Genomic DNA, 65,566 nt, shown 5'->3' on the forward strand with positions numbered 1-65,566 from the left:
CTCGAAAACACATCAAAAACGGTAGACTCGCCCTCTACACGCCGACCGTCGAAATAGCGTGAACGGTAAAATGCTAACCATGTCTAGTCTGGTGTAGACCAACGTTCAACACGATTGTATAAAATGTATGCTTGTGCAAGTATCGTATTTTTCGGAGTATAGTGCGCACCTTTGTATAACGCGCACCCCCAATCTTCATTGAGGGTGCGAACTTCAATCTTCATTGAAGTACATGCATTTCGTATTCGGAGCATAGTGCGCACCTGCGATTTAGCCTTAGGGCCTAGAATAGCACGTCTAAAGTGCGCACTATACTCCGAAAAATACGGTACCCGGCCCGGGCCGCGGCAGTTGTAGCGAGTCCTTGGATATCACCATGACTACGGGTACAATCATGATTGTACAAAAAAATAATAATAATAAGGCACAGTCCCCACTTCCGCTGCATAGCTAGCTTGCTGAGCATCCCATTGCTTTGTAAGTTGCTAATCCCTTCCCACTTTGTGTACATGCTCTTCATTTTCTTTTTTCTCTTCTTCCGTGGTTGGTCTCACCCTCTCCTCTTGTAGTCTTGACATGCCACGAGCTAGGTGCAGAAATAAATAAATAAATAAATAAAAAATAATTATATTAACCCTTTGCGTGCTGAGTACGAGTTAAAGGGGAAGTATACCCTAAAATCAAATTTTCACCAGTTGTAGTCTTCGGGGTGCTGAGTCGAATGGTCTTGGTCCGAGGAAGCTGCGACGCTCCCTTCCTACTTGAATCCCAATCGAACTCGCGCACTTCCACCGAAACTGGGTGACTGCGCCCTACTAGATGGGGATTTGTATGCAAAATGTCACTAAAAGCGCCATTTCGTTCTTATAAAAGCACGGATGACCGCGATTGGCCCATATGTTGTAGTCTTTTGGACGCTGAGTCGACTGGTTTTGGTCCGAAAAGGCTGCGATGCAGCTTTCCTCCTTTATTCCCAATCGAACATGGTTGAAGAAGCGGTCACGTGGTCCTGGTTGCCCAAATCACCTGGTCACCGCGCCAGCAGGCGACAACTTTCACACCAAGGTTCAACTCGAGTGACAGGACTGCACCCAAAAAAGGTCAAACAGGCTAGTAAGTTGTACCCTGCAGGCACGGTGACCAGGTGACTGGTGTACGCAGGAGCACGTGACCGCTTGTTCAACCATGTTCGATTGGGAATAAAGGAGGAACGCTGCATCGCAGCCATTTCGGACCAAAACCAGTCGACTCAGCGTCCAAAAGACTACAACATATGGGCCAATCGCGGTCATCCGTGCTTTTATAAGAACGAAATGGCGCTTTTAGTGACATTTTGCATACAAATCCCCATCTAGTAGGGCGCAGTCACCCAGTTTCGGTGGAAGTGCGCGAGTTCGATTGGGATTCAAGTAGGAAGGGAGCGTCTCAGCTTCCTCGGACCAAGACCATTCGACTCAGCACCCCGAAGACTACAACTGGTGAAAATTTGATTTTAGGGTATACTTCCCCTTTAAGGTGGCTCACACCCTCTGCGCGCGCATCGTTTGAAAAGTGTAGATTTTCAGTAAATATTTCGGTAGCGATGATTTTTGTGCGATCAATCGTTGTAGGAAACGTCTTCTCGCTTTTCTGCAATTCTGGCGACCTAGAACCTGCTGCTAGTGTCCCTCTTCACTCGTTCTTTCTATGAAAGGGGAAGGCAGCACTCGCAGAAGATTTTCCAAGAATGCAATGTCGACTGGTGCTCGTACTATAAGAAGGGAGAAATCAAAGTCCGCTCTTGAATCACGCCTGAGTCTTTGAAAATTATTTCAGAATACGCTTGTGTAGATTTCCTGCCAGTGCCACTGACATTTCGCGACCTTCAAATATAACTTGCTCGATCATCTCCCGCACTGACTGGTAAATTCGTCGGGTAGCTGTGGATGGATCGATTCAGGGAGGTCGAAGGTAAATACATCGAAGCACTTCAAACACGTTTCAAGACGCACTTCAAATTTTGTAATTGTGTCTTGAAAATTGTTTACAACAATTCGTACTTCAATACGCTGTTGAATTGTATCCTCTGCTTGGGAGTCTCGACTGTTTTATTGCTGCATGGCTTTCCTCAACACCGTTCACTGTACATGTATCGCGGAACGCAGACTGGATGGCATTGGAGGTGAATTTGATAATTTGTGACTGTGTCATCAACCAAGTCACGGAGGACATCAAATATCAACAGGGACGTTCCGAAAATCACAAACACTGCGAAATAGGTATGAAATGGTCTTACACACTGGTGGGTATTCCACATTCATTGTGTCATATCTTTAGACTGTTCGAAAGTTTGCCGTGCCGTGCAACTTTCACAGACTAATCCGATAATTGGCATGTGGCCCTATCGGCACACACTCATGCGTATGCCGCTGAGTCTATCTATATGTGCACGCACATGTGTGTATACTTACACAATTTTATTACGTATGCAAAATTAGGCAATCTACATGTACATATGTGTGTGCACTCACTCCTATGACATAGAACGACAGTGCAGGCTATGTAGAGTCGCACGAATGTGTGTTACCCGGGTGAGTATGCATGCGCACTCGCGCGGGCGTTTTGTGTGCGCGCCTGGCATGGCATAACGCCGTTCAATATGACTAGTGTTGAACCGTGGTAATTTGCCCCACCCCTTCTTTTTTCTATTGGCGTTGGATATGCAACTAATGACATAAACTCGGTTGTTGAAAACGAGTGCCATGCACCACAATGGATTGACAATAATATAATACAAGTAGCGCTGTAAAAGCGCTGGTAATACTCATGTTGCAGCCATGGCAGTTGTGATAAGTTTTCCAAGTCAAGCCTGCTGCAGAAATTATTGCACTCTGACCAGCTGGAGTGGCCCAGGACTGCAGGTTGTGGAGAACAGGAGTGATGCTTGTATATACGCTTGTACATGTATTTACATGATGGACTTCGAAGTAACGTTAGGTGTATTACTTGTGTGTTCTTCTGCCTGTGCACGTGTACATGTGCTGGTCAGTGTGGAACCGCCATCCATATCAGATCATACAGCTCAGCTGCTATCAGTCTCAACAGCTTATATCTGGCAAATAGGGTTTTAGTGACTCAATTTTGCTTACTGTGTTCAACAGAGTGGCATTGCACACAGCTACTTTATGTAATAGAAGCATCTTGGAAATTTTATATTTTGGTAGTTAGCTTCAGTAGAAACTTCTCCAGTGTGGCTCTTAGCTTCATTACCATGGAGACTAAGCATTCAAGTAATGCACGAAGAACAGTGGCTAGATGCGAAGTGAAAAGCCATTGGACCGTACCCAATGGAATACGCATTTAGTATAGCAGTATTGCTTGCTATGTTGGCAGCAAACACTGTATAATAATAATTGCATTACCAGTAGAAAGTGCCCAATGTGCATTGCTTCAGCACTGTGTTTTGGACAAAACAGTCAAAAAATTCCACATCAGTATTGGCTTCATGTTGGAGAAAGTTGTGAAAAACACTAGAGCATACATGTACACTCAATACACATGCTCAGCTACATGTATGGCATTTAGTATGTGGGCGACTTCAAAGTTCTATTTTGGTAGTTAGCTTCGGTAGAAACTGTCTAAACTTGATCCAAAGCTCTACTACTATGTTCTGAAGATGTTGCAATCAAGTAATGTAAGACACGTATCTGCCGCATTGGAGCTAGTTGTGAAAACCTTTAGACCATACACTCAATGCACGTGCTCAGCTATTGCATTTAGTATGTGGGCGACTTCAAAGTTTTATTTTGGTAGTTAGCTTCGGTGGAAACTGCTAAAACTTGATCCAAAGCTCTACTACTATGTTCGGAAGATGTTGCAATCAATTATTGCAAGATACGTATCTGTCATACGGTGGAGTCAGGGGTTCTAAGGCGTTGGACAATGTCCCAGTGCAATGTGCTGATTCTTGAAAATATGGCATCACTTGACACTTCAAAGTTTTATTTCAAAAGTTACCTTCGGTAGAACCTGCTCAAACTTGCTACACAGTACCATTATTAGGTTATGATAGCATAACCATCGAATACAGGGCAAGTCCAGTGTCAAATACTTGTGGGCGGGGCTAATGTGTGGGACGTGTGCGCTGAAATGGGATGATTCCGAAAAGAGAAAAAGGTCACCTTCTTGCAGAATTCTACCCACTTCTAAAGCTTATGCTGGTATTTAGCAAGTATACTACTGACCTGATGTTGGACATCAAGAAAAATGGGGTAACTACGAGTGCTACGGCCAAAAAAGTGGTTTTCCGGTGTTTTTTGGCCTAAATTGGCAATTGTGAGTATGCTATGTTTGGCCCCTCCCCCGAGTGAAACCGGCCGGTAGAACTTGATAAAATTTTGTCTCCGTACACTAGATATCCTACGGAACAAAGTACAATCGTTTGTAGCCACGTTTCAAACAAAAAAAATTTGGACCCGAGGGGTAGGCCTATAGGAGCCACCCTAACTCGCACTTTATGCATGACCTGATCCACTACGTACGAGTTAACTCGCAAAAAATTCGCGCGCTGTATCGCAGTGCATAGACCAGTGTAAAAACTTTCGTAACTTCGTCAAACATAAACGCATCGCGACAATCAATACACCGTTGGAAAGATCTTCACCTCATCTTTCCGGGGGTATAAAGTTCTTCGCGATAGGATAAGAATTCATTGAGCGGCGACAAGATGAACACGGAAATCATGGCCCAGAGTGAACGCGCGCTGTATCGCAGTGCATAGACCAGTGTACAAACTTTCGTAACTTCGTCAAACATAAACACATCGCGAAAATCAATACACCGTTGGAAAGATCTTCACCTCATCTTTCCGGGAGTATAAAGTTCTTCGCGATAGGATAACAATTCATTGTGCGGCGACAAGATGAACACGGAAATCACGGCCCAGAGTGAACGCGCGCTGTATCGCAGTACATAGACCAGTGTACAAACTTTCGTAACTTCGTCAAACATAAACGCATCGCGACAATCAATACACCGTTGGAAAGACCTTCACCTCATATTTCCGGGGGTATAAATTTCTTCGCGATAGGATAAGAATTCATTGAGCGGCGACAAGATGAACACGGAAATCACGGCCCAGAGTGAACGCGATTTTTTTGTTCATAACTTCTTTTTGTTGCAGAGCGTGCCAGGGGATTTCCCTTTTGGCACGGCGCATGCGTGATGGACATCAAATGAAGCGCTTGGATCTGAGCTTTGCAGCGCAGTTTGAATTGTGAAAATCTGTTGAATTTGGGCAAGAAGCCGAACAAGAATGTGAAATTGAGTTGTTGTGCCGTTCCGAGGCACGGTGGAGTAATTCGGAGAGGACCTGGATGTGGCCCTGATGTGTCTATGGAGCTGAGAGCTGCCAGGATGGATTCGCTTGGTCCTGATCTTTCCAACGAGCCCAGGACGATGAAAATCCATCAAGGTTGAGTAAAATCAGAATAAATTTCGTTCGGAGCTGTGAGTGCATACTCCACCAACGGCCAAGAGAGTCAGTGCGCTGGACGGCCAGTGGATTGGAGAAAAGGGGCTCAGCATGCAAAGGGTTAATCACACGGCGAGGAGACGATAATTTGATAACCGCAATCAATAAAACTAGCTGAACCGACATTTGTGTACTTTATTCATGCAATGTAAAAACGGTGGAGACGATGTGCAATTATATTAATAATAATATTATAGATCTACACTCCTGGCCCGAGAAATATTTCGACATCATGAGTATACCGGTACTAGTGAGGTTGGACTTCTCTGGCCAGAATTATTATTGTAGATCCACATACATGTCTTGTATGCGGATCTACTGACAGCAGGAACGAGCATGTCAAGAAAGAGTGGAGATGAACCAGATCGACCACAATTTCGTAGAGATTCTTGGTTAGTAGATCTACAGACACGGACACTACTAGCAAGACAAGTGATATTATGCCCTTTTACAGTACACGATCTACAACAACACGTGAATGGCGGAGCATTGCTACTTTTACAACAGATCTTATTTAAAAAAACATGGACCTGGCATTGGCACGCGGGGACGGGGGGGGGGGGGGGGGGGGGATCCAGGCTATTTCCACTCACAGATCAGGATTAGTGTTCGAACAGTAGTGGGCTTACATTGTAGATTCGACATCAGGGTCAGTTTAGGCCATTATCACACAGCACCTCCTAAGTATCCACACGGAGCAACTGCCACGGTCCGACGTCACTTTTAATGACATAACATACCAATGATGCTCTAAGCTCTCATGGCATCACTAACGTTACCATGCAACTCGGTGAATTCCAAAATAACAATGATGATGGCATCATCATAAGAAGGATGCCACTATCATAAGAATGATGTGACATCATCATAAGCATGATCTCATCATCATAAGCAACACAAACGATAACATGCATAATGGGACCTCTTCACATCGGCTATGTGCGACCAGCGCAGCCAGAGATCCAAAAAAGACAACAACAAAAAAGAAAAGAAAAACAACAAAAAACAGGCAAGGCCATACATGTACAGTCATGGGCATGCTATAATGGCGGAAAGGCAACATGCCCAGCTACACAAGCAGAAGGGGAGACACAGCACGATACTGCAAGCGATGCACCAGCACCGTCAGATGCAAGTAGCGGCGGGTGGGTACGCTCATGCACACGGCAAGAGAGACCACCTACGGACAAGGGCAGTCGCCGCCGGCGGGAGATACAGATTCTGTTCAGACCAGCAAAACTTCACGTGGATAACCCTTTACTAGAGGAAAAAAACCTCGTCTACGGATAATATAAAGCAAGCTCTAAGGAGAAAATGAAGGCACTAACGTAGTATTGTGATAATCAGAATAAAGGAGCAGATACAACATTCTCTAGTAAAAGCCGGGAGGCACCCAGCAAATAATTCCGTGCTAAAGAGAAGGAAAAAGGAATTCATTGGCAGTTTTCACCAACCCTGTATCTTACATTCAGTGAGGGGCAGCGCTAGTAGCGACCGTTGCCAAGCTTGTCTTCGGCGGTGTTGTGCTTAGCTTGGCCGAGAAGGACGGGCCGGAGGTGCGGCTGGGCGGTTTTGCCTGCAGAACACAGCGTGGGAATGAAAATGGAAGATACAGATTTATACAGTTAAACTGTGTTTGCCGGACCCTGTACCAAGCGGAATACTGTTTTGATCGAACACAGCTTCATGCACCGAGGTGCTGTGGATCGAACTTGCAACCCAGGATCAAGCGGAATCCTGTCATATCAGGAGAGTTTCCGTTGTGCTAAGGGCATCCCGTTAGGGCAGGTTTTACTATAAACGTTTGTGCTTCAGCCATCACATCCCTTCAGTATACAGAAGGACTGGAACAGTAGCAGAATATGATTATTATTGGTCTTCTTTAGAATAATGTATGACGCTATGAAAATCATTAACCGTGTCATCTTGTCCACACACGCACGCACACACGCATGCACGCGCGCGCACACACACACACACACAAGCCCCCCCCCCCCCCCCCCCCCCACACACACACCACACACAAGCTGACAAACTGACCTTGGTACTGGCCGCGACGGCGGAGCAGGTCTCGGTGGTTCGTCCGCAGCCGCAGGCGGTGGCCCAGATCCGGACGGACGTTTCGGAGGCGCTCTTTGAACAGCGGGACCGGGACCTCCTCGTGTTGGCCGGGATGGTGGCCCATCACTGCAGGCGTACACAGATAACAAAAAAACGTCAGAGCAAATAAACCATCGCCCATGATCAGCCATGATATTTTAGATGGGTCATTGCATGTGCTCCAAGACCTAATAGGCGGATGAATCCCCGTCAGGTGTCTGAATTGCACGGAAAGCCCACTCTCTCTCTCTCTCCTCTCTCTCTCTCTCTCTCTCTCTCTCTCTCTCTCTCTCTCTCTCTCTCTCTCTCTCTCTCTCTCTCTTCTCTCTCTCTCTCTCTCTTCCTCCCTCCCTCCCTCCCTCCCTCCCTCCCTCCCTCCCTCCCTCCCTCTCTCTCTCTCTCTCTCTCTCTCTCTCTCTCTCTCTCTCTCTCTCTCTCTCTCTCTCTCTCTCTCTCTCTCTCTCTCTCTCTCTCTTTCGTCTCAAAAGCATTGGTTGGGAAATAAAGGAACCAGTGGAGAAGCAACTAAGGTTGCCCGGCATCAACACTCTTCGTATCACAACCTCGGCCCCAAATACGGAATGTGTGAGTAATGCATGCGAGTACACTGGGATCAGCAACGCACTGTCCAGCACCCCACACGACCATGCCCAGATAGCTGGGTGTAAGGTGATGGAGGTACAAACTAACAGTTACATCATTGCACGATGACCTTATGGCAGTCAATTAGCCACAGCACAAACAGTTAGAGAAGTACATACAATACTCGTGTCAACAGTCTTATCAGGAAATTAGAGACCACATGCCTCGTACTGCTCTTTTTGCTCCGAAACTCAGAGTTTCAGACAGAAAAGAGCAGTACGAGGCATATGGCCTCTAATTTCCTAATACTTAGAATTTCTCCGTGAAGTTCAAATTTGATATTGCAACAGTCTTATCATACCTAAACTATCACTAGCAGGCCTGGCCACTGACTCCACTTGAATACTGTTCTCTACCGGCGGTGGTACCGGTGTGCTCACAGTCTTGGTGTTGATGTCATTGATAATGTCCAGTGCTTCCCGACTGGCGTGGTACATTCTCAACATCTCCTCACGCCGCTGTGCCTCGGCCTGGCTCTCCTCCATCAGATCACCAGACTGCACGGGCAGACATCGGCGAGTGAGTGAGTAAGTGAGTGAGAGAGAGAGAGAGAGAGAGAGAGAGAGAGAGAGAGAGAGAGAGAGAGAGAGCAGACAGACAGACGGACAGACAGACAGACAAACAGACAGGGGCAGAAAGACGGATAGACACACAGGGAGAGATTTTGAAAAAAAGATGCATTGGCCATCCAGTAATTGCACACACAACATACACAAACAGACACAGATACAAATGCATGCATTACAAGCACTATGGTAAGCGCTTAGAAGAGCACCGACTGTGTCCCTATGGAAACCATCAGATATCACTGTAGAGATAGACGCTAGATCACAGGCAGTGGCCAACAACCACATCAACTTTTTTTTCTTTTTTTACTAGAGCCGCGTAAACCCGTCATGTGTGAGCCATGAATAAGGGGAGTGGTGGCGTGGTCTGGCTCCTGTACTCCTACCTCTCCATGCAGCGAGCTCTACGAGGAGTGAAGGAGATATCGTCAGGCAAGGCAAAGGTCACTCTGACATTCCGGAAACAAGCACCACTAATCAGAAAATCTGGTTTGTTTATAAAAATAAATAAAAAGGACCAGGGAACTATACGTTACGCTATAATGTCCACTAACACCATCAGCTACTAAACAATCGGCTCATGTGATAACATTGCACGACACTGACCGACGGTGGTGTTAGTGGACATTATAGCGTAACTTGTACATGTAGTTCCTTTGCCCCTTTTATTTTTTATAAATTAATCCTTGGCTCTCCATCCGAGTCCATTCCTGTAGTGGTTTGCCTTGCCTTTAGATGAAGGTCCCCAATGAAGATTCTGTGGCAACCATCATGACTTGTTTGCATGCATGACAGCTCATGGTATGAATTAGTGCTGAGTCGGGTAGCATTTTCTTCGGGTATCGGGTTCGGATAATTTTCCACGGGTAGCACGGGTACCCTGTCGGGTAATGTTTTCATGGTAACACCACAATGCACCCCTTCCCTTACACACTGGGTAGACATGCGGAGTATTACATCAATCTGTACACGTGCACTGTACATGATGTTATCTGCGACTTCGGGTTTTCGGGTACTATTCTCTACCCGTCTACCCGAGGTCCTCACGGGTAGCACGGGTACCCGACTACCCGTGCACACCACTAGTATGAATGCAAGCCATGTCCTACTGGATCATTATACGGGTGGGTAGTATAAACCCAAGAGATTGGGCTGCAGGTGAAGTACATTGTACATGTGAAGTACATTGTACATGTGAAGTACATTGTACATGTGTAGACAGATCTCCAGGGCACAGTCTCTTACCTGGCCAACTGCATACAGATTGGGCAGGATCTCCGTGGCGATGAAGTCTTTCAACTGCAACACAAGTGCAGGCATATACATACACACACATACATACACGCACATATGAACACACACACACACATACGCACGCACGCACACACTCACACACACACACACACACACACACACACACACACACACACACACATATACACGAGAACGTGTGAACGTTTCGATACGCATAGATGTGCAGATGTGCTGGAGCGAGCAAGCGCGTATGAATGCCGGGCTTGATTCTTACAGCCTCAGACAGGGTTGCACGTTGCACAGGCAGACAGACCGGCCACGCAACAGGAAGTGCACGCATGTAAGTATTAACAACAATACAGTGCATTTCTCTATGTCAACACGCACGCACGCATGCCTGCGCGCACACACACACACACACACACACTCACACCCAGAAATACATACGCACACGTGGGAGCACACTCCAACACCATACATGACAAGCAAACGCATCAATACATCTCCAGCTAGGTACCTTGTACACGAGCAGGAACATGATAGACTTGGGCACTTGATCCTTGATACTCTTGGAAACGATGCCGATGTAGGAGTCCACCAGGTTACGGATGGTCTCCACCTGTCTCTCCATCATCGGGTCCATAGCACCCAGCTCACTAGACATAGCACCCTGTGGAAGCAGTACACAGGGTACAAAGCCTCTTATAATTATGGGCAAAATATTATTTGCAAACAATCACACGACAAATGGATGACTGGGAACAGTAGATGAGCCAAAATGCATAGAAACAGGACCGGCGGTGGAAGTAGTTTTGATTGGTCCGGACATACCCTAGCCTTTCATACAGTTTGTGTATGATATAGAGGGTATACACATGACTTTCATACAGTTTGTGTATGATATGGAGGGTAGTCACATGACTTTCATACAGTTTGTATATGATATGGAGGGTACACACATGACTTTCATACAGTTTGTGTATGATATGGAGGGTATACACATGACTTTCATACAGTTTGTGTACGATATGTAGGGTAGACACATGACTTTCATACAGTTTGTGTATGATATGGAGGGTATACAAATGACTTTCATACAGTTTGTGTATGATATGGAGGGTATACACATGACTTTCATACAGTTTGTGTATGATATGGAGGGTAGACACATGACCTCCTCAGCAGTAAACACACGTTGGTGGCCAAAATATTGTTGGTCCGGCAATGGCTTGACGAACCGGACCGGTTCTGCCGGGCCTTAGAAATCAATTCCAGCTAATCGACGTGTATGTTCACACAAATGCTTCCTCCATGCAAGATGAAGACCAGTTCACTTTCAACACCACTGCCCCCCCCCCCCCAACAAAAAAAAACAAAAAACAAAATTGAGAGGTCAGAAGCCAGTGTGGACCCAGTACACAGCAAGGCGCCTTCAATACTACCGGCAGTCAACATCCTCACTTCCTCACCTCATCCTCTATTTCTCCTCTATCTGGGTAGACACCAGCACGGAGAAATGCCGCCTTCCAACTCTCAATGTCGTCTTCAGTCTCACAGGACAGATCTAGCTGCTTGTAATCCTTGAACAAATTCCTGCGTATAGTAACACACACACACACACACACACACACACACACACACACACACACACATGTGCACAGACAGACAGACAGACAGACACACACACACACACACACACACAGATATTACTGCAAGACCTGGAATGCTGACTAATGATTCTGTCCCGCTCTCAGACCGCCATCAGCACAAGGAGCAGCCAAAGAGTTTCCTGGTAATGCTCGCTCACCATCATTTCTTATGCACCCAAGCTACTCTCAGCCCGAGGAATAGCTTCAAGATTTGCTAATCATCCGATCCCTAAAGTATGTCCGAACTCACTTTGCGCTCGGGTTGAAGAGAGCATAGCAGTGCTTCTTGCCAAGGCTCATGAAACCTGTTTCCACTTCCTTCAGTTTCAGGTTTTCCAAGCGCAGCAAATACTTCTGATCCTCTTCCTGTAGAACGGGCAGGGTGACATCAAGGACAGGACAGAGCGGGGGGGGGGGGGGGGGGGAGAGAGAGAGAGAGAGAGAGAGAGAGAGAGAGAGAGAGAGAGAGAGAGAGAGAGAGAGAGAGAGAGAGAGAGACAGTGAGAGAGAGTGAGTGCTGCATCACAGCTGTTACGCGCACGTTACTGTTAAGCTACGGCCTGTCAGCACAATGTGCGCGCGCAATTCATGTATAAAATAAGCGTCTCCTTCTACCAAGGTCGAATCCAACAACACCGAATCCATTTTACATCCACTTCAAGGGCCGAGTGCTGCTGCTTACTTTCTTGGCTCAGTCCGGGTAAATCAATCTGAGGATCCCTCACGGTCTTGCACCATGGCCTATGCCTGGTATCCAAGTGCATACCTTTTTCGCTCCACATATTCTGGCCTCGGCCTTTGCTTCTGGACTTCTCTTGAAATCCGGTTGACATCTGGCTGCACGCAATTACCCTTCCATCGGCGTACTATTACCGGTATGCGTGGGGTGAGCAACACTCTCTGGGTTGGATTTCACCTAGGCTAGCCTAGCACAGCTCTACATTGCTGATCATATGCACACACATGTACAGTGCTGGCCAGTGAAATCCAACCTCATGAAATCAAGTAGCGCCGTGTTCGACTGCACAGACCAGTGTATGTGTAGTGCTAGGGCTGCGTAGCGCCTGCTTCTGTTTTATTCATGAGTTGTTGGATTTCACTGGCCAGCACTGTAAATACTGTGCTGGCCAGTGAAATCCAACTCCATGAATAAAGTAGCGCCGTGTTTGACTGCACAGACCAGTATGTGTAGCGCTAGGGTTGCGTAGCGCCCGGCAACGCTATTTTATTCATGAGGTTGGATTTCTCTAGCCAGCACTGCACATGCTGCACACTAGCAAGTCACATGTTCAGTGGCAGACTAACCTTCTCATCGCGGAACCATGCCAGAGTGTCAGCTGTGGAGCGGAACAGAATAGCACGGAGCAGAAGAAAACAAAAAGGAGCAATGTATGTCAGACAGACATCCCTGTGGCTACTTCAAAGTAGTTACATGTTTTGTTCTTGTACACAGGATGACACTGTCGCTGCGTTACTGTTGTCTGCGGAGTGCCCATTGGCGTGAAACTTGGAGTTACAGCAAATAACTTGTTCCATCTTGTCTAGCATGTATTTTTGATCATGACCACCCTGAATGAGTCACATGATACGATATCACACAATGACATCACATCAGGGAGTCCAACAGCATGATCACATTTCAAGATGACATCATCACAGCAGGCATTCCACCAAGTTGGTCACATGACACGGCAACAGCAGGTCAAACACACGTTTGACCTATACATCACACACAGTCTTACCGGTGAGAACGAACCAGTACTCCTTGGAGCCGCCTTTCAGCACACCAACGCTGGTAGTGGTCATCCAGCCTTTGCGAATCGTCTACACACGCACGAACGCACACACATGGAGGTTCAAGAAATAGACATGAGCAAATCGGTGCACTCTGTCCCAGGAATACCGCATTTCCCCGATCTTCAGGTCTGAGCCATATCGTTTCAATATAATCACGTAAGTATGTTGTCACACTCGATTGTAACTCGCATCGCCTTCTTTGCCCGCGACGTTTATCAAAAAAAGGTGCGACTTATATTCGGGGAAATACGGTTCAAGGGTGTACCCAGGAATACCGCATTTCCCCGATCTTCAGGTCTGAGCCATATCGTTTCAATATAATCACGTAAGTATGTTGTCACACTCGATTGTAACTCGCATCGCCTTCTTTGCCCGCGACGTTTATCAAAAAAAAGGTGCGACTTATATTCGGGGAAATACGGTTCAAGGGTGTACCACAGTCACAGACCCATACAAACTCACAGTCACAGACCCATACAAATTCACATGGATAGAAAATACACACCAGTCATTCAACTCTGTGTCCACGGCAGAAACAACGGGCACATTGCCTGCACATGATGAGATCAGGTCCATGCACTTGATATGATACGGAGGAATCTGAGATCTCAGTTTTGGGACACAGGCTGAGCACGAATACAGCTCCAGTTTGAGTTAGCGAGTGAGAGAGTTAGCGGGAGAGTGAGCGGGCGAGTGAGCGAGCGAGTGAGTGAGTGATTGAGTAAGTTTGCAAAGGAACAAGTGATTGAACAATAGAACGAGTGAGTGAGCAGGCCACATTGAGTAGTGTGTGTGGTGAGTAGTACTGGAGAGTTACATACCTGATTGCCCATGCTGGCGCTGCTACCCTTCTTGTCCTTCTTGCTACCTGACTGTGCACTGCAATACACACGTGCACACACACGCACATACACATACATACATACACGTACACACGCACACACACGCACGTACACGGCATGAAATACATGTCTGAACAAACGAATGAATCGGCAGCATGGTGTAGAGATTGCAGGGACGGGTCCAGGATCTGGTCCAGGATCTGGTCCAGGAGTACCCCCCCCCCCCCCCTTATGACCCATGCCCCAATCGGCTAAAAAAGATGATTTGTATAATGGAGTGGGGCTCACCTATCCGGGAACTCTGTGACCGGACACTGTCCGCAACGTGGAATTTCCTACAACTCACACCACACTGACTGCATTCAAGAAAACACTTTCACGCCAACCAAAATCATTTGAGACCGCTTTTCGTTGAACATCTATTTTGCTGTCATCATGGAGAGGCGTCAGAAAGGTTGCCCGGTACATTGGAGTGCCGACTACAGGAGCATTACTGAACATACAAATACGCTTGGCTTCACTTACTTGGCAAAGCCGATGAAATCCGGGTGGTTGGTGTTCATGTACGAGAGCTCCAGGTGTATGCACAATGTGATCTACACCATACACAATACACAGTACAGAGAGAATGCATGGCCAGAAGTACAATCAAGTTAGCTGGAGGAAGGGACTTTCTCTGATGGAGAAAGGGATTTCCCCCTATGCACTGGGACAGGGGTAGGGGCGGGATGAAACACGGACTGTCGGTGCGAGGTGCACGTACTTGATGATTTTTCAAAAGTTAGAAAATGCACATACAGAGAACATGTGGGCGGTTAGATATGCTACATGGAAGCAGTGTCAAGCCCACGCCTAGGCAGTTTGGAGAACATGCTGCCCAGCTAACACCTACAGTAAATCCTGTAACTAAAGACTACCGTGACTAGCGACCATCCTGCTACTGGAGACCACTTCACCCGGCACGGACGGTCTCACATTCATACATATGGTTGTGTGCGGTGCAAACCTCTAACTAAGGACCACCTGCCACTAAAGACCGCTTTCTCTGGCCCCAAGGGGTGGTCGTTAGTTACCGGTTTTACCGTACAGTGAAACCAGTATGGTACTGATGAGAGCCCTACGTGGTGCGCAGAATATCAACCTTCAGATGCACGTGACCTTTCAATACAGATCTGAATGCATTGAAAAAAAGCCATCGTTTGATTCTTGGCCTGGCGACTAGCATTGCAATACCCCCTGGCAAGTCAAGATCCATACACAGTGTGCTCTGTTCAAGGCATTCTTACATGATCCTTGGCCTTGACCTCACACTCGCGCACGTAGTGGTGGCAGATCCTCTCCACTTCGTCGCGCAATCTCGGGTAGCGTTGCAGCTACGAGCAAAGAAAGGCAGAGAATCCATTCAGGGCACTGGAAAACACAGGTGCTCATTTCAGGTCACTCCTGTTCATTCAGAGATGGCGTTAAAAGTGATGGTATTGGTTAGAGAGGGTAGGAAGGAGTACGAGAGAACATTAATTTTCAACAGTACAGCTATCATTATCAAGTCATCATTGTCTCTTGGTTCAAGGGCCGTCTGGTTGCTATGGATTTTACCAGCAAACAACACCAGCCAGCTCTGTCCCAGTATGAAATTACCCTGCCCATAGTGCCCTTGGACTTTGGGTGAAGAGGAAGTTCTCTTACCTTCTCTCCGATCTTCTTGATGACCTGGAATAGCTCGGTTGTGACCATGTCCACACACTTGAGCGAGGGCTCTTTCAGCTTGTCAATCTGCTTCTTACAGATCACCTCAAATGCCATGTCCGGCGTGAAGATACCAACACTGAAGAAGAGTACATGATGACAGAAGCAGCAACGGCAACGAACATTAGCAAGGACAGCAGCAGCATCAGCAGCACCACCACCACCACTACCACCACCACTAACAGCAACAGCAGCGGCAGCAGTAGCAGGAGCAGCAGAAGTATCAGCACCACCACCACCACTACCACCACTAACAGCAACAGCAGCGGCAGCAGTAGCAGGAGCAGCAGAAGTATCAGCACAACCACCGCCACCTCCCCAGCACCACACCCACATTGCAAGCAACCGGTGCCATCAAAAAGGAAGTCGTAAGTCCACAACTGGTCACACCCACAACTCAACACTCAGAGATCAGAAGAAGAGGAAATGAGCTGCCACACAGTACCAAACGTGTTGCCAGTGATCACACACCTGCCCACTAATGCCCTTGTATATCTTTGCTCAATGAAATACATTGTAAAATCAGTAAAAAAAAAACAATATGATTCGAAGCTGGGAAAGAGCACAGCTCACACTTACCGCACACCATGCAAGTTCTTGATTGCAAAACCAATCTCGCGTCTCAGCTCCCGCTCATCGAACTCCATCTGCACAATAACAAGCAAGAGCAATTTCGAAAGTTGAGAGAATGCCAATCCCATACGGGATGGTGAGTAGAATGCAGTCATGAAACAGGCTTAGCCATCATGGAAACACAGTCATAATCTCCGGATCAGTACATATTTTTCCTCCAGTTGCCATCAAAGGACAGCCAGTACATCTGTGTTAAGAATGACTATAATGAGAGACCACTGGTCCTTAGTCACTGCATCATGAAAAGCGTTCTGGGCATCTCACACAAAACCAAGTGCAGCATAACACACACGTATACACACAAGTACACATGTGTCATACACACCTTGACTAGCTCGTAGGGAAAGCGCTCGTGGAAGATCTTGTTGATCTTGGCGCCACCAGACAGCTCACTGGTATCCACCAAGTCACCACTACCCTCAATGGACTTCTCAAAATCCAATGAGAATGTCTGAAGGAACCTGCAGAAATAGAGAATCAATATACACAACACAACATCAGATTTTATTACACCAAGTTTTTCACAGGATGTTGGGGAGATAGAGAGATAGAGTGAAAATGTGTTTGCGAGAAAGAAAGAAAAGAGATAGAGAGAAATGTGTATGTGACAAAGAAGGAGAGAATAGAGCTACAGAAGAGTAGAAGACTATGGAAAGAAAGTACCTGTTTACCCTACCCGTCACATGTACAGTCATGTACTTACGTGAGCATAGCTTTTGTCTTCAGGTTTGGATCGTCGGCGTTGAACTTCTTGAACTCTTGTACGTCCTTCTCCAACGTGCCAAGCTGGTTCATGAGACGCTGACGCAGGGCTGGCAGCGTGTCGCGGATGTGATTCGTCAATTGCTGCGCAGACCAAGACACACACACACACACCAGTGCAAAGAACAGAGTCAATGAATGATCAGCTGTATGCTCGTATGTGTTCACATGTAGATCCTGAAACTCCATTCCTATCATATTGCTACACCAAACAATAATAAGAGGATGGAAAAAGTGCATTTTTTAATATAGATGTACTTTTCATCCTATCATTGTTTGAACGAGCTCTGCCTCTCGGTATTGAGCACTCTCTTGGACAGCCTGGAACCTCTCTTGGACAGCCTGGAACCTCTCTTGGACAGCCTGGAACCTCTCTTGGACAGCCTGGAACCTCTCTTGGACAGCCTGGAACCTCTCTTGGACAACCTGGAACCTCTCTTGGACAACCTGGAACCTCTCTTGGACAGCCTGGAACCTCTCTGTTTTAATACTGCTAAATCACTCAACCGCCACTATTTTAGGGTGCATTTCACAATAGGTAACTAGACCCTACGTGTGGTTGTGTACTTGTACGGACGATAGCGCACATCAAACAGAACACACACAACCATAAACGTGCGGCACACAATAGGAATGGACACTACATGCCCAAAAGGAACTAACTTGCAACTGCCAAAGCCAGACCCGGCTTAAGGATTTACACGCAGGACTCACACCAATCACCACGCCCCCCCCCCCCCCCCCCCCCACACACACACAATAATATTCACTAGTACGTTTCGCCATTCTGGTCATTTTGACAGCAGTTCTGCCGCCTTCTAGGGTTAATGTGATCGATTGGATAGCATAAGTACTGCTACTGCTACTGCCTGCTGGTCTTACCTGATTGAGAGCCTTCTGTAGGTATGGTGTCCCCAGCTTCTCGGCCAGATGCCTGTCAATACCCGTCAACACCATCAGCAAGCAAACGTCCAAATACAGAGAAAAAAATGTTAGAAATACCGGGGACTACCCAGTCGCTACAACAACCACAGACTGGTGGACTGGACATTATGTTCAAAGGCTTAAACCCACTACATCTCATGTACCATCCATAAAATACGCATTCAGACACCCAGACTAGCACTATAATTATGATACTCGAAAAACCTAAGCTGCTTCATACATGCACATTCACAACCAATATCCCCTCCTCCCCGCTCCAACCACACATCCACGCCAGGATACGTCACCAGGCCATGGGCATTGCCCCTCTATTTACAGACCGAGCTTATTGGCTGCAACCGAAGGCACACCAGCACGTACCGGTATGACGGATGGCTCAGGAAGAACTTTCTCTCGGCTGCCAGAGCGGCCTTGATGTCTTTGCGACCTTCAATGTCTTTCTGTGAACGATTTACAACACCGATGTAGCCTGCATATGTACACACACGCATGCACGCAAACACACGCGCGCATACGCACACACACACACACACACGACATGTACAATCAGCACACACACACGACATGTACAATCAGCACACACACACGACATGTACAATCAGCACACACACAAAGCATGCAAAATTGTAATGTACATCTTCCAACACGCTGCCAGATGCATTAACCCTTTGCATGCTGGGCCCCTTTCTCCAATCTACTGGCTTTCCAGCGCACAGCTCCGAACGAAATATATTTTCATTTCACTCCACCTTGATGGATTTTCATCATCCTGGGCTCGTTGGAAAGATCAGGACGAAGCGAATCCATCCTGGCAGCTCTCAGCTCCATAAACACATCAGGGCCACTTCCACGTCCTCTCCAAACTACTTCACAATGCCTCGTAACGGCACAACTCAATTTCACATTCTTGTTCGGCTGCTTGCCCAAATTCCACCGATTTTCACGATAAAAACTGCGCTGCAAAATCTGTGCCAGCAATACATACGACTGATTTTAACCCTGCAAGCTCACCTCTGCGAAGCGGTAGCAGTTTGTTCTCCAGGATTTCTTTAGCGTCGGTTCCTTCATCCATCAAGTCCAGCTTGGTGATGACACCGATCGTTCTCAAACCTGCACACCACACAACAACACAGCAACAACAACACCAGCATTATTTACAAGAGAAGCATTGAACCTAACAACGACTACGTTCTAATACTCCAGAGCAGATATGAATGAGAACTTAGTACAGCCATACAACATAGTTGGTAAACACATAGATAAGCCACATTAATATTATCTCACCCTGTGGATCCACCTCCTTTGCTATCTTCAACGCATCGCTGTTAGCCAAATCTGCGTTAGCCGGCGTGACGGCCAAGATGAGACAGTTGCCCTTGGTGATGAACTGCATAAGCATTTCGCGAATTTGAAACTCGATGTCTACCGGTTGATCTCCCACGGCAACCTTGGTCAGACCGGGCAAGTCGATGAGAGTGAGATTGAGCACTGTGAATGGGGACAGAAACAACAGCAGCCGGGCAGCAGCAGCAGCAGCAGGAGCAGCAGCAACACCAGCAGCAGGAGAAGCAACAGAAATTTACGTTATATCCAACAGAAGAGTATGGGGCATTGAGCACTGTTTCGGACAGCCTAGAACCGTTGTGTTCAACAGAAGAGTATGGGTACTGACAGTTAACAACTATTCGGCGCATGTTTATTTTCGGCTATTTTCAGCCTGATCATATTATTATTAATTTGGCTGAACATTTGTTGCAGCGGAAATGTGTTTTAGCCCTGGGAGGCCGGAATTTGAATGGGCCGGAAATTTGTCAACTTACAGTACACTGCACGGAAATGTATCGCAGACGAGGTTAAAACTTACCGTGAGGTGAGTAGACTCTGAGATTGATGGGGATGGCGGAGATGCCCTTGTTGCTGCCTGTCATGCGATCCGTTTCGTCCTCAATCTCGCCGCGAATCTCGTTGAAGTCGGTGAACTTCTTGCCCTTTGCGTGCAGGAACTCTCCCCACTCTAATCACATTCACACAACATACGGTATACATACACCAACACAATAATAAACGATACAAAGCAATATTATTACAAGACAGCCAAGTGTCAAGTCGGCGAAAAAGCGCCAGCTCCGGTGTGGGGAGCAAACATCTTTCCTAAAGCAATAATAAACTTGATACTAGTATTCAGATAAGTTGAACTCATCATTATAAATTAACTGGGATACTGAGCCAGTAAATATAATTAAATAGAAGAAATCACATGGAAACAAGTTATGAAGTAACCATCCACGACTGTAACAAGATAATAAGCAGCCAGAAAGTGCGATAACAGGGCACAAAACTGACAGGCTACTGAGACATTCAGCGACCTGAGACCTAGCTCTAACACATCTCCAGTGCGCAAACCAACAGCCTTCCAGCTTGGAAGGTTCAAGGTTATGGTAGGACCTATGAGGGGGAGGTGATAGGTGCCTGCCCAACCCCTCAGCCTCCCTTGCAATACGATGCAAATCCATGTGGAGAGCGCGTTGTGCAACATGTTATTTGGTTGACGGCATGTTAAAAGGCGGAGGATGCACTGTGTTGAAAACAATGCTCCTGACTACAACATCCACGGTTGGCAGAGATGATTGTAGTAAGGAGCACTGTTTTCAAGCACAGTGCGTCCTCCGCCTTGTAACATGCTGTCAACCAAACAACGAGTATACATCCCACATGACAGTCTCCACACCGATGCATGCTCTCCCTAAAGATTTAAGTAAGCTAATTTCATCACATGAATATCACCTCCCTCGATGTGCGATCTGATTTATGTCTTCAAGAAAATGTCTATAAGTAAAATACTCAATCTGCGGACAGAACTGCTTCGTCCCTTGTGGACTCATCAGCGCAGCACAGAATGAAGATATTATTCTCCCACTAGTTCATAACAAAACTTGGGGTGGATATCGTCACATGATCTACTAATTTTTACTCAATCTGCTATTAATTTTTGACATATAATTTTTGTGTATTTATGCTGATGTGTTGCTTGCTGACTCACCGCCGGATTTGACATGGTTTAGCTGCAGGATCAGCGGCCGTCGTGTTACGATGCCACTTCCACGCGGCAGGAAGTCCCTGCGCGTTGTGGAGCAGTCGGTGACGGCAGCAACAACCATACAACACAACGAAAAACAAAATGACACGAAACTGTAACCCACATCATCAGCACGCTAATCTTCCGATATATTTGTCAATCAACTATTCATTGCCTGCCCAACCCCTCAGCCTCCCTTACAATACGACACAAATCAATGTGGAGAGCGCATTGTGCTACAAGTGGACGTTGTCGTTAGCCAACAAGTCGATAATTTTTTTTATTGACACGCCACGCCGTAAAAAATGTTTTCGCCCCACCGTGCGCTAGCATACCTGCCGACGAAATTCTCCAGCACCGAGCTCTTTCCAGCGCTCTGGCCGCCAACAACGGCAATCTGCGGCAGGTCGAACGGCACGTTGCTGCCGAGCTGCGAGAAAGCATCCTGCAGCTTATTGACGATCGGGATCAGCTCTTCCATTCCATGGTTACCCTGCGACATGATTCGATGTCGGAGGGTGGATGCTGCCTCTGCTGGCTCTGGGTTGCACCGAAGCGTCCCAGGAATGGATCAGAATTCGCACAAGTAACCAGCAGCAGAAAGTAGGTACCAGGGAAGGGAATCTCCAGCAAAGGCAAGCAACGGTTGCAGCTTGTCGCCAAACTGCTTGCTCGAACACCGTCCAGCTGAGCGCAAATTTATACCCCGGCCGCCGTCATGGGAAAGAAAAAACGACGCACTACACGTCGCGTCGACAAGCAAACTGCACGTAGATCTAGTACTGTGCAGTCTGTGGCCCAGTGTGGGTGCAACTGCACGAGCCGCTACAGTGGTCTCCAGGTACGGTGGGTCGGTCTGGAGAAGTCGACCCTGAACTCTACGTGCGAAGCAGGCGACACCAGTCACCCCACTACACTGACTGGATCCTTCCATGCACTGACATATCGACAGTCTAGTCTGTGTTTTTTTCACATGCATATGCAGTAAGCACAGGCAGAGCTCAAAATAATCACCACAAACCGTCCGTACCGCACGGCATTTGTAAAAGTGCACGCAAAGCACTACTGAGCGAGTCGTATGCCCGAATTTGGTCACATGTCCACATCTGGCTCACAGTCACAGCATGACACCGCGACGTCCACGTCAAAGGTTGGATGATGATTTTGCTGACTTTTCGTATGGAGACAGGATTTGCCTCCTACGAGACGACATAACGGGACACCTGGGGAGCCTGTAACACAGATACGATCTACGCTTGCCTGTATTGTCATGTATTTCCATGAACGTATGACGTTCAATGGCAGGTAGCCGCAGAGTGGCAAACTGACAAGGAAAATACATGTCTGTAAGGTTTATCCTCCACTTCGATGCAGCCAGTAAATGAGTAATGTTACATGACCAATCATACAATCAATGAGTACCGTCATCATGTCGTCATCGCAAAAATACCACACTCACTGCTGATATAAGATTTATAATAGCGGATAATACGGCCGTAATGTGAGCAAATAAAATACCTGTCAAGCATGGCGCCAGCCATGGATAATGAGCCTAGCGGCATACATGTACAATCACATGTAGGTCATGATACCGAACTTCCGAAGCATACCGCCGTACCGGTATTGCGACTTCACGAAACAGAAGACAGTCACTGAGTCAGTGAGAATCCTGCTGATCTGTGTGTGTGTGTGTGTGTGTGTGTGTGTGTGTGTGTGTGTGTGTGTGTGTGTGTGTGTGTGTGTGTGTGTGTGTGTGTGTGTGTGTGTGTGTGTGTGTGTGTGTGTGTGTGTGTGTGTGTGTGTGTGTGTGTGTGTGTGTGTGTGTGTGTGTGTGTGTGTGTGTGTGTGTGTGTGATCTAAAATAGCTGATGCACACAATTCCTGGAAATGCCGCTATACTGACCGCGCACACGAACTAGTCCAGTGGCAGTGTAGTGCATTGTACTGCATGAGTCTCTTCCAGGAAATGGCAGTACTCCAAGCATGACGTCGCTCAACGGCAGCCAGTGGTATTTCACGCCTTATATGAGCAACTGAACTATACATGATAGTCTATACTATTGGTCATCGACACACATGCTGACAAGAGCATAAAATAATAATCATGCTTTGTGGACTGTTGATGGCATTCTTTTTAGACAGATCACCGCATAAGCTCAGGGCGAGGAATACTCAATGGAACAGTTACAGTAACTGTTGCAGACGGTAGCCTCGGATATCAAGCTGTCAGCCAGTGTGCCAATGTCATTCCCTCAGGCCTGTAAATGTGTATAATGATGTAGGTATCTCCTCCAAAACCATCACAGTCATTATGCAGAGCACTTCTCCTTTCTCCGCCAACGTGACTGAGCTGCTACATGCTCAAGTCCATTGGCTTGGCGCCTAGCAGTATTGTACATGTAACTTGCTTGGCATAAGCAAAACATGAACACACACGAAGCAGTATTATGTGAATTACATCGTAGATGACCAAGTTTGTCCATGATCGACACACAGCTTCGACATGCTGAAGTAATCCATTGTACATATCCATGATATAGTCCGCAATCACCCACTCTGGATTCAATACATTTACAAGCGGGCACTAGTATGCTCTACACCCTGGTCAATAGTGTATCACTGGCTACAAAAGCAAATGCCAACAACCCGCACGCTGTGATCGCCAGGCACTGCAATCTCTGTGCACAAGTACGGTAAATATTATGGGGTCACATTCCCAAAGCCTGGGTTCATTGTGCAAAAAATCAGCCTCAGACACAAAATGGAAATCCCAAGCTCCTCCTTACTACAATGGTATATGGGGTCCCATTCCCAAAGCCTGGGTTCAGCGTCCTACGAAATCAGGCTGAGAAACCCTAAGCTTGTCCTTGCTTTGTTCCCTAGCTCTAGTCATTGATGTGATAGGTGCCGTTACCGTGGTTACAAAATTAATGGCCCTTTAACCAATGGACAGGCCAGGCCCACTGGAACTGGTCCGGTTGGTCAGGCCATTGTCGGACCAACTTGTTGGTCACCAACCTGTGTTTACTGCTAGCTGAGGAGGTCATGTGTATACCCTCCATATCATACACAAACTGTATGAAAGTCATGTGACTACCCTCCATATCATACACAAACTGTATGAAAGTCACGTGACTACCCTCCATATCATACACAAACTGTATGAGTCATGTGTATACCCTCCATATCATACACAAACTGTATGAAAGTCATGTGTATACCCTCCATATCATACACAAACTGTATGAAAGTCATGTGACTACCCTCCATATCATACACAAACTGTATGAAAGTCACATGACTACCCTCCATATCATACACAAACTGTATGAGTCATGTGTATACCCTCCATATCATACACAAACTGTATGAAAGTCATGTGACTACCCTCCATATCATACTCAAACTGTATGAAAGTCATGTGTATACCCTCCATATCATACACAAACTGTATGAAAGTCATGTGTATACCCTCCATATCATACACAAACTGTATGAAAGTCATGTGTATACCCCGCTACATATCATACACAAACTGTATGAAAGTCATGTGTATACCCCGCTACATATCAGTGAGTCGTAAAATATGGTATTTTACGACTCCCTGCTCCATATCATACACAAACTGTATGAAAGTCATGTGACTACCCTCCATATCATACACAAACTGTATGAAAGTCATGTGACTACCATACATATCATACACAAACTGTATGAAAGGCTAGGGTAGGGCCGGACCAATCAAAAAACTGCTTTCACCGCCGGTCCTGATGGATACTCAAAGAAGGCAAAGTTGAAGGCAAGCAAGTTTCTGGAAACAAATTCGTTCATACAGGTCTAGAAACAATGACAGGAACCTAAAAATACAAGAGTGCTCCGGCTCGTTAGAGTGCTCAATATTCATTCAAATAGAGCTATAATTACACACAACCCAACTACAACAAATGATGCGTAGTGCTCTGTGTCGGGGAACCTAAAAATACAATTTCTTCACAAAGAGTCAGATATCATTCATCCGGTTCTTCTGAAGCTGCAGATAATAATAATTAGATTTAATAGAAATAAATAGCTATTCAGGAGTGTGGGGAGCTTGGCCGTCCTAATACCTATGCCCTTAACTAATGCTGAGGAAACTCAATCCGATCCTATTGTCATGTAGCATTCATAGATCCGCTGTCCAAGCAAAGGAAGCGAGGAAAGTGCCCAGGCCAAAACAGCGGCATATATCGAGTGAGAAATCGTAGAATACGTCCTAATTTGAAGTGCATGTATCTGCACGACGATGTGCTAGATCTTCAATGCAGACAAATATCAGTTGCTCTGTAGGTTGGAGCAAATGAACCTAACAAAGGGTTTTTTTATGAGCATCAGAACCTACTAAAATTTGATAGAAAGTGAGCTTGCATCTGTTCAGAAGTTTTGTCACAGCCAGTGCCCATTGTAAAATAATTTGAGTTCAAAACAAGTGCACATTTAAAAAGAATATTAGTTCAAACGATAGGAAATCCCGAATGTTTCATTTCCAATAAAATTTAGATTTGCTTAGAGTTCTATTTGTCAATTTCACATCCAGATGAGCTTCAGGGCAGCCATTAGGTTGTCGACCCATGTTTCCTTTGGTGGCGGGTAGCGAAGCAGAAACAAAGGGTGGCCCATGGGTGCAGAGAAGTTCACATACGTGTCATTGCCTGTCATACAGAAGCAATGCAGAAGAAAAGAGAATACTTGCTTTGCTATGGGAAGGGAGAAGACCCAATGACGATAAGCTCATTGCACATTACCAACCAAGGAATGTGCGAGTAATGCATGTGAGTATGCTGGGATGAGTAAATCACTGTTCAACACCCTACACCGCCGTAGATCAGCAATATCCTGTTCAACACCCCATACTGCCATACAAGATCAGTAATGCACTCAGCCATACAAGGGTGGTCATGTGGGGTGTTGGTGACACAAACGATGTCAATGTTATTATGCACAGAATTGGGATTATCCCATGAGCCCAGCCAATCCACTCCTACTAATGTACAGGCACATACTTTTGAAGTACAAAACATAATAATATTATGCTGCACACACATGCACGTGCAAACACACACACACACACACACACACACACCCATGCATGCATACGTGCACACACATGCACCCACGCACACACACACACACACACACACACACTCACACACACCTTTGACCTTTGACCTTTGACGCCCATCGCCGGAGGCGATGATAGCAATGCTACGGCAGAAGCCATAGCAACTTGTGCTGGGATTGCACCATTCAACAGCTTGCAAGGCTGAAGAATTGACCGTCACTATTCAGCCTGGTCTACACCATATAGCTATTTGAAGTGACTTTTTCTGGCCAGTGAATCCCTAATCTCACACACACACACACACCCACACACACACACACACACACACACACACACACACACACACACACACACACACACACACACACTTGTACTTACTTGTACTTACTTGTACTTGTTGCTCACTACCAAAACTGGTCACGTGAGTCCCCCCGGGAGAGGGGAGAGAGACTCAAAAGGAATCTTGGAAAGATGACTCAATTGGTTATTGAACCGCCCAACGACCGACACCCCCTGAAATCCCCAAAACTCTGGGTGGACTTGAAAATGACCCCACTTATGGGCTCACCACACCTCAGTAAGTGGGTGAGGACAAGGTGCAGAAAAAGGATTGACGGCATCAGGGTATCCGTCCCGGGATTCAACTGCAGTTACACACACACACACACACACACACACACACACACACACACACACACACACACACACACACACACACACACACACACACACACACACATCTTACATCTGATCCTCACACTCACCAGTGACCAGAGTGCTGTTGTTGGCCCGGACCGCCCATTTCGTCGCCACCGGCAACCAAACCGAGACCGTACTTACACCCGGATCCGTGACGGGAGCCACTAGGATCTCGGAGCCGAACATGAACTGTTCATAGCGAATGCCCAGGTCACACAGGGCCGTGTTGTTCCAGTGCTCAAACACCATGTGGCGCACCATCGGCCAGCCATACGTGTTGGCTTCCTATAACATACACAAACAGAAGCAGTATGCTTAGGTTCTGCGAAATTGCTCAATACCTGATTCAGGCAGAGCGGAAATTGCCCAAGGTTTTCATTGTGTGCCTTTGTGTTTAACCCTTTAAGAGCCACAGGAAAATTTGAAATTTCTGCATTTTTTCGTGTTCCTTGGATCATAGCTTCAGTTCTACTCACTCAATTCTCACAATCTAGGGCTTCCTGGAAAGGTCTCCGCGAGAGGAAGAGAATGAGGTCGATCATGATAGCCAGCACACCGTCTATCCAGCGCTAGATCGCAGCGACAGTACGAAAAATGCCCCAAATGCGTCCAATTGCGTCCCGCTCCAGATATTTCATTTTACTCGATCGTGGAGTTCCAATTTTTTCGCTGTGTACTCTTGACAATATCAACAGTGAAACCCGTGCAAATTCGAGTAAACCAGCGTGACGAAAAGTCTCAAAATTCTCAATACTAAAGTCGCACTGCGCGCTTTTGAAATTGCCGCGATCGCGGCTCAACTTACGAGTGATTTATCTCAGGAACCGTTGCTCGCAGCGCTTCGCGGATTGTTTCTCCCGACAGGTGAGAGTTTTCTCTTCGCCCTGGATATTTCGATCACTGGATTTGAGCGAGATTGGACTGAGTTACGATCTTTTGAAATTTTGCATTTGAATGCGTCATTTACGACGCATTCAAGTATGGGGCGGCTCTTAAAGGGTTAACATACACACAGACGGCAGAACACACAACAACATCGTATCACCCATAAAGCAGTGCAGTGAAACGGTTTTCAAATTGTGAACCAGCATCTGTCTCCAGATGCCCAATAAATGCCCCCATCTTTTCGCGATTTTCGGATCGTTTCGAACAGAAGTAAGTTTCAGACAGCATCCAAAAGATCCTATGCGCAAAAAAAGGTACACATTTTACTTATATCACATGATCATACGGGACAGCCATGTGGGCTCCAACTCCAGTTGTAAGTCTTGCACCAAGAGGTCACATGACGTCGGCCATGTTGGTTCCGCTGTCCACTACACAAAGCCCGATTTTGCTAGCAATTCTGCTATCAAAATATTGAAGAGTTTTGACAAAAGAATTTGCTGGCAAAACGGTGCAAAATATCGGCATGTTTTTTTTTGCTGGAAATTGGGAGATATTTACACTTATAAGGTGCACGCGACTCATTTTCGCACATTTTGCCAACACGTGACTGACTGGTGCTCATGTTTGCCCACAAGTGACCCATTTTCGGTCTGTTTCCCCACACGTTACACAAATTTGGCCTCGCATTGGAGCAAAAAGTGAGCAAAATATCCAGTGGTCTGGCAAAGTGAAAGCAAAATATCGACGATGAGCCAGCAAAATTTTGGGGCAAATTATCGAAGCTTCACTGGCAAAATCGGGCTTGGCCTACTGTCCACATCATGACATGATCACTTTCTGCACAAATTTAGTCACATGACAAAGATGTGAAACCACTCCACACTGCAATGGTCTATACTAGTACTGCTAACCAATAATTGTGCAAACGTACCCCGTATAGAATGTCCCTATAGGCTTGCAATCCCTTGAAGAGCATGGCCATGCGCAGAAACTGCTCTATCGTGTCAGCATCGCTGTCAACCTGCCGCACACACCACAGTGCAAGAAAGAGAGAGGGCAGAGAGTGATGTTGTTCAGCATACAGTAGTACACTGAACAGAAAGCTAATGTCGTCGGGGGGTTTTAATCCCTCGCACGATAGCCCTTCCGATTACTCTCGATATCTCATATCACACGGACGCCACACTCAGAGAACAGATTATCGTTCATGCTCCAAAGAGAGTCTCAAGAAGAAGGCACACAAAACAATCAGGATGCGCACGATAAGCATGCACGCATGCGCAACCTGCACGTGCCAAAAGGGGCACACACGTGCCAAAAGGGCAGGGACAACATATTTCCACACGAAAAAAAATGCATCCTCTCCTGAGGATGGGAGAGAAAAAAAAAACGAGAAGACAGACAGGAGAAGAAGAAATCAAATGTGAACAACATACACATGCAGATACGCAGGGCCAAACAGTAGGATACATTAGTAACTCCGGACAACGGGGGAAAAGCCAAAGCAAAGGGGTGGAAAGAAAACAGACTGGGCCCACCCATAGAGGGAACCGCCATCTTTCAGGCGTGGGCCCCCGGAAAACAACCACCTCGCCCTGGTGCGAAGCCAAGGCAAACCGACGGTACGGCGAAGACCGCGGCAGCTGAACCGGGTGACCAGTCATCTGACAGCACAGGAGTTGTCCGGAAAACCATCACGCAGCCGATGGGGCTACGAAAACTCACAGATACACACACAGAAAGAAAGAAACAAGGACTGACGCAAACATCTCAGCAATACTAGGAGCCAAAATTCAGACAAGAAAAACCACAAGAAGGAATGGCAGAACAGCAACGTTGAACACGCCTACGGATACAGGGGCAGTCTATCCATGAGGACACCAGATAGCACACAAACAAATCGGTCACCAATACGCAAACAAAAATTAACATAGAAAAACCACAGGGCGCTACCCTGAATAACCACAGGCCTCTAACCTGAAAAAACCCACAGGTCTCTAACCTGAAAAAAACCCACAGGGATTGAACCTGAATATCACGCGTGAAACACAACCGCTCACGAAACACAAAAAAACACCGTCCTGAACCCTACTGGGACGCACAAAGGCCAGCCAGCAAAACACGGAAACCGAACACCCGCAAGGCGAACCGATACAAATAAGCGCTGGATCCCACCAGCCCACCAGGCAGACCGTGGCTCACCATGATCGGACGCCCCCCTAGGTGAAATGAAGAGACCCACGTGCCAAAAACACAAATACCAAACAACACGCTCACAGAAATATTGCCACCCGGACCGTCAACGAGAATCTCAGAAGCATGTTACACCACTGGGCGTCAGCCATTCCACATGAGCGGGACAACCAGGCGGAGCACTAAAACGCTCGACACAAAACATGAATACTAGTAAAACGAAAAAGAAAGCACTTGTACTTGAAACTGGAAACGACGGAGTGCCACCACATCGAGTAAATCGATGGGGACATCTACCAAACTGAAACAAATCGGACGACACAGGATCGGAGCAGTCCGACGACACCGAAACGACGTGCACCAGTGCACAACACAGGGCGAGTAAGCAAACACGAGCAAAGCTACCCATGCTGACTACCATGATGACGTACCAAGCAACACGATGAGCATGCACGACAGCACGGACAACAAACTTTCAAGTCAGAAGGTGTGAAACACAGTGCACACGACCACTCGAACAGCCAGAGGCCGGAGGGCGACAATGTACACTGCTTCAAAACACCGCACACACAACGTGGGCCACAATCATGTACTAACAGGAGCGAGGCTCGAACAATGTACTCGTACACAAGAGAACAACCCGGGACTTCAATGCCACGAAGCGAAACAATTATTTTGAAAATCCCAAATCGAAGACTAGTACCAGGAGAACTACGTACAAGGTACCAAACATTACGCAGGGCAGACAAAGCATGCTCACCTGAGTAGGAGCTCCGAGGACAGGGTTGAGCAGATGGAGCAAAGCGGAGCCATGGCGAGGACGCGTGGAGAAGACAAGATTTGAAGCCACGGCGAAAACGATCTCAGGGTCGTGGGAAACGATGCCACTAGCTGGGCGCCAATTGTCGTCGGGGGGTTTTAATCCCTCGCACGATAGCCCTTCCGATTACTCTCGATATCTCATATCACACGGACGCCACACTCAGAGAACAGATTATCGTTCATGCTCCAAAGAGAGTCTCAAGAAGAAGGCACACAAAACAATCAGGATGCGCACGATAAGCATGCACGCATGCGCAACCTGCACGTGCCAAAAGGGGCACACACGTGCCAAAAGGGCAGGGACAACACTAAAGTCACTAAACACAACACATGGGTAAGACAAAATTCTGGCTAACATTGATGGCAACTTGATCCTGCTCACATACATGTGGTACAGTGGACAAATTTCTACTAACACAAAGTTCTGGAAAAATGGGAGACATGCCCGCTTGCCCAAACCGTGTGACTTCTGTTAAAGAGTCAATGTCTCTAAACGACCAAACAGAATTGGACATGGCCAAATCTCCATAGACTACTTTATCCGTTGGGTACTTTATACTGAGCTGTCGCACTGTCGTGCAATCAGAGTGCACACCATGCAAGAAGACATTCTAAAACAAAAAGACTCTATTCTAGAAATTCGACGAGGAGACAATAATTTTAATATGGCAATAAGTAGGACGAGCTGAAGCGACATGTGGACTACTTTATTAACAATGTAAGCGATGGAGACGATGCAAGAAACAACCTAAAGGGTAAGGAAAAATACATGTAAGAAGAAAAAGGGCAATGGAAAAAAAATATGATTCGAACAAGTTTTCGTACAACACTCTTCAGGAATCACCGTTGTACTAAAGAACAAAATGAGAACAAAGGAAATAATATAGCAATCAAGGTAGGGTGACACGATACAATGACAGCACTAGAATATCGAGGTGCGATTTCTCACAAAAGTGTGCAGAAAACAAGGGTATACAAGTAAGAACTAAGCGTGACAAGTGTGTATCAGCAACAAAAAACAAAAAAGTGAGAACGAATGATAATAATAACAATCATAAACAAGAAGGTGACAAAACACATTTAGGCACAAGTGGCAACAACGTTGCCACACTACACAACAGAACATTATTTGAACAATTTTAGGGTAATAACACTATCTTTCTGGACACACAAATTCGGCTTATGAATGCGCTGACAAACAGCTTCCAAAACTTGTAACTGCAACAGATAACCATGACGAGCACGGCACAAAACAGAAAAACAGGAATCAGAATAAGTACGACAACAGTCAGTACTAGAAACCAAATGATTGTATACTGAAGACTTGTTATTACGAGACGGACGCACACAATCTCGACTCACGCGCACACCCTCACACTCCCTCTCACCCCCACTCAGCTCACCTTCTCCCTCACTGTCCGAATCAGAACCTGCTCCGTCATCCACCGCGGTTTGACTCTCCTCCTCACTTGCATCGTCCTGCGTCTCACCTTCACCACCCACGCCAACCCTGAATGCCGTTGCCTTCACGTCAGTCGTCGTCCTTTCCGATTGTTTCCTTTGTATTTTTACCGTGAATTCATAGGTCCGGTTGTAATCTGCTGTAGATCTCCGTGGTCTGTCATTTGCTGCTTTGTTTTGTGGATTAGTTGTTGTTGTTGTTGTTGGATGTGAACCTGGTGTTGTTGTTGGATGTGAAGCTGGTGTTGTTGTTGCCGCCATGGTTGTTGGTCTTTCTGTTGAATCCAGCTCTGGTTCCGGTGATTTGTCCCACCGGAACCCGAGTCAAGCTCCGTGTGAAGACATCCAAGAAGAAGATTGCCTGATGAGTCCAGCGGGGACGAAACGTACGTCGCAATCGAGCTATGTCGTTGCTGTGTCATCTGCTATGTGCCATGCACTACTTGATGTACCAGCCTGCTATGCCGGATACCGCCAACCATGCATCGACCAGGCGCCAGGCGCGAACTGATGGTGGTGGTGGTGAGAAGGAGAGCTCTGTGCCAGAACTTTGCAGCCTAGAGAGCGTGTGTGGGCAGGCGTGTGTTTACCGCCATATTGCCAGGTGTGTCTTTACCACCATATTTATCAACCAACTCATGTCACAGTTATTTAATACTGAGGAGGTTATGTGTGCCGATAACCGTATTTTCCAGAGTATGAGCCGCACTTTGAACACTGGAGATTCACCCAAAGTCGGTGTGGCTAATATTATGATGGCCGAATGAATGGTTATATACAGGGTGGATGTCTGTATTATTCCGTGACAAAACATGATCTGAGTGTGTGGCCTATATTCCAGTGCGGCTTCTACTCCAGTGCCGCTTATACTCGTAAACTCATACCTCAGTTATCCGGACCCCGCAATGTTTCAGCGCTTCTTGTTGAAGCGGATAGGAGCACCATGGACACTTCAATGGTCTCCTCCAGGGCGCTCCTCTGCACACAGTTGTGGAAAAATTGCGAAAATAGTTTGTGAAAATGAAGAAAGTTGCGAAAGTTGCGATTTCTTCCAAAACAACAGAAAGTTGCGAAAAAAGTGGCGAGCATCTTTGGGAAAGGGCTAATTATGGCGCGCTTCGTCTGCGTAGACGCCGAGACCTTTGAGGTCGGCAGAGCAGCCTGGCCCCGCCACCACTTCTCGCACATATTCGGGAATATAGTGGACTTTCGTATAAAAAATAATAAAAAAATAAAAAAGACAGCACTGGTATCAGCATCCAACCTGCCAGGTGTTGGGTAAGGTTCCAAGGTGAGAACGAAACATGGCGGAGAACACGGCTAACTCGGTCCAGCGCATCAGCAGCTCTTTTGTACGCAAAAACCTGCAGGGAACATTCACGTCCAATCATTCATGCACTCATAAGGTGAATTATTGAAGAGAATCGACAAACAACAAAATGTGGTAGCCTACTAGGTCCGCATCTGCTTTGCCTGGAGCGCTGGAAAGCTAGTTCACGTTGAGTGATAATCAAATATGTTACCTAGCAACCACAAGGTGTTCAAAAGTGCTTTATTCGAATGGAAAGATGACTCAGTCTGCATGCACACTCAATGAATGGTCTTTCCGCTACGCAATCGTGACTTCTTCTATCCTGACATCAGTTTATCAGTACTAGCCCATAAGCAGGCTACTGTCGTAGATATTCGGCGCATATCTATTTTCGGCCATTTTCGGCCTGGTCATGTTTGGCCCGAAATTTGTTGTGGCCGAAATTTTGTTTTACAAGGTTCAGTGTGACAGTGTATACAGGCGGCAGCAGTGCAGGCCAAAAATTTGATGCGGCCAAAATGGGTTTTAGCCCTGGGAGGCCGAAATTTGAATGGGGCGAAAATTTGTACACTTACAGTATACAGAGCGTAAATGAAGCGACGGAATGTGAGAGAGGACTGGACAAAGAGATTATCATACCGGTACCCTATCTACGTACTCACTTCACGCCAGCAATGTCAACGTCCGCATATCCACCGATGTCCGTGTGCACCAGTGTGTGTCCAGACATGCCTGTTCATGTACAGGGCAAAATGTGCATACACACATTCACACGTACACACGTACACACATACACACATACACACGTACACACACATTGATGCATCCAGGCATCCATACACATGCACTAATACGCATACACGCAAGTGCACGCATGCATACACACGTATATACACATACACACACGCACACACACACACACACACACACACACACACACACACACACACACATACACACACACACACACACACACGCATGCACGCATACACATACGTGCACACACACGTGCACACACACACACACGTGCACACACACATATATATATATATATACACACACACACACACACACACACACAGACGTGAACACCACACTGACCCTCACCCGCACTCAGCATGCCTACAATGGCGGACTTCATTCCATCGTAGACGTCCCACGACACCAGTTGATCACCCATCCAGTAATGTGTGGTGTACGCTGATGTGAACACACCTGCACTACGCATGAAGTAGGTATACCTCTTGCCAGTCTAAACACAGCACAAAACACACAATGGGTTGAAAAAAACAGTGGCGGCAAAGTGAGATCCGACAATCACATTCCCGAGGGTTTTTACTTTCAGAATCTTGTGCATAATAAAAGTGAAAAATAAAAAAAGTTATGGCATGAACAATAACGAACGGTTTTTGCTGTACAAATACCTAAAACGGTACAGGGTTTAAAAAAGAGTAGCTGTCCATCACTGTAACTACATCTTGTGAGCTTGGCCTTACTTCCTTCTCGCACTGGTCCGTCACTTGCTTGTTGAGTTCGGCCCACATAGTCGGGTACCGGTTGTGCAGGGTGTGGCCATCACCATGGAAAAGATGGCCGTCCAGTGGCAGGGCCTCGCCAAAGTCGTTCATGTGTCCCACCGCCCCAGTGCTCAGAAGACCCTGAGGGAAATTCAGCACAAGAATGATAGGGACAGCAGCAGCAGCAGCAACAATAGCGACCGCAGCAGCAGTTGCAGCAGCAGCAGCGACAGCAGATGCATAGGATTATGACGCTCATCATTCGCTCCCTTGTCACTGGACAGTTCTGTCCGTTTTGGTTTTAGCGAATTCAAATAAAGAAAACAACAACAACAAAACAGCAGCAACAGCAACAGTGGCGGAAGCGGTAGCAGAAGCAACAGCAGCAGCAGCAGCAGCAACAGCACCGCCACCACAGCAGCCATTAGCCTTAGCCATTCTTGTTCGTAGACTATTTGTCTACTGCTGCGGAGTGTTAATTAAAACATTCCATCAATGTTTCACTCGTGTCATGTTGAAGGTAGCAAGAACCAGTGGTCCTTCTGTGCCGTCCCGCATAGCAAGCTGTGATCGTCTAGTGGTTAGGACCCTACGTTGTGGCCGTAGTAACCCAGGTTCGAATCCTGGTCACAGCACACTTTTTTGCTCAAGATTGTTTTGTTTCTTTTTCTTCAACTTCTGAGACACCTGTTTCGCATCGTCTGAGAAATTTCGGAAGCTCTTTTCTACGTTGGGTCCTCCGTAGGACTTTTTGAAATATTTTTCGCATTTTCCGGATTTATCCATGGCAACGTTCAAGCCGGGCGAACCACAAGTTACACACACCGTACACCGCGTTCAAAATAAAACGGAAAGCGCGGTTTCGGTTCGTGGCGCATGCGGTGGACGCATGCAGCTAGCGTGTTTCCAAAGCAACAAGGCACTTTTAGAACATGTGGGCATGGTGACCATGTATTAGACCGTACACCTGTGGTGTGGTTACTGCCAGTGACTAGTGACTGTGCCATCGGCAACCTCATAGTCATACGTGCCATTTTGCCTATTTAGACTACCGTAAATCAACAAAATTTTGGCCGAACTCGAAATGAGACTTTTGGTCGTCATTTAATCGATCGATTTCAAAAAAGAAATCGATCAGTATCTGTTGCTCTCACATGCAGTCATGACTCGATTACGCATCATTTGCCTCTATGATAAACTTTAGCCTGCAACTTTGGCCGGTTGGTACCAAGCAGCGAAATCAGCGAGATTAAATCGCCAGTGAAAATTAGTTGAGTTACAGTACTGTAAACTGTGAAATTATTGCGATGGTCTAATTTCTGCGAAATTCGCGACCGCGTGGAAATCGCAAAATTTAGACAGCGCGAAAAGGAGATCCATGAAAGGTTTAGCAAGAATGCCACAGGTTTAGCAAGAATGCCATTCTGCAATCGCAAAATTAAAACCTCGCAAACCTGTCCGGATTCTGAAAACGCGAACTAAAAACGCCGCGAAAATTTCACGCTTTACAGTATGTAGTACGTCTGACAGCCATGTGCTGGTGTGGTCACCGGACTATGCTGTCTATACATGAGCTACACGCCTGCATACAAACTCTATGCAAGCAGCATGCAACTCGTGGAGGGAGAGAAAGAGAGAGAGCCCATGCTACATTTTTGTTCGGGCTATATCCGGAATGGGAGGTATGCATCGAAGATGGCCGTCAACTTTTTGTGGGGCAAGTTGCCCCATTTTTGGCAGGTACAACCCATTCCAGTACGTTTATGAGTATGACCGTACAAAGTTCATGACCTTTTATGCAGAGCTGGTATCACAGTGTGTACTGTTGTAGTGCACTTGCCCCGTAAAACCGAGCGGCGGGAAATGTATGCATGCGTCCCATTCATTTCTGCTACATGGTGTGTCATCTCTTACTGGCTGTCATGACTGTTTCACAGCATCACCATGGTAATCTCCGCTGAGAATTGCTCTGCCAGAAGTGAAACAGACACGCATTTCCCAGTGCTATCTCAGCGGCGCAATGTGGTTGGTCCGACAGTGCACCGCTCGACAGGATATTCCTATCTTTCATTGGATATTCCGGTCTGCCACGGTTGGCTCTCACCCTTCATCTCAACCCGTTACTTTAAAAGCAGAAATTTTCGGAGATGTTTTATTTTCGGTAACTTCGGTGCCGACAATTTTTACCGAAAATAAAACGCACCGAAAATTTCAGTACTGCCGGTACTGTATACATTTAGTACTACATGTACCTGGCCTGGAAACGGGTTTTACCGAAAGTTTCCCTCCACCGAACCGCCGATTTTGGAGAATACCGATAATAATACACCACCGAAAATTTCTGCTTTTACAGTAGTTAGAGAGATAACTCTAAGAACAACAGCAGTGAAATTTACAAGTGTGAATTTTAACAATGAAAGCGAGAGCAATAACGAATGCGTGTGCTAACAATAAACTTGCAAATGAAAAAATGAACAAACAAAAGAAAGAAAGAAAGAAAGAAAGAAAGAAAGAAAGAAGGACAAAGCGATAACACATAACAGCAGTACATTTCATCTAGAACATTAACGGCCAAGCTTGGCCGCACCAAACACGACATGTTACGTGTATATTGTGCCGTGGTCGTCATGGTTATGGACTACAGTTAAAAGTTTTGGAAGCCAACTATCAGCGTCTGTATAAGCCTAATGTGTGTGTGTGTACAGAAAGATAGTAACAAGTTATAATTGGGTCGAAATTGTTCAAGTAACGTGTCGTGTTTGGTGCGGCCAAGCTTGGCCGTTAATGTTCTAGGTGAAATGTGCTGCTGTTATGTGTTATCACTTTGTCCTTCTTTCTTTCTATTGTTTTTTTTCATTTTTTCATTTGCAAGTTTATTGTTAGCACACGCATTCGTTATTGCTTTCGCTTTCATTGTTAAAATTCACACTAAGTCTTGTAAATTTCACTGCTGTTGTTCTTAGTGTTATTTCTCTAAGTTAGATTTACAGTAGTTGACAGTCTCTTGACAAGCCAGGAGATGATGATTTACCAAAAAAGGTCAAACAGCTAACTGCCCGGAGACGAGAGAGCTTGGAAGCTCAGGGCCCTACGCTATGCTTTTTTGCCTTGATGACCTAGACAAAAAAACGCATGGGGATGTTATAAATTCTTTAAAAATTCTTTTTTTAAAGACATAACCTGGTATTCGAACCCGCACTATCGCGCCCTGCATGCATCCCCCGGTCTTTAAAAAATTCCTTTTTTTTAAGACATAACCTGGGATTCGAACCCGCACTATCGCGCCCTGCATGCATCCCCCGATACACTTCGCATACATACTAATTCTTCCAAGTTGCTTCACATTATGATCTTGCATTTGAAAGCCCTATTTGAATATGCATTGTGGCCAGCCGTCTTTGATGGCACGGTACGGTAGGGATAGGTACGGGAGAGGTACGATCGAGGGAAATACGACACCGTCTCCCGTACTGTACCATCAAACACAGCTGGCCACATACAGCTGGCCGCAATATTCAAATAGGGCTTTCAAACGCAAGATCATAACGTGAAGCAAATTGGAAGAATGAGTATGAATGCGAAGTGTATGGGGGAATGCATGTAGGGCGATAGTGCGGGTTCGAATCCCAGGATATGCCTGAAAAAATAGGAGAATTGAAAAATTTATAACATCCCTATGATTTTTTGCCGTCAGATACGGGATAGCACCAGGCGTGACACAAACAAACAAACACACAAACAAACAAATACCAAATTAAAGCTGTGTTGACCCTGGCTAGCGCCAGACGTTACTGAAGTAACATCTTCTGCATAGCTACGGGAATTAAAAAAATACTTGTAAAGAAATATACAATGATTCGTATTGACCCAAACAACAAACTTTGCTGTGGGCACTCTTTCAGTACGTGACACACACACACACACACACACACACACACACACACACACACACACACACATACACACATACACATACATTTTGAGAACTTACAGTCGCGATGATATTACCCATCCAGCTGGCAGCGTCTGGATTCGTCAAGTCCACAAGTGCCGCTTTGTTGTAACCAAGCCATACCTAGGAAACCACAGCAAGAGTATCCACGTGACATGATTAAATGGCTATACCGGAGAACAGTGCAAAGCGACCACTGAAGAGAGATTTTTTACTGTATTAACACAGCCCTATGGGAAAACAGGTGGAGAACAAAAAGAAACGAGGAAAAGGACAAAACAAAGGGGATGTAGGGACGACGTGCCACGTGTTGTGAAGTTCTGCCATCGTAGACTCCATAGACTGGAGTTACTGCAAATCAACAAATATCCGGCGCGTAATTATTTCTCTCTCTTTCTCTCTCTCTCTCTCTCTCTCTCTCTCTCTCTCTCTCTCTCTCTCTCTCTCACACACACACACACACTCTCTGTCTGTCTCTGTCTCTCTCTCTCTCTTACCTTGTCCTCTCGGTCCCTCACAAAGTAACCCTTTTCCAGTCCCTCCTCGTAGTAGTTGTGTACATAAGGCGTGCCACGCTCGGTGATATTCGTTATCATCGGATTGAAATAGATCAGAACGTCGATGCCCACACTCTTCATGTCTTTGACAAACTGAGAAAAGTTAGGATAGTGCACTGTGTCTACCTGTGACCAGAGTTTGCAGAAGAACACAAGGCAACCAAAATCGTGAGTCATGCAAACATTGTGTAGATACAGACCTCACAAATAAATGCTCCATGCGAGGAGAAATATGCTGTAAAGAGGACAGCGCCAGGCCGCTTACCTCCCACACCCACCAGAGGCCCACACGCTGCAATTCTCCGGCTTCGGTGAAGTTACGCTCGCCAGTCCAGTCCTGCAACCAGAGGGCACTGATTGGACAGTCGATGCGTGGCCACAGGGCGTCCGAGTCCTGGAAGAGCTACAGAACAATAGACAACACCGCCAGACACAAACGCAGACATTTGTTATGTGATTTTCACGCTCTGCAAGTACACTGAAAGACCGATGAGCGCCTGGAAACACAGAACAACAAGCTACAGACTCCAAGCGAGATGTAGGATATTGCCACTGAAATGGATGTCGGGGTTCTACAAGAGCATCAAATACATCCTGGGACTAGTTTCATTACAAGTGTCTGGGAACACAGAGTACGAAAGGCTGGAAGAATGGGCATCAAAGTTTTGAGCTATATCATACTGTAAGTGTACAAATTTTCGCCCCATTCAAATTTCGGCCTCCCAGGGCTAAAACCCATTTCGGCCACATCAAATTTTCGGCCCGTACTGCTGCCGCCTGTATACACTGTCACATTGAACCTTGCAAAACAAAATTTCGGCCGAAATTTTTTTCGGCCAATCATGACCAGGCCGAAAATAGCCGAGAATAAATATACGTCGAATATTTGTTGACCTACAGTACTAATTTCGCACCTCTTTCTTTCTTATGTGAAAAGGTTTGCTCTCTACGTAGAATTGAGCACTTTTCCAGCAGTTCTCTAAACCTTCTTTGAACATGATGCATGACATTTTACACTCAAACGTCTCTTATCCGGACGCCTCAAATACAGGCACGTCTTTCTACCATCAACCTTCAACTTGAGCTCCTAAAATGTATGCCACGGTGACTGGGAACTCACGTTGTACACTCTGTCAAACACCGATCGAGTTCCTCCCTCCAGACCGAGGACGGCTGCTTGAGTCGTGCCGGTGCCTGTGCGTTCCGCCATGCGTCCAGTGTACGCTGTGTAGGATGTGAGCAGCTCAGGTATGCTATTGCAGCCTAAGATGGGTGGAGAAATAATACACACACATATACACAGACACATGCATGGACACACACATGCACACACGCATGCACACACACACACTTGTACTTGTACTTGCTCACTGCCAAAACTGGTCACGTGGGTCTCCCCGGGAGAGGGGAGAGAGAGATGACTCAATTGGCCATTGAACCAACCAACGGCCGACACCCCCTGAAATCCCCAAACTAGGGTGGACTTGAAATGATCCCACTTATGGGCTCACCACACCTCAGTAAGTGGGTGAGAACAAGGTGCAGAAAAAGGATTGACGGCATCAGGGTATCCGTCCCAGGATCCAACTGCAGGTACCCCTGCCCCCAGTGAAGGTAATACTTGGTACTAGTGTGGGTGGCTAAATAAGAGTGGATCTGATAAAAGCTTCACTAGCACCATTGATTACACAAGAGTTTATCTAGCCAGAAGCAGTCCATGGTTAACAGGTATGTATACCTCAAATAGAAAGTATATGAACCCTGAAACCAACAAAGGTTGTAGGTACAACAATACACACACCCACACCCACACCCACACCCACACACACACACACACACACACACACACACACACACACACACACAGATACAGCAACACAATTCGTGGTACAGTGAAACCTGTCTAAGGCGACCGCTCAAAGGACCTTCAACATGCGGTCACTGTGCTACAAGTAGACTCCTTTGCCAAGGTCATTTGACTGGAAGTAACATCATTTGGCCCCTCCTGGTTGCACTGAGTTGTCCTCTGGGACAGGTGGTCATGTAATCAGATCGGATGCCTGATCTCAGACAGGTTTTGCTTTCAAACTTTCTTTGCCTTCCGAGTGTGTGTAGGCGTATCTTTCCTATCTTACAATTGGCTAATTAACTGAGTGAGTGTTTCGCGAGCGATTGCCTCCGGGGCCAGCTACTACAACTGTATATCCTCTCGTATGGAAATTGCAGAAATCAATGAGCTACTGAGATTTACTTGTTCAACAGCAATCAGTATTCAATGTGGAATAGCAAGCCCTGAATTACCTCCAAACAGTCTGAAGGTGAGGTTGCGGCTCACCAGACCGATAACAGCTTGGTCGCTGCCCTTCAGGTTGAACTCCACATACTCTGTGGACTCGAGAAGCAGCGCTCGCAGCGCGCTGGTCGTGTAGAACGGCACGTGCGTGTACGACGTGTACCAATGGCCACCCGATCCGGGATCCAGGGAGTTCAAAACCTGCACCATGGCAACACAACAACAAGCAAGTTGCTATGGAAACATGAGAGTGGTCTGCTGTTGCTGATTATTTATTCTAAATCACAAGCTACTGGGCCAACGGGCATCTATGCCCCAGTAATCATGACAGCTCACATCTATAAATACAGGTTATTCTCCTGGGCCCAAACGGAGAAGCTTCGGAGCATTATTTGAACTTTGTACACTCTGTTTCTCAGTCATGGTCTTAGACCATCCCACTATGCCAACACACACACACACACACACGTACACACACGTACACACACGTACACACACGTACACACATGTACACACACGTACACACACACACGCACACACACACGTACATACACACCTATGTTTTTACCTTGGTGAGTGGCTGCCGTCCACGTCCAATACCCTGCTCCGACGAGAAGACGGGGAACTTCTGCCCTCCCAGATCAAACTGTGTGTACTGGTGACCGAAACCGTAGAACTGCTCATTCTCGCCCTTAGCATAGGTCAGCATCAAGTGTGTGTAGGGATTCCCTATCTGCCAAACAAGCCAAAGAGTGAAATTCAGAAAAAACTATTCCAGGAGTTCACACACACACACACCAACCAGCTATTTACACATTACTCTGTACCAGCAAATTCTGGAATCCAAAGCTCTTTCCGAGCACCATAGTGCATACCGTAGTTCAGTTTGGGGATATAATATCCAGTAAAACATGTTCGTTTTTTAGCCCATGGGCCAATATTCGAATTTTGAAGGTTCACGAAAAAGTACAAGTCCGTGCTCATGGTGAGTCTACCATTCTCTACTGGTAAACTGCACTGACCTGCTGTACCATGGTAGGAAGAGTCCATTTTGTGAAAAATTCTACTTGACACGTGAGTTGCATTTGTGTCTGTTTATTAGCCCATGGGCTTATAAACGGAGCTGGGCTTATATCTGGATATAGGCCCATGGGCTTACCGGTATATGCACGGAAATACGGTACTATGTTACTCAAGCCATTCGACCTCGAGTATTCAGTACTTTGACTGGAGACTCGTACAGACTTGGCCCATAGAGTTTTCTAGTGTTGCCGTTTCACCTTCCAGAAGAATCTCTCTTATTCACACATCTTTACATCTTCGTTCTGAGGATGTCCATATCTTAGAATCTTCTGTAACTCGGAGATACATGCACATGCACACTACAAACACGTTTATTGCGGTCTGGACTTCGGTAGCCACATTACAATAGAAACTATGTCTCGTTCCCGTACGTCAGGCAACGAGAAGCATCACTAGACGAGGATTATGCTCCAACCGGCTTGCTCTGGCTAGTAGAACACTGACGAGGAAGACACCACAAGCTGAAGTCTACTTGTTGGGGTATTTCCCCCCACGCCCTTCTCCGCACGCCACACAACAGTTCTAGTACTCATTCGGCTTCTCGATGATACTTCTCACAGATACAATAATGTAAACCGGTGGCAGAGAGAACGGGGGAGAAAGACAAGGAAATGATAAACGACCAACAGTTATAAACAGAGAAAGGGCGAACACATCGAAACGACCAATGAGCGACCAGTACGTACGATACATGTGACCAGAACCAAGACAACAACACCGTGGATGAATCACACCACTCCCTCGCACCCGAACCTGACTCGCACAGCGCATGCTCCACATAGTCCACGCATGCGCAACAACTAGTCGACAAACGCACTCACACAGGCGGAAGCAGATCCGCACACTCTGACAAGGCATACCCCACATATACCACGTCATACGCATCACACCCATATACTGCACACCACGCACCACACCCGTACAGACAGCAGACCATATTTGACACCGGACAGGACAAGACAGCGAGACCAGAGACAACAACGGGTGCAAATAATAAGCGTATCGAATTTCGCAACATACTGGATGAGAGCAGAACGGGTTTTGACCACCAGCAGCAGTAGGCACTCATGTCAAACCAGCCTTGCAGGGCAGGCTGGTTTGACATGAGCGAGAATGCATAGCGGGCAGGCATGGTGCTAGCGTGAAAGTGCCAACTTAGCTGGGATTACTCTAGTTCACCACCGTTTGCAGCATACACTGAGTGAAACTTCCCAAATACACACTGAGTGAAACTTCCCAAATACAAAAAAAGCTGTGCGGGTATCAGCGTGAACCTGATGGGAGGAACAAAACCTTCCCTTGTGGCAAAACCTTCAGCTGGTGTGGGTGTGAGTCTGAAAAAAACTTCCGTGGTGGCGAACTGCTGGTGTTGGTGCGAGCTTGATGGGAACAGAGCAACTTCCATGGAGGCAGCATCTACAGCGAGTATCGTGTGAATCTGATGGGGGCAAAAGGGGTCCATGGTAACAATATCTGCAGCTGACAAGCACGTTCCAGTCACCAGACGATGGTAGTGCTACAAACTTTTAACAGACGCAAAACGCGACATATCCATTTCATCACTTTTCGAGAAATGGCCAAGAAAGGATTCTCTTTATATGCGGGTACAGTACCATTTTTGAGGTGGTTATAGTCAGATTTTAATGCGAAATTTCGCAGGAAGGTGTCCCTGGACCTGCTGATTACACTGAGCTCAAAATCTCAATTCCTCCAATTTGGCACTTGCCGCGTCTTACGCCTTTTTAACGGCTCCGCAAAACTATTGATTGTCATAAAGGATGTTGACTTGCATGCAATCAGTATGACATACAGTAACACTTGGTGTAGGCGACCTCTGGGTTTAGCGACCACCTGCTCGTAACGACCGTTTGTCCATGCACCGACAGTTCTACACAGACACTGTGGGGCCTGGTTCTAAAGACCACCAGTCCTGGCTTTAACGACCGTTTTTGCGTGCACCGTGGGGTGTTGGTCGCTTAATTTAAACCAGGTTTTACTGTACATACGTCATTGTATGCATGTCGTGCATTGCGGGCAATTCCTTGTTATGGCCAGTGCCCAATCCGAACTTGTCCGGATATGAGTTTCACTGCAGGCGCATGCGGCGGTGCCCTTCAAGGGGGGGGGGGGGCTTCGGGGGGTCCTCCCCTGGGAAAATATTCAAAAAATGAAGCAAAATCCTGCATTTTGAGCGGAAAAAGGGGGGTTCCGGGCACCCAGGAACCCATACGGGACACGCGCCTGTACTGTGCCTGCATTGCCTGGATTATCAGCAATATCTACATATATCTGCATTAAAAAAGATCCCACGCTGTGCAATTACAATAGTAAAAACGGTAGTCAATCTGCGGAAAGTGCACTGCATGCGGATCCGTGATACAGAGTTTCGACCCACGTAGCTGCACACGGCAACTCAGGATACGAGCACGTATGACCTGGGGAGAGAGTCATACAGTTGTGCCTCACTCCACTCGCTGAGCACCTCCGCTACTGGCGCCCTACGTACGTGCTATGCGTAGACAACTGTCCGTAAATTAGAGTGCAAACTCGCAAATTCACGGGTTTTCCCCGCCAAACGTAAGTAAAGTTGGTCAACTCTACGCAGTGTGGAACATCTCTACTACCTATACATATCTTATTATTATTCTTTTGCTTGTTCGCGTTGGCATCAACCTGCATAAAGCAGGTATATAGCCTTCGCTTAAGCTGCCATAAAAAAGAAAGCTCATCCTAAGCGAGAGGGCTAGAGGAAAAGATAACGATAACGAGATACAGAATACAAAGAAATCCAATGAGTTAAACATACGTATACAGTTCAAAACAGAGCAGAGCCGAAGTTACTAATCGGAGTTACGAATGCGTTGGTACCGATTGATCCATCAATCGACAAAGGGGACTAATCCGTTAATATTGCAAAGTAGAAACCGATTGCAGTTGCAGATCTCCAGGCCAGGGCGCTGGTATGGCCGATTCTGGATAGGTCTCTGCAGCATTTGATGTGGTAATTATTAGTGATAAAATTGTTAGAGTATCTAGTATCTATAGTACCTAGTATCTAGAGTATCTAGTGTAATTATTGTTAGATATTATTGTTAGAGTATCTAGTGTAATTGTATAACTTCAGCCACTACACACAGCACACATTAGTTCCTTCCACTTTCGACGATCCTGGGCAAGCTGCCTCAGTGCAACTAGATCCTCGTGTGATGTGAGGGAGTTTGTGGATCTGGAATTTTTCAGGTCGTTGTTGATAGTTCGCGGGAGGGTTGTTCTCGGGCGGCCTCGGAACCCTGAGCTTCCTGCCTGAAAGTATGCTGACATAGGCTGCTAGACCGGAGATGAGGTGTCTAGTTGAAGCACGTGGCCAAGCATTCTCCACCTAGCAGACTGGATGATTCTGCTGAGTGGCTTGGAGCCAGTGCGCTTGTACAGTGCTTCATTGCGTATTATACGGGGATATTTGACCCCTATGACTGCTCGTAACTGCTGGCGGTGGAACGAGTCAAGTTTCTTTTCTTGAGTCTCTGTCAGGCTCCATGTTCCGCAGTTATAAAGAAGTATTGGAAGAATAAAGCTGCTGTATAACCTGATCCGAAGGGGTTCACGGGCATGGTTACCTCTCAGCCATATCACCCACAGCTGATGTAAGGCACATGTTGCTAGACGTTTTCTCCGACTGATATCTTCCTCCACTCCAAGCATCGATCCTAGTTTGACCGTATCTACATTACTTTATTCGGTTTTTTTGAAAGTACAAATCTACTCGTCAGAAGGGGAGAAGACAACAGAATATCAGCACACGAAGCACAGAAGCCATACGATTTCGACTAGGCCTTTCGTACCATTACTCTTCAAGTCGAATACAATGGTGATTAACAAGGTAGCAAGCATTGTATTCGACTTGAAGAGCAATGGTACGAAAGGCCTGGTCGAAATTATTATGGCCTCTGTGCTTCGTGTGCTGATTTGCTTTCCTCTAACCAAAAATCTACACAACATAATATACAATAGCAAAACAGCAGGGAGAGTAGGGAGAGTAGGGAGAGTAGGGACTGCAAAGCAAGCCTGTGCTGGTGAGGCAAGCCCACAACACGATGTACACGTATAGTCTCGGCGTTAACGTGGGTTTGCGCACCATAGCCTAAAAGAACAATACCTAAAAGGACAATACCTACATTGCCTGGCTTCCGGGTACTGTAGAGGCAGAAAATGTCGTCGGTCAATAATTTCGTCCAACTCCATAGAATGGGAGTTCGTCCGGTTGAAAATTTCGTCCATGGATCATAAGAGTGTATAGAAGAGCTGGACAAATCGACGTTAGTCCGGCATGTAATTTAGTCCTAAAAGCTCCTTGGACGAAAAAGACAAAATTAAATTCCAGACGAATATTTCTGCTTGTACAGTATGCCATGAACTAGTCACCCTTAAAAGCCACTGCATCGGTGATAGGACTTACCCCGAGTATGGTGGCCGACACTATCAGCTGATCATGTTCTTCCACTTGCACCGCCTGGAGAGTGACCTCCACCGGATGGATTGTGCACAGCGTTCCGTACAGTGTCACACGGGATGCGAGCTGCTCTGCGCTGTGTGCTGGATGAGTGCTGCTGGAGCCCTGCCTGTCGTCCGTATAATCAGACTCACTGGGGATGTTCTCTGCAACGGTGTCTTGCCTATTGGTGTCGCTTGAGTCTACACTGTCCTTGCTGCTTTGTTCCATATTGTGGGGATCTGTTTCACCGCCCTCCTTTGGAGCAGTGCCATCGTGCATTCGGGCAGTACTCGAATCTCCGCTAGTCCACGAAAGGATGCTCAGCTCCTCACACGTGTCCCGAATGTCGTTATCGATGACAAAGTATCCGGAGTTCTGCTTGGCCGAGAACTCGCCCTTGGCGGCCGTCAGGAAGCTGGTGTACTCCGGCGACGACCACAGCGTACGGCCGGTGACGACGTCGAAGATGCTTAACTGCGGCGGTGTGTATGATGATGATGCAGATGCACTAGCACTGACGTTTTGTTTGTCAGTTTGGTCGGCGGTGGCGACGCGATCGCCTTCCTCCTCCTCCATCGGCAGCAGCAGACGGGCGATGAACGGCCCGACCGGCAGTGTGACGTTACGATACAAACCGGCATTGGCGCCAGGCTGTATGGCGTGCAGGGTCGCCAGGAACAAGCACACTACGTACCGTGAAAGGTGCATTGCCGTTGGCATGTTTTACTGTTGCAATAAAGACGTGCCTGTAACAGGCTTGTTCCAAATAGGACTTGTTCACAATAGACCAGTCCCTATAAGGACTTGTTTGTCAAAGACTTGCCCCAATAAGGACTTGTTTGTCAAAGACTTGCTCCAATAAGGACTTGTTTGTCAAAGACTTGCTCCAATAAGGACTTGTTTGTGCTGTTTGAAGTCACAGTCAACGTACCAGTCAACACAGATGCTCAACTAGTCCTGTTGCGAGAGTGCTGGGCTTTCCTGAGGTCCCCCGTTGTATGTGAGCACTTTCCTGCAGCAGCGAATCAGCGACGGGTACTGGTAGCGGTGTGACAGGTAGGGAATTCCCCGCTCGGCGTGCAGCTGCCCACTGTGCTCCGCTACACGGCTCTACCCATGTGTTAAACACACTGTCCCTTCAGCCAGACATCCGTTCATTGCCCAGGCCCGCCTGCAAACACACATGATCAAGTACCACCCCACGCACACACTACATTGTCACATAGCACAACTCAACCATCCGCTACCCTGTTATTGAGCACTCCTGCTCGTTTAGTCTCACGGATCCAAATAAAATCAATCAATCATCAATCAAGTACATGGATACTATGAGGTTGGCAGTGCTACATGATCACCACACCACACATGTGCTCGCTACACCCCTGGGTAACACCACTGTTGTATACATGTGCTGCATGCTGAGTCATAATATTATGATGTGTGCTTGATCTACATCTGTGTGTGTGTGTGTGTGTGTGTGTGTGTGTGTGTGTGTGTTTGTGTGTGTGTGCATGCGCACTCCTGGTGTCGTTCTCTTTTGCTTCTGCTAAGTTCTGGTCTAACTAATCATGTAAGGAAACCAGAGTGTCTTACTGTGCCTGGTGCTTGAGAGACAATGCATGCCGAGTGTGAATAGAGTCCCGAGGACATAACCATTTTTTTCCCTTTACATGATTAGTTCAAACATGTGCACGTTGTGGCCAAGGCAAGGAATGCAACAGACTCCGCTCTCTCTCTCTCTCTCTCTCTCTCTCAACTAGAGACATGGACTACTCGCTGTTACCTGACATGCCCCATGCCTGCTCGTCAGCAAACCATATTTCCCCGAACATAAGTAGCACCCTTTTAGCCTAAACTTCAAGGGCAAAGAAGGGGATACAAATGGTGTGCGACTGTCAACCGAGTGCGACTGACGTATAAGTTTTAACTGGGTGCGATTTATAACTGAGTGCATAACCGAGTATGACATATTTGGGGAAAAACGGACAAGCAATAGAGAGGTTCCGCATAACGTAATTACGTTAGTAAAAAACGTAGTCGATCTACGGAAAGTCTTACGTAAACTGCATGCGCATCTGGGTTCCGCCATACGGAGTTTTCAAATCACGTAGCTGCCCTTGGCAACTCCGAACGCGGCAGTGTACGACCAGATCGACCTGGGGAGAGAGTCATAAATTTGTACCCTAATCCACTTACGGACCAGCTACGTTATCAGAGCCCTATGTACGTACTCTCCGTAGTCAACTTTCCGTAAGTGGAGTGCAAACTCGCGAATTCACGGGTTTTTCCCGCCCACTAACGTAAAGTTGCTCAACTTTACGTTGTGCGGAACCTCTCTATTGGGTGCTTCATTGCACTACTACATGCAGGTGAGATCAGAGACTGACTGGCATAAATGTAACATGTGTGTGTTCAGTTGTGTGCGCACACACAGTCACGTATTTTTCTATATAAGGGAGCACTCATTGACACGGCCTACTGTACACTCTGTACACTCTTTACTGATAAACATGTGCTTGATTGAATGCTGCATGTGTGTCTTACAACTGCAATCACAGACTGCAAGGCGCTATATGCACGCATGCTTGCCCATTGAAACGCTCCAGGAGATCAGACATTTTTACAATATTAAATGACTATTTTTTGTAGTATTAAACTGGCAAATAATTTAATTGATTGAAGGTGAAAGACTAAGTGGACTGTGCTGCAGTGTGCACTGACTGTGCACAACTGCATGGCATTGTACCAAACATTCTCTGAGTGATAGTGACTGCTAGCAGCGCACCAAGTCCTGCACGCTCACCCTACGCGATGTCAGCACTCAGCAGCCTGGAAACAGTCTCGTCTTGCAACGGGGCAGACCTCTGAAGTATGACTGCAGTTAGGCTTGAATACTCTCACAACTGTAGCTCCTCGTCCCTAACAATAGTATGGACATTCAACATTGTGTTTGACAATTGCTAGTAAGTAGTATGATTCGATTGTCCTTTTAGAGAAATCCTGGGGGAACGTCACAGTGCTGCACGAGTACGAGGGTACAGACTTTTGGCTTGACTTGAGTCGAGGGCGCGCGATCGCACTCGAGCCAGTAGATCTACGACTCTACAAGTAGCCGCATGTGTGAACGCTGTCGAGTGTCGTTGTCAGCGTCCGCCGTGCCCATGGACATGGACATGGACATGGACATGGTGTTACTACTGAACTGTCTGTTACTTGTAGTAGGCACTTCAGGCGATTTTTTCAAAACGAGAAATACGCGTATTTCTTTTTTGTATCTGATTCAGATAGGTTTAGGAAGACTCCACAGAAAATTTGAAGCAAAAAGAATAACTTAGCACAGAGATATAGCCACCCAAAGTCGGAGAATTGAATAACGGCATTTTCAGTATTTCGACGGCACCAGCAGCATATCAGAAATTGGCAGAACTTGCTTCAGTGTCTATAGTGGCAAAATACCAGGCTCGCTGGAAGCAGGTCAAAATAACCAGATGAATGCAGAAACAGCATGGTTTGGAAAAACTTCGGATTTTTCATCCGTCCGGCAGCTCCGACGAAGATATCGGGTGTGGTCACCATGGCAACTCCATAGCAACAGCATAGCAACTCCATCGCAACAGCATGAAAACAGTGCAGAGAAGCCTTCGGAAAAGCATAAGATGAGACTTTGAGGTAAGATAAAGTAACTACAATAATTCAGTGCCAGAAAACATTGTTGCTACATGTACAGTACTGACTTGGTGATGAGCACGGAAGAAAAATGAGCCGAAGACTGAGCAAACTAGAATTTACCGGGTATTTGACGGAAAGAAATGACAAACTATTACAATAGAACATCGTCTGCAAATTTTTGGGACTACTGAAACTTCAGCAACTCCAGCATGAGAGATTTTGTGCATAGAATGTGTGCTGGATTCTTGGTATAATATCACCGTCAATGCTTTTCTTGGTCGCTGGAAGCCACCTGCTGATCAGCTGACGATTTGTTCCGAGCAGGCCGTTTTGATGTCAGCTCTCTTGGTCCAGTCGCCGAAGTATATACTGTCCTACTCGTCGCCTGCAGGAGAGGACGACTCCTCCGATGCGACTCCAATAACACCTGGCAATATTTCTTCTTGCGCAGCCATGCGCATGGGCTCCGACGAACAAGGACTATTGCCGGGAGGACGCCTGTCGCGGTTCGCTTCCAATAACACCTCGCATTATTTCTCCTTGCGCAGCAATGCGCAAAGTGTCGGACGAACGAGGACAACTGATCCCGAAAGGAAATACGACGCTGAAGACGATGAGCTACATGGCAAATGCGTGCAACCAATAGTCCTAGGGCCCATTTGAAATTTCTCACTTTTACTTGACACATGTTTGCTAACATAGATTTTATGATCATTCCTGGATGGTTTTTGCCTCCTGAACACGATGGCATAGGTTTCGATTGCCGGATTGTGTCCGAACATGGTGAAAAACATCAAAATAGAAAAGGCCGTTATTACCATAGCAACCCAACTAGAATTGCTCCTATATCCATTTTTACTGACACGTATATGGCCAAGTAGCACCTCATTTTGCTCAGAATAAGCAGTAGATACAGTACGGCAACAAGTACTGTACTTTAACAGTGTCAAAACAAAATTTCCAAGGTGCAGTGAAACTTGGCTATTGGACATGTACATGCACAGTACATGTCGCGTCGAATGTTAGCATTGAGGTACGTGTACATGTACGTGCAGCTAGCAGGTACATGAGACTATTTACAGGCATGCATTACTATAATCAGACTGCAAATACGAGAGAAGCGTCAGACGGTTCGGCGTTACACTTCAACTGAGAGAATAGGTATTGTAACCCAAATACTAACAGGAGAAGGAAAAGGTGGTAGGAAACTGTCAGAGTCTAAGGAACGAAGTGCTATAGGACAGTTTCAACCTGAACTAATTTACTCGAAGTACGTGTAGATAATACGATAGATCTTGCAGCAATGTAAGAAGGACAACACTACTTGTATGCGATGGCAGTGCTGTAACGAAAAATGATGAAAATGAAAATACCAAAATCCTTTGCATAAAACAGTCCAAACATTGGCTAGCTTGTCATTCAAGGCTGCAGTTGGACAACGCTCACATGTGAATAGCTGCAGTTTAAAAAGCTGATCGATCCCAACATTGTGATGCGAATACTTTCGCTTCCATGTGTTTTGGGAGAATCGTACATCGCAATTGAGCTATGTCGTTGCTGTGTCATCATCTATGTGCCATGCGCTACTTGATGTACCAGCCTGCTATGCCGGATACCGCCAGCCATGCATCGACCAAGCGCCAGGCGCGAACTGATGGTGGTGGTGGTGAGAAGGAGAGCTCTGTGCCAGAACTTTGCAGCCTAGAGAGCGTGTGTGGGCAGGCGTGTGTTTACCGCCATATTGCCAGGTGTGTCTTTACCGCCATATTTAGCAACCATAAGTACAGCTGCAGTGGTGTCTTCAACTTCATTCTCCCGAGTCAAGCTCCGTATGAAGACATCCAAGAAGAAGATTGCCTGATGAGTCCAGCGGGGACGAAACGTACGTCGCAATCGAGCTATGTCGTTGCTGTGTCATCATCTATGTGCCATGCGCTACTTGATGTACCAGCCTGCTATGCCGGATACCGCCAGCCATGCATCGGCCAGGCGCCAGGCGCGAACTGATGGTGGTGGTGGTGAGAAGGAGAGCTCTGTGCCAGAACTTTGCAGCCTAGAGAGCATGTGTGGGCAGGCGTGTGTTTACCGCCATATTGCCAGGTGTGTCTTTACCACCATATTTAGCATCCATGTGTTTCACTTTAACTGAAGTTGTTCTTCCGTCTGAGCTTCGAAACTCTACGCCGTACAGCTGAGCCCATCTCTACTCCGCCACCTACACCATCACTATTGGCTCTGCAGTCAGGGACAATTCTTTAGCCACTAGTTCATGAGGTATTACATGAACATGTTTTCCCTCTTCACCACCGCTCTTGAATCGCATCAACTACGTGCCGTGATCAGTTCAGGAGAGACAAGCCACGACATTGGACATCGGACTCTTTCTTGCAGTTAGTGTTTTATAAGTATAACTGTAGTTTCACACTGCCTAGGCCCAGCCATCAAATTCTGCGACAAGGAAATGATTCTTCTACTGCTGGTGTTGCATATTGGGATAGGTTACCTCCAGGTACTCGGATTTCGTTTTTGTAACACTCCACACCACATAGCTACTCCCTCTCACTGCAGCATGGCACTCCTAAGGCAGTTGTCCTAGAGCTGTTGAGCTGGCAAATAGGCTTTGTGATAATGGTAGCTGATCACCACGGTCGGTGTGTTCAAATCATGGTACTAACACTAGCCGCTCTTGTAGATTCGAATCAAATGCTCGTCCACTGTAACACCTCCTGTGCAGCAGTACTCACAAAGTAAATGCCTTCATTCCAGCCCGATGAAGTTAGCCAGGTCTGAAACTTTCCACGGTTGTAGATTAGTCCTACGAATACAAGTAGTTACAACTGGCTTGGCAAGCTATGATGACTTTCCCCTGCTTTCCACACATAATTGTTGTGCTGCTCCTTGTTGGAATCATGCCTACTTTTCCGGGGAGCCAAGATGACATTGTAATGAAGGTTCTGCTGAATTTAGCATCGATCCATTCGTGGACGTTCCGACAGCAAAAGCACCAGCGAGTCAATGCAAAACTTTGAAGAAAGTGTCCAAACGAGGTAACACATTTCTGGTATGTCACAACTACACTACGGTACTTGATGCTCAATCTTTCCAACTCTCGCACAAAATCAGTGTACGCGTCGGTTCGCATCCTGTGTATGTACGGTGTTACTATAGCTCCTGGCACATAAAAGGGTAAAAACTCCCAGGTCCAGTCAATATAGTACCGAGAAAGTCTTGAAAATGCTTGAATATAGCCGATGAGAACTTAGTTTTTTCGGCAATTTTGTATTCCTATCGAGGGTGATTTCGGGACCTTTGGACGCGATTGGACTCGCCATACTGGGCCAAGATGCTCTTGAAGACATTATCTATCAAATAACACCGAAAAATCCTTGTTAGCCAACATGTGTCAAGGCATGTATTTTAGAGGTCGATTTTTTGAATTGGCCCCAGTACTACAAGTGAAATGCCCGAAAAATCCTTGCCGATTTTACTCGAACTGTACGTGAGTTCAAAAAATTGCCGCATCATGACGTATGTGGGCTCAAACGAAAGCTGAGGGCCTCAGCTACATGCTGCGCCACACGAGAAGGCCCTGCGCAGCTTCCGTGCAGCTACAGATCGATCTATGCATGCGCCTTTCCTTGGTGCCACGCATGTACGCGATTCAGCGTTAGCACTTTTTGACAGGTCATGTCACGTGACTGAAGTGCCTACTTGTAGTTGTACGTAACCGTTGTAGTTTTCTGGTCAACGCGCTGCACGTGATCCTGAGCCTGAGGAGTCGAGTGATGACTGAGCTGAGGAATGAGGTGCATGCACTGACCATGCAACAATGTGGTGCCGGCGCGGTGGTGCCACCTAGTACCAGAGTACCTGTGCCTGTGGCTGTGCTGCTGCAGCAGTGCAGGCCAAAAAGTTGAGAAATAAGAATAAACGCCATATGCCGGGTGGCATATGCATAGGGACTGATCGATTGCCTCATTTTGTTGTTGACGTCTTCGAGTTTGAACCTGTTTATTTCCTCCTCACGCTTTTTGATCTTCCATGAATTTTTTTCATGCTGTGCTTTTGTTGATCGGATCGGATTGGCTGAGTGCGGAGTGGGGGCTGAAGAATGGTGCTGGACGCTGCACGGGTTGTACTCTACGCGGTCGGAGCACTTACGCTGTTGAACATCTACTTGCTGTTCGACGATGTGCGCGTTCACCAGTATCCACCCCGAGATGTGCACAGAGCGCCGCGTGCTAGCGCAGACAGTGGCGAGAATATCAGTCCGGCTCGCGATGGCTATGGAGATGAAGCGCTCTTTGGGTCGGACACTGCCGCACAGCGAAGCCAGCAGCAGCACTCCACAGATGAGGAGAATGTAGCTGCTATTAGTATGGTAGATCAGTGGAGCGATGCTAGTGCGGACAGCGATAAGTCTGAGTGGTATGGCTATGGTGATCCGGATGGCTCGGAGCGCATCAGTAGCGACCAACAGCCTAAATCCGACACCAAAGCTGGCACCACACGGAATGATACCGAGGCTGATGATTCATCTAGCCGGTCAGAGGAAGAGGGGGAGGGCTCCTCTCTGCTGTGGGTGGTGTTGCAGATCGCGTTTGAACTGGCCGATGAGGTGCTGCCGGTAGTTTTCATGCTAGTTGTTATGGCTGGTGGTGGTATTATGAACATGCTGGCTGGACAAAGAGGGCCCCAAAGACGACGGTGATAATACCGAGATGGACTGCAGGCGAACATAACACCAGTTGTAGCAAGCTGTCGCAGTGCAACCGGTACGCTATCGTTGAGTCGACGACACCAGAAAGCCGGCGACTGAAGCGGATGAACGCTCAAGTCTGACAGTTCCGGCAAGAAAGCTAGCATGGCTGTCCCCGTGGTTTGGTTATTGGTCGCTACTTGGCATCAGAAAGCCGTTGACAGGCGATGACTTTGCTTGAAGGCAGTTAGCTATGCTTCGTAGCTGGTGCATGGCAAACATCGCATTAATGTTGCCTCCACGACTCAAACCGGGCAAATACGTCCGTTAAACAGTTGTTCAATTGGGAGCTGGCATCCACAAGCCATGCATTTAAAATCCGCTGCCGCCATCTTCGCGGAGCTGAGAACGGTACGCAGCGCAGCGTGCTGATGGTGAGAGTCAGCAGCGTGCCGTTATGCTGTGACTCAGACCACGCGTTCTTCGGATGGGTGTGTGCCTGACACACGCTCTTGCATCACAGACATCGACGTAAGAACGGAATGTGACTGTGCTGATGATGATGGCTGCCGTTGCTGCTGCTGGTGGTGGTGGCGAAGAAACAATGCATGGAGCGCTGCCCTTGCCGCTTACAGAGGCCATGTTTGCAATGGTGCTCCCTCCCCTCCCCCTCTCCTCTCTCCACCACCTTGCATTGGTACGTATGCACTAAAGCGCCCGCTGATGAACTGCTTATGTTCTAGGTACCTTTTATTTGAAGAGTCGACGAGGCCGAGACAAACGTTTTAAAATCGCAATTATTAGTAAAAGTTAATGTTCTGTCATTCTATGTATTCATGCATCTACACACGCCATCAAGGAACAGTGTTTTGGATCTAAGCACGTGACATGTCAAAACCACTAGAGTCCAGACTCAACTCATGCACTGCAACTAAAAGGCGCGAAGTCCGTTTCACGCACGCGCGCGCTGGAAACGGCACATGCTACGTGCATAACATAACACGATGTACTACTATCATGAATGTCTGGAGTGGCCAAGGAATGCCACAGTGCGTATATAGATATGATCACTACAGAGTACGGTCACGTTTTATTTATTTATTTTATTTGTATCACAGTGTGTATACCTACGGAAGGAGAGGAAACAAAACGAATACAAAGTAAAATTACAATTAATACTCTGCTTGGGCTGTCATACAGATTAGCTGGAGTTCCGTGCTGTGGTGTGTTGGTTCAGTGCGTGCACAGTGTGTCCCATGACTACAGGTATAGAGTCACATTGTTGCGAAATTCCGTTCGACTATTATTTACGCATGATGTATTTAGTTCTTGTCTCGCAGAGTCCAGTGCCCGACGTCATATATGGTCCAAGTGTACATGCGGGTATGGTGTGATGTTTATGGTGCGTGGTGCATGCAAGAGTAGATCTACGCGTTGTCCGAGTGTGAGAATCTGCTTCCATCTGTGTGAGAGTGACTGTCAAGTGAATGCTGTACATGCGCAGTGCTAGTTTGGACTGGGAGTGAGAGTGGTGTGTGATTCGTCCGTGGTCTGGTTGTCTTGGTCTTGGTCATGTGTTCTGTACGTATTGGTCCCTGATTGGTCGTCCTGATTTGTCGTCGCTTTATCACTGCTTGTTCTTTGTTGATTCTTCGTTTCCTTTTCCTTTGTCTTTTCGTATTCACCTTTGTTTTCACCGCCTTTCTCCTCCTTCTTTTCCGGTTGTGTAAGAAGTCAGAAACTCTACCAAGTCGTTTGTGTTGTTGTGTGGCAGGGGAGAGGGCATTCACATTTCAACATGACTGCAGGCTAGGCCTAGCCCAAATTTGCCGGCAATGCTTCCAGCAGAATATCGAAATTTCCCACGAAAAGAAATTGCTGGCAAATTCCGAGCAAAATATCGAATTTATAGAAGATTTGGGTGCGTTGTGGCAATTTTTTCTAATTTCTTTGGCTTCATTGGGCCAATTTCGTCCTGAAATAGCTCGTACATGTTGTCAGGGGTACATTAATTTGAAATCGTGCCACAAAATCCGTAATACTGACACCCCTTGCAGTTTTGCTTTCCTCATCAGAGTTACCATTCACTTTTACCAAAGTAGACTGTTCATTCGAAGCCATTTTTGCCACAAAGCAGGAGCAAAATGGAGCAAAATATCGGAAACGAAAGGCAATGCCAAGCAAAATATAGAAAGTGCTCGGGCAAAATTTGCCGGCAAAATATCGAAGCGCCCGAGCAAATTTGGGTTAGGCCAAGACTGCAGGCACAGTGTCACATGACTACACACATAGTGTCACATGACTGCAGGTAACTGTGTCACATGACTGCAGGTACAGTGTCACATGACTGCAGGTATACTGTCACATGACTGATGTAGTGGTCAGTGGTCCAGTACGGTGGTCACGTGATGTGAAGTTCCGCCGTCGCAGCAGTGGATAGAGGTTGTGCGGACAGTTGCACACTCTTGGAGGTTGCTGTAAAAGCCATTGTTATTATAAACGCGCCACAATTATAACGATTTGCTAAAACAGACCGGTTTACGTATACCAAAGGTAACGATTCTCACTCGCTCTCGGCGACCACTAGCAACAGCATACGTATTGAGTTCTGTATAACCTTTTCTATTCTAACGACAGATATATCCACGTTGACTCGTTACAATTAGCACTTCGTTAAATATAACTTCAACATATAAGGCTTTTGCAGTATGTACTCTTGCACATGCGCACTGGGAACCTAATTGCTTGGATCTGGGCGGCAAGCTTCGCTGACTCATTAGACTATTCCTACCATGATGGGTGACATCTTTCCGGCTGTGCTTATTGCCATTGTAGTTGCCACTAGTATCACACATCCTCTTCATAATTATTCCTATTCACCATATCAGCATCCACTATGTTGTCTGACGAGTTTGCTCCGTTGTCATGAAAACTCTAGATCGGAGTACCAACAGAACAAAGTCTCCGCTATTGTGAACTTATGCCTTGATGATTTACGTGCGAATTGAGCCCACAGACATTGCATGTACTACAAAAAAAAAAGGGGGGCATGTACTGGGGGCATGTACTGGGGGCATGTACTGGGGGCATGTACTGGGGGCATGTACTGGGGGCATGTACTGGGGGCATGTACTGGGGGCATGTACTGGGGGCATGTACTGGGGGCATGTACTGGGGGCATGTACTGGGGGCATGTACTGGGGGCATGTACTGGGGGCATGTACTGGGGGCATGTACTGGGCATGTACTGGGCATGTACTGGGCATGTACTGGGGGCATGTACTGGGGGCATGTACCTGTTTGAGATACAGTAAAACCAGTGTTTGCCGGACCATGGACCGAGCAGAATCCTGTATTGACCGGACAAGTGTTCATGCATCAAAGTGCTGTGGATCAAACGCGCATCTCTGGACCGAGCGGAATCCTGTATTGACCGGACAAGTGTTCATGCATCAAAGTGCTGTGGATCAAACGCGCATCTCTGGACCGAGCGGAATCCTGTATTGACCGGACGAATGTTCATGCGCCATTAAGTGCTGTGGATCGAACACGCATCCATGGACCGAGTGGAAATCTGTCATATCAGGCGTAGTTTCCCCTGCACCAAGTCCGTCCGGTCTGGGCAGGTTTCTCGCGCTCATTCTCGTTGTGTTCGCATGCATCCTAAAAGGTCTTGATTTGTTGAGCAATTTTGCAAGACAACTGCACCTTTGCTCTGTACACAAACAACTCAACGCTGTAAAGTGATAAACTTTCGCTATTTTCGCGACCATCCCACATTCGCGAATATAAATCGCAGCAAACTGCTCTGTACATTGACTGTAGACAGTATACGGTCCAAATGAAGAGATACAATCGCAAACGTTTCTCGTCGTGAACCAGCCCAATTCATGAAAACGCAAATTTTGCACGCCGCGAAAGTCCATCGCTTTAACGGTACTCACAACAGTGCCAATATGCAGTGACCAGTTTACAGAAAAAATGGCAAAGTCAAACGACTCACGTAGGCAGAGAGATGTGGAGTGTGGAGAGATAAAACCAAGTCATTTTGAATAAAATAACGCCGGGGGGGGGGGGGGTAAGCATTTTGAATAAGCCAACAGTAAAAAACAAACAAAAAAACAAACAGTATAAGTATCAGGCAAAGGTCAGAATAAAGCGGGATTCGCAGAAGCTTTTTTGCGATGCGACACGCGATGCGACGCGATCTGCGACGGACGCGTGCGATGCGAACTCGCGAAATACCATTCACAGAAGAAGTCAGTGATGCGACAAAATCTTGCTGATTTGGCTACGTCACCATGATATTCGCGCGGTTTGATACAACTTGTACAAATTTATAGGCAACTCTTGCACCTTTGTACAACTTTGCTGTAGAAAAGGTCAAAATCGTACGCCAAATCGCTTGTCGCATCGCAAAAGTTGAGCCAAGCTCAACTTCTGCGATGGCCCAGTTGCGGCAGTTGCGTGGGGTGCGACATGGCTGCGATTTGGGGTTTTCCCAGTTTCGCGCCTGTCGCATCGCGTGTCGCATCGCAAAAAAAGCTTCTGTGAATCCCGCTTGAGGCTGGCAGAGGATGATGTGAACTCATTCAGGTTTTGTGCTTGGTCAGCCAGGACTAGTATGTGTTAGGTGACCGTCTGAAGGTTGTTGCGAAATCACAACAATACAACCGATTGGGCTGAGTGCCGTAAAGGGATGTAATCAGATCAAATGTACCGAGGTTTTATGTGCAGGGGCAGAAGGAGAGAAAACGGGCTACAAATGTGTATGGTACTAATTATTGCATGCAGGGGCAGCGGGGAAATGGGGCAATTATGGAAGTTATGACGTGTGTGCCGTATGTATGGATTTTTGCATGCATGGGGAATGGTACAACCTGGGGGTGCGTCTGTGAATATAGGGGACATGTACAACAGCAGGTGTGGGAGATGGACAATCAAAACTGACACAGCAGTGCAATCTGGTGTCCTGCAATTCTACTCAGCCATATATGCACATGTACGCATGGTATGCAGCAGTAACCATGGTAACGTTACTACAATGTACGTCCTGTAGTGGTGTACTTGCCCGCAATGGCACTACTACGGCAACTGAAACCTGTTTTATTGACAAAACACGCCAATCATAGACGAATGCAGGCAGAGTATAGGACGGATATACGGAAATAAAGAACAGCAAAGTTGATAAAACACGAGAATAGCAACAGCAATGCAACAACAATGGCGCTGGTACTATTACCATGATGCGAGGAAGCTGCCAGTCTACCTGAACACAACCAGCACAAGCGAAGCTGACCCAGCACCTCCGCCATGTGTATAGGAGCAGCAGCATCAGCACCAGCAGTTTGTTATCTGGTTTGTGCCTTCAACAAAACACCTTTTTAGTTAGTACGGGCAGTGGCACCAGCATATCACAGCAGGATGGTGTCGCCACGGAGAGGGGGGGGGGGGTAAATTAGGTAATCATCCATGCAGAGTGCTGCAGCAGACTCACATAGCAGCAGCATAGCGTGTGGACGAGGTGGTGATGTGAAGAACACACACACACACACTCTCTCTCTCTCTCTCTCTCTCTCTCTCTCAGCAAGTACTATGCTCAGCTTACTTGTACTCGAAGTACAACGCAGCACACTTAAAATGCTACACACTCGACAAGCTTTGCAAGACACACTTGCAACAACTGTACTGGAACATCCGAATAGATGTGAGTTCCAGGACAATGACATCATAATAAGTACGGTATAACAAATCACCGCGCTCCACATCATCGAACTAGCTACCATGATCCACAACAAAGCAGCGGAGAGAGAGAGCGCAGGGCTGAGTTCCAGCTTCGATACAAAATGGAATGAGCTAGGTAACTTACTTCCAGCATGCTTTTTTTCACTTGTGGCTGGCAACGGTCTTCAGCATAGATTTCGTGATTATGCCTGAAAGCACAAGTAACTTACAATATTCCATGAATAGACGGGAAGCATTCGTGGGGCGCTGTTCGTGTTATGTCGGCTCTAGTGCCGCGCTCTGGAATACGCACCGGGGGCCGTATGTACAAGAGCGCGTTGGCAGCACTGAGGCTGGCGGCGATGCGACAACACACCATAAGCCCATTACACTATGACGTAATTTGTACCGCGAACACCCCACACAGCCACCTGGGCATGCATTACTCATACATTCCATATTTGGCAATGCACCCTGGGCTTATCCGCTGTCTTTACGCCAGGGAGGAGGATGTGAATCCATCACGTAACACGCTGCTGCTTACGATGCCGCTAAGAGCAGGTCGAGTCCAACGCGGATAATTTTCCACACAACCGACCATTGTGAGACGATGTCGCTGAGAGCCGGTTTCGGCTTGCCACTGCTCTGGGATTTGTCACCTTCCGATATGGAGTCATCGATGTTGTCTGAAGTATGTGCAGTGTCCACTGTAAGCCATGAGGCATCATTATCGTCGATAGTGTCACTTACCACCGATGATCTGTCCTCTGTGCTGGATATCGTGTGGGCGAAGTCTATGCTGTCCGACGAGTACACGGTGTCGCCATCGGCGACAACAAGGCCATGATCGTGCCTCTCGTGCCGGCAGCCGTCCGCGGGGTATTCATGCATGCGCACGTCGAAGTCGACGTACAGAACGTAGATGTTGGCCACTGCCAGGGCACAGGCCGTGACGAACAGCACAAGGTGTGTCACATCGGCAATGGTCAGATCGCCGCGGCGTTCCATGTCGGGCTCCATGCCACTGCGCGCACTACTACTAGTACTAGCAGTATGAATACAGTGCTGGTGTGATATCGCGTGTACTACTAGTACTCGCGTCCAGTGAATGAAGCCGAGGGGAAATTCCCCGCACTATGGGGTGGGTTACTGTGACGCCACTGCACAGGGGATATGGCGGAACGAATCACACGGCTACCGGTATATTATCAACAGCAACACAAACAGGTCATGCCGCCCGGTCATGGATGTCCACAACTGGCACAAGGGAGAACAGCGCCAAGGCTGGATGCTGACTGTGAAACACAACTTGCTCGAACTGCAAGGGTTATAGTATAGGCCAGGTCAGGGGGGGGGGGGGGGCAGAAACAGACAGCCACGCGCACAAGAATCCACCCTCTAGAGTGGTGCGTTCACGTCTGAGAAAGTCTTGCTCCAGTAATGGATAGTGCACGTGTGAACAACCAGGCTTCAGGTCAGTAACTCTTCAACACAGTACAGGCACGCCGCTGGCTCAGTCCAACACTACAAAAAATTAATATTTGCCCAGATTTCATTCAGAAAGCTTGGTACAGTACAGCCTGTTCTGCTCAGAGTAACGAAAGTGACCCGTACGAGTATCGCACTCGCCAACCGGCAGGATCCCGTGCAGTGGCTCTGCTATCAGAGACCAGAGAGAGAGAGAGAGAGGGCTAGAAGAGGAGTGGTGTTTTGAAACAGCTCGATCTGAAAAAGTGAAACTATGAAAGGACATTTTGCCACATTGACTTTGTGATTTGAATGGAAAGTCTGAAACAGTAACACGCCATTCAAACAGGCCAAGTCACGTCGCTTACGTCATTGTCAGGTGCAATGTGAAGTGTCTACGTCATTATGGCACCGCTATTATAGCGCCTAGTAGTAGTAGTAAAGTAGGCACTTCTCTTCTTCTTCTTTTTCACCCTCCTGCAGTAGGCCAGTAGTAGATCTACTACTAGGCAGTAGCTGTCTTACCCACCCATGCCCATGGCCAAAGTGATGTAGCTTTGAGCCTGGGTGACCACGATGCCGACTCTACTGGCCAGATTGTTTCCGCGGCATACAAGGAAGCTGTGCACTTCCTGCCCAACCTTCACCAAGTGCCACAGGGAGGCGCGGGCGCCAAGTTTGTGAACCTGCTAGCAGGTCTCTATCGAAGGTTTGGTGAGGGCGGGGCAGGAGAAGGCCTTGCACACAAGACCGCAATGGTCGCGACCCAACTACTCTCGAACAGCCAGTGGATTGCCGTGACCAGAGAAAACATCGTCAGCACCTGAACCGCAGACTTGAACTATGGGAACGTGGCGATATAAACAACCTTATGCTTGAAGCCCGCGCACCATCCAGAGGCAACTCAAGCAAAGGCAGCGTCATTCAGGATACTCGAAGAGTGGACGGACATCTCATGATGACGCTCGGCGATTCGCCAATCTGGTTCACGAAGGAAAAATTGCCAGCAGCCTTCAAACTCTTGATGATGATGGCGCCAAAGGAGTGCATAAGCTGAGCGCAGAAATTGATGGCAAGACTGTTCGTCAAATTCTGGAAGACAAACACCCACCAAACAGCTGGGCCTGTTCAAGAAGATGCGGTCATACCAGACGCACCCCACCACCGCCGGCCCGCATCCAACATATTTCGCGGCTATCAACAGGGAAATCATCCGTCAAGCTGCGCTTGACACACACGGTAAAGATTTCTTTGCTTCAAGAAATCTTTACCAGCCGCTGCTGTAGCTCTCACACCACTGCCACTACGAGATCCCAGGTGTCTTTTTCTTTGGCATTCCCCCCAGCACAGAGTACGGCTGGCTTTTCCCCGGAGTCAGGCCGATTGGTGTCGGCGAGGTTGTGCGACGGATTATCAGCAAAGCCATCCTCAAAGTCACCAAGGCTGACATAATCCAGTCGGTCGGTTGTCTCCAGCTCTGTGGGGGCCAAGAGTCAGGCATAGAGGCAGCAATCCATGCTATGAGAGAAATCTTCCAGCAGGACGACACAGAGGGTATTCTCTTTGCAGACGCTTCCAACGCGTTCAATCGCTTTAAAAGTAGTGTTTACCACCACGTACCGACAGCCGCAAAGCTGTTTGTCCACGGGGAGACCATTCAGTCTGCTGAGGGCACAACGCAGGGGGATCCCCTCGCCATGGCGATGTATGCTCTAGGGACCGTGGTTGCCATTATTGCATTAATCCGCGAAGCTGCTGCAGCCAACGCCGTACAAGCGTGGTACGCTGATGATTCTACAGCTGCAAGTAAGATAATTCGTCTCAGAGAATGGTGGTCTATCCTGAAAACGCGTGGTCCAGCTTGCGGCTACTATACAAATGCTGCAAAGTCTGTGTTACTTGTCAAACCACAGTTCCTCAACATCACGCGGGAAGTGTTCGCCGACACTGAAGTTCGCGTAACCGCTGACGGTCACCGACATCTTGGAGCTGTCCTGGGCACAGAGCAGTATTGCAATCAGTACGTTGCTCAAAAGGCAGAGCAATGGTGCAAAGAGGTCCAGCGCCTCGCAACCTATGCACTTAGTCAACCGCAAGCCGCCTACACTGCATTTAG

The 65,566-nt window shown here is 47.1% G+C and overlaps 2 protein-coding genes, 1 long non-coding RNA gene and 1 other non-coding gene across 4 annotated transcripts; 1 reads left to right on the forward strand and 3 right to left on the reverse strand.

The window, feature by feature from the left end:
- Positions 1–6,214: 6,214 nt before the first annotated feature.
- On the reverse strand, positions 6,215–7,860 carry LOC135829540 (uncharacterized). Its single transcript, XR_010555851.1, has 2 exons — positions 7,553–7,860; positions 6,215–7,088 (listed from the first exon to the last, which is right to left on the reverse strand). It is a non-coding gene; the product is annotated as an uncharacterized LOC135829540 (long non-coding RNA).
- A 444-nt stretch (positions 7,861–8,304) lies between these two features.
- On the reverse strand, positions 8,305–22,285 carry LOC135829159 (dynamin-1-like). Its single transcript, XM_065341565.1, has 22 exons — positions 21,860–22,285; positions 21,489–21,565; positions 20,313–20,462; positions 19,733–19,936; positions 19,460–19,558; positions 18,809–18,917; positions 18,386–18,437; positions 17,445–17,587; positions 17,067–17,202; positions 16,688–16,755; positions 16,049–16,187; positions 15,649–15,735; positions 14,888–14,958; positions 14,342–14,399; positions 13,466–13,547; positions 13,029–13,060; positions 11,974–12,089; positions 11,544–11,667; positions 10,592–10,744; positions 10,066–10,119; positions 8,556–8,751; positions 8,305–8,324 (listed from the first exon to the last, which is right to left on the reverse strand). The coding sequence occupies exons 1-22, from the start codon at positions 22,024–22,026 to the stop codon at positions 8,305–8,307; spliced, it is 2,337 nt and encodes a 778-aa protein (XP_065197637.1). The 5' UTR covers positions 22,027–22,285.
- A 3,032-nt stretch (positions 22,286–25,317) lies between these two features.
- On the reverse strand, positions 25,318–50,918 carry LOC135829991 (sulfoquinovosidase-like). The gene is made up of 15 exons (XM_065342383.1): positions 50,695–50,918; positions 47,856–49,062; positions 42,885–43,049; positions 42,325–42,517; positions 41,144–41,286; positions 40,289–40,426; positions 39,964–40,149; positions 39,506–39,589; positions 35,494–35,655; positions 35,105–35,249; positions 34,660–34,729; positions 33,950–34,049; positions 29,141–29,230; positions 27,387–27,606; positions 25,318–26,212 (listed from the first exon to the last, which is right to left on the reverse strand). The coding sequence occupies exons 2-15, from the start codon at positions 48,609–48,611 to the stop codon at positions 26,088–26,090; spliced, it is 2,577 nt and encodes an 858-aa protein (XP_065198455.1). The 5' UTR covers positions 48,612–49,062; positions 50,695–50,918; the 3' UTR covers positions 25,318–26,087.
- Positions 36,078–36,149, forward strand: Trnah-gug (transfer RNA histidin (anticodon GUG)). The gene has a single exon. It is a non-coding gene; the product is annotated as a tRNA-His (tRNA).
- Positions 50,919–65,566: the final 14,648 nt, after the last annotated feature.

Source organism: Sycon ciliatum, chromosome 13, assembly GCF_964019385.1.
Source record: "Sycon ciliatum chromosome 13, ocSycCili1.1, whole genome shotgun sequence".
Taxonomy (NCBI): domain Eukaryota; kingdom Metazoa; phylum Porifera; class Calcarea; order Leucosolenida; family Sycettidae; genus Sycon; species Sycon ciliatum.

What these genes read in the sequence shown, in the direction of transcription:
- LOC135829159 (XM_065341565.1), bottom strand. Translation starts at nt 22,026, where the DNA reads ATGTCGCAGGGTAACCATGGAATGGAAGAGCTGATCCCGATCGTCAAT. An exon ending in AGGTCAAGGCCAAGGATCAT is followed by an intron (nt 14,959 to 15,648) that starts GTAAGAATGCCT and finishes TGTATGGTGTAG; the next exon opens with ATCACATTGTGCATACACCT. An exon ending in CTCTTCAACCCGAGCGCAAA is followed by an intron (nt 11,668 to 11,973) that starts GTGAGTTCGGAC and finishes TACTATACGCAG; the next exon opens with GAATTTGTTCAAGGATTACA.
- LOC135829991 (XM_065342383.1), bottom strand. Translation starts at nt 48,611, where the DNA reads ATGCCAACGGCAATGCACCTTTCACGGTACGTAGTGTGCTTGTTCCTG. An exon ending in CACCTTCAGACTGTTTGGAG is followed by an intron (nt 41,287 to 42,324) that starts GTAATTCAGGGC and finishes CACCCATCTTAG; the next exon opens with GCTGCAATAGCATACCTGAG. An exon ending in TGGGTAATATCATCGCGACT is followed by an intron (nt 35,656 to 39,505) that starts GTAAGTTCTCAA and finishes AATTTCCCTCAG; the next exon opens with GGTCTTCTGAGCACTGGGGC.